The sequence below is a fragment of the Diaphorina citri genome, unplaced genomic scaffold (genome assembly GCF_000475195.1).
Source record: "Diaphorina citri unplaced genomic scaffold, Diaci psyllid genome assembly version 1.1 scaffold428, whole genome shotgun sequence".
NCBI classification, from domain to species: Eukaryota; Metazoa; Arthropoda; class Insecta; order Hemiptera; family Psyllidae; genus Diaphorina; species Diaphorina citri.
Window position 1 is genome coordinate 1 of NW_007377863.1, and position 66,329 is coordinate 66,329.

At 39.3% G+C, this 66,329-nt stretch overlaps 3 protein-coding genes and 1 long non-coding RNA gene across 8 annotated transcripts; 2 read left to right on the forward strand and 2 right to left on the reverse strand.

The window, feature by feature from the left end:
- Positions 1-4,014: 4,014 nt before the first annotated feature.
- LOC113467199 (actin-1-like) lies at positions 4,015-46,954 on the reverse strand. Of its 5 annotated transcripts, none has more exons than XM_026823248.1 (2): positions 46,873-46,954; positions 4,015-4,388 (listed from the first exon to the last, which is right to left on the reverse strand). In XM_026823248.1, the coding sequence occupies exon 2, from the start codon at positions 4,360-4,362 to the stop codon at positions 4,030-4,032; it is 333 nt and encodes a 110-aa protein (XP_026679049.1). In that variant the 5' UTR covers positions 4,363-4,388; positions 46,873-46,954; the 3' UTR covers positions 4,015-4,029. The 5 variants fall into 5 exon arrangements, with proteins under 5 accessions (XP_026679049.1, XP_026679047.1, XP_026679048.1 ...); XM_026823246.1 differs by lacking the exon at positions 46,873-46,954 and adding an exon at positions 46,661-46,745; XM_026823247.1 differs by lacking the exon at positions 46,873-46,954 and adding an exon at positions 46,424-46,613.
- Positions 6,381-9,089, forward strand: LOC103508731 (putative pyridoxal-dependent decarboxylase domain-containing protein 2; the record flags this gene model as incomplete). The annotated part of the gene is given in 4 exon segments (XM_008473304.1): positions 6,381-6,618; positions 7,126-7,259; positions 7,510-7,528; positions 8,848-9,089. Coding segments are annotated over 4 exon segments (633 nt in total), but the record flags the coding sequence as incomplete, so codon positions are not given.
- On the reverse strand, positions 12,282-13,785 carry LOC103508732 (actin-5C-like; the record flags this gene model as incomplete). Its single annotated transcript, XM_026823244.1, has 2 exons — positions 12,282-12,481; positions 13,467-13,785. Coding segments are annotated over 2 exons (504 nt in total), but the record flags the coding sequence as incomplete, so codon positions are not given.
- Positions 44,555-46,485, forward strand: LOC113467200. The gene is made up of 3 exons (XR_003391359.1): positions 44,555-44,651; positions 44,694-44,835; positions 46,344-46,485. It is a non-coding gene; the product is annotated as an uncharacterized LOC113467200 (long non-coding RNA).
- Positions 46,955-66,329: the final 19,375 nt, after the last annotated feature.

The following is a 66,329-nucleotide window of genomic DNA, read 5'->3' on the forward strand; positions in this document are numbered from 1 at the left end:
AGACCAAGAGTACGGAAGGTTTACCCTCAAAATAACATTAAAATAAATCAATTAAGAAAGAAAAAAGACGTGGTGAATCAATCTCTGTCTAGTAAATTCTCAATTAGTCAGCATTTTAATTATATAAAAATTAATTATAAGCATTTCCTTTTAATCTACCTAATCTTATCATGATAAATTATTCTTCAACAGGGAAGCAACACATGAAATCATCATTAAGAATCTTACTTGTACATCCATTTATCCATCTATATGTATGTACAATTGTACATGCCAACACATTACGCATACACTTCCACAACCAACATCTACACATCTAATTAAACCTCACTTAACAGCGGAGAAATCCACGTCCAAGCCAGAAGGCCCAAAGCAGATACCAAATACTAATGAAGAATTCCCATTTTTCCTAAAACACTTGACAGTCTTGAACTCTTGACACATCTAATATCAACACAATACAGCAAGCAATACACGTCATATATTTTGTATTCCAGTAGTCAACAATATATTCCAAAGACAAACAATGACATCATTCCATATCTACTTCCCCGGTGGTACAAATCAAAGCGATGAAGTCATCACAGATGAATAATGAGAAGATACCATTACATACAGAACGATAAGAACTTCAATTAGATTAATTACCACTGGAGATCTAGACAAGCTTCACATACATCGAGATAACTAGTGACTAGCTTCACATACAAACAACTAGTGACTAGCTTCACGTACATACATCGTGGGGAAAGTGTTTGGTGAACTTAGCACGGGCCGGATGTGAACCAGAATATTCAATGAGACTAGTAGTAACTTCCTATTGAAGAGAGACGAATTTTAATAGATTTTTTTACTGATTCTCGGCTGCTAACCAATGATGATGGTGACTTTGATGATGATTATTGGATTCCAAACACCAACCACGTCAATTCCTTATCGCCAGATCAAGTCATCCAATTCCTATAGTTAGCAGTACCTATATTTATAGCAGTACTAGTACAGTCATCGATATATGTAGCAGTAAAGTCATGGAATATAAGGAGCTTGGTCATTTAGTCATCGATATAACGAGTATAAGGGTATGACATCATCGCATTAGTAAGCAATCGCCTTCCCTGCGGCGAGCTATTAGTAGATTGATTAGTAAATCGATCAGCCTCGATCTGTTAGTCCAATGTCTTTAGCTACATACATATGTCTATAACTGTCTACATCAATGTGTCTATAGCTACAACCTCAAAACAAAAGAAAGCAGAGGAAAGAAAGTTAACCGAGGTAAATAGATTTTTGGAGATGATACTGAACCTCATTCATATCAAGCTAGAAAGTGTTTTAATTTCAATGAAATCCATGATTATTACTCCTCGGATGTTCACTGGAGTCAGTTATAATCAAAAACCCCGAGGTTCCTCCCAGGAGTTTGAGCAAGCCTAGGGGATATTCAATAAGCCTAGGGCTAGGGTATGGGTGGAGAGGGGTGCAGAATGCTATAATTACCCTCCTCACAGCAGGACTTCATTCAGAGCCATCATGATTTTTACACTCAATAAACACATCATCATATCAGAATGACTCGGTATTATTATCAAAATAATCATGTATTATTATGAAATTAAAACACTCATTAAGATTGACATTAAAAGAATCCTCGAAAGGACTTTTCAGTCTCATTCTGGCAGCATGAACAGGGTCCATTCTATTTCATTCAACTTGATATTGTAAGACCCGGGCATCAATGTGCATTTGTGCATATTCGAAATTCATATCAATACATATTTCCAGCACTCTCTTGGCTTCTCACCACACCCTCACATTATATCCCGTTCCTTCCAACTTTGCGACCAGCAGCGCAGTGCCGGTAACTTCAACTTCCTTCTTCAAAGGGCATTAAACCCTCATAACATCATCATTATTACGCTATATTGACGTTTAAACGTTTCTTCCTCTAGGATAACTTTGCGACCAGCAGCGCAGTGCCGGTAAATTCAACTTCCTTCTTCAAAGGGCATTAAACCCTCATAACATCATCATTATTACGCTATATTGACGTTTAAACGTTTCTTCCTCTAGGAAATACAGGAGCAGAGAAACGAATTTAACAAAATCACTCTCATCATTTCCACCATCCCTACAACTTCCTATAACGGCGACGGCATTTATTTCAAAGGGCATTAAACCCTCATAACATCATTATTAATAATGAGACGCCACAGAGAAACGAATTTAACAAAATCACTCTCGTCATTTCTACCATCCCTACAACTTCCTATAACGGCGACGGCATTTATTTCAAAGGGCATTAAACCCTCATAACATCATTATTATTAATGAGACGCCTATGGACTGTACACGTTTCTTCCTCATTCCTGTGGGATATATAGGAACAGAGCGGAAGGGAGGAGAGAGGGTGAGTGAGGAAAAAGAGCCTGGCAACTGTCTGACGCGTCGAATGACTCATTCAAACGGCCCCACCTTCTCTCGCTTCTTTCCTTCCCATTTCTAACTGCCCTTTTCAATTTCATTCCCCACCACCACCCAAAAACAGAAAAGAAAAACTTCAACAAATGGCCGTTGAAGAATGAGAGAGGGTGAAAGGATCTATTATAAAATGGAATTAAATGAACTTTTCCCTATTTTTACAGAGGGACCTAACTCAATAGAAAAGGGATTATTGATGTTAGGGAAGGGAAAAATGGAAACTTTCCCCCTATTTTACTTTTCTTATCCCAATAATATAGGAAAGAGGGAAATTCAATGAGAAAGCTACGTTTTCGACCTGGAATTTTGACTTTATTTTTAGCTAAATCCCCTTTAGGGATGAGCTGTTCTTTTTTTTCCCCCCAATACGAAAATAAGATATTCCTTCACAAAACGCTGACCATTGTAGAACATGAACAAAAGAAGCAGAGAGAAAACAAAAAGAAAGGTAATCTAATCCCCTGATGAGTTTTCAGAACATGTCTGCTGTCTCTTTGAAAAGTCCCGTTTTTGCCAAACAAAAGCTGACTTAGAAAATATCTCTTGAAGGAAAAAAAACACGTCCCTTAGGGATGAGCTGTTCTTCCCCCCAATACGAAAATAGATATTCCTTCATAAAACGCTGACCATTGTAGAACATGAACAAAAGAAATTTGGAAAACAAAAAGAAAGGTAATCTAATCCCCTAATGAGTTTTCAGACCATGTCTGCTGTCTCTTTGAAAAGTCCCGTTTTTGCCAAACAAAAGCTGACTTAGAAAATATCTCTTGAAGGAAAAAAAACACGTCCCTTTTAAATGGACAAACTCCTTTTTGAAATGGACAAACTCCCTTTTAAAATGGACAAACTCCCTTTTGAAATGGACAAACAAGACAACAACCAAGTCCTTTGTTTTGTTCAGGAAACATTGAATTGATTTTGAAATGAATGAAACTACAACGAAAAATTACGGGGCCCTGTGTAGGATCTGAGTATTTGACCGACCGACATTTCTATTGCCGAGCAGAAAACCCACGTTTTAAGCATTTAAAGAAAACGACATAATGAGTTCATTAGTAATTCAGTACCGAACCCCGTGTCAATTATAAGTTATAGTTATAACATTAGGAATTCAGTAAGGTATAATGAGACATTGGTAATTTAGTATTTAGGAAGGTAGCCGATGTCATGTTTGTAAAAACTCATTTGTCCCGAGTCCCAAGCATTTGATCACTTTCTTTTCAGTCGCTCCGGCTAAAAGCTAAAACTGATGAAAATTTTGATTTATATCCGGGGCAACTCAGCGACCTCTCGTGTTCTCTCAAACTTGACAGTCACTTGGTAGCTGTGGCAAATCAGTACTGGGCGACCTTCTCCTCATTGCTCTCTCGCCATTCAATTAGGATTGAGTTCCCCGGCAGGTTTAACGTTTAATTATTTCTCCCAGTATGTAAAGTTGGATGGAGGGTCGAAAAACATACAAGTTTGATAGAGATTCGAAAAAGAAGTGATAGAGGTCGGCGTTTTTCGTCAGCCTTTCATTCAGCCCTAGCAAAAGGTGATTGCTTTTGGCTAACACTTGGTTTTGGCTACAAACTTTCCCACCTTTTTAATCTTCCTTTTTATAACGAGAAGCCTATGAACTACAGTACATTTCCTCATTAATTCCTCCGAGACATATATAATATATATACAGGGTTGTTTCACAAACTCACCTCTCTTGGACTGGGCCTCGTCACCGACGTACGAGTCTTTCTGTCCCATGCCGACCATGACACCCTGGTGGCGGGGTCTGCCGACAATGGAGGGGAACACGGCACGGGGGGCATCATCTCCGGCAAATCCGGCCTTGCACATACCGGATCCGTTGTCGACAACGAGGGCGGCAACTTCTTCGTCACACATGTTGAGTTAGTTGTGTAGAGGGGGGTCTGCGGACAGAAGAAGAGGGACCGGGATTTGGTCAGACAAATCGAAATATATATACATAGGACGGAACGGGAATGGAAGATGAAGTTTCTAATTTTATTTTAAACAAAAAGGGTCTACTATTACTATAACAAGGTCCTTTTTCTTGTGAAACAGATTTTCTGATTTTGTTGAATTTCTATGGTGAGGTTTGTATCTTTTATTGGTCTGCACCATCCTACTCATTTTTTTTTTTTTTTTTCCCTTTTTTTATGTCCTATCTCTTTTCTACTTACTTTTGTATCTTTTTCCCCCACAAAATATTGAAAAAATATTTTCATCACTAAACTTAAACTTTAATTATTAGACAATTATTTATAATAATTATTATTTAGTGTTAAATATAGGCTGTGTTCGTCGTAAGTAAGTGTAGTTTTTACTTTCCTTATCCTCTGTAGGAAGGAAAGTATTTATATTCGTTAAAGTCAGGGGGCTACAGGTTCACAGATAACCGGGCCTTGGGGCTAACGTGTTGACCTTCTCAGAGGCAGTGTCCTAGCAGTCTCCGAGTATTCTTCGAGAGAACATAAAACCGAATAGAATTGAACATTTGAATAATAGTGCTTATTTATACTGCTCGCATAGGACTGAAAAGTCCCTTTACTCCAGCAGTAGGCTACTACTATTATTGTGGTCAAAAGGGGGCTACAAGTTCACAGATAACCGGGCCTTGGGACTAACGTGTTGACCTTCTCAGAGGCAGTGTCCTAGCAGTCTCCGAGTATTCTCCGAGAGAACATAAAACTGAATAGAATTGAACATTAAAATAATAGTGCTTATAATAATAGTGCTTATTTATACTGCTCGCATAGGACTGAAAAGTCCCTTTAATCCAGCAGTAGGCTACTACTATTAGGCTAGGCTAGAGAAGCGACTGTAATTAAATCCCCTCTACTAATTTCCAGGTGGATATCCTACAAGCTACAGTGGCTCACAAGGCCTCTTTCATCTCCCTAGTGGAAGCCTCACCTAAGCTTACCTTAGTGGACATGCCAGGCTGGGCTGGGCTAGGCTAGAGAAGCGACTGTAATTAAATCCCCTCTACTAATTTCCAGGTGGATATCCTACAAGCTACAGTGGCTCACAAGGCCTCTTTCATCTCCCTAGTGGAAGCCTCACCTAAGCTTACCTTAGTGGACATGCCAGGCTGGGCTGGGCTAGGCTAGAGAAGCGACTGTAATTAAATCCCCTCTACTAATTTCCAGGTGGATATCCTACAAGCTACAGTGGCTCACAAGGCCTCTTTCATCTCCCTAGTGGAAGCCTCACCTAAGCTTACCTTAGTGGACATGCCAGGCTGGGCTGGGCTAGGCTAGAGAAGCGACTGTAATTAAATCCCCTCTACTAATTTCCAGGTGGATATCCTACAAGCTACAGTGGCTCACAAGGCCTCTTTCATCTCCCTAGTGGAAGCCTCACCTAAGCTTACCTTAGTGGACATGCCAGGCTGGGCTGGGCTAGGCTAGAGAAGCGACTGTAATTAAATCCCCTCTACTAATTTCCAGGTGGATATCCTACAAGCTACAGTGGCTCACAAGGCCTCTTTCATCTCCCTAGTGGAAGCCTCACCTAAGCTTACCTTAGTGGACATGCCAGGCTGGGCTGGGCTAGGCTAGAGAAGCGACTGTAATTAAATCCCCTCTACTAATTTCCAGGTGGATATCCTACAAGCTACAGTGGCTCACAAGGCCTCTTTCATCTCCCTAGTGGAAGCCTCACCTAAGCTTACCTTAGTGGACATGCCAGGCTGGGCTGGGCTAGGCTAGAGAAGCGACTGTAATTAAATCCCCTCTACTAATTTCCAGGTGGATATCCTACAAGCTACAGTGGCTCACAAGGCCTCTTTCATCTCCCTAGTGGAAGCCTCACCTAAGCTTACCTTAGTGGACATGCCAGGCTGGGCTGGGCTAGGCTAGAGAAGCGACTGTAATTAAATCCCCTCTACTAATTTCCAGGTGGATATCCTACAAGCTACAGTGGCTCACAAGGCCTCTTTCATCTCCCTAGTGGAAGCCTCACCTAAGCTTACCTTAGTGGACATGCCAGGCTGGGCAGGGCTAGGCGGTGTCCGCTACGTACCGCCAGCCTGGGGAGCTACGGATACGGACCAGGCTAAGGCTGAGCTGAATAGGCTTAACATTCAGGTCGTGAGGACATTGAGGACCTCGGATGCTGCGTTCTCATTGGGCGAAGGTAAGGTTGCTGATATGTTAGTGTTTTAAGCTTTTAAGTTAGGGGCCGATTGTATAAACGGGTAGCCCCTGAAAATAAAATTAAATCATTCTAAGCAGCTCTCGAGCTGCATTAAAAATCAATCCCAAAACATGTGATCGACCAACTTTTGTTTCATTCTGATTCTGATATTTATTATTGTTATTATTTTTATTTTATTTTTTTTTTTTTTTTTAATTTTTTTTTCAAGAGGTTTGATAGAGGGAACTGTAACTGCTAAGGTCTTATCGTCCCGAAAGTGAAGAAATAAAATGGGATAAAATAAAGCCAGTCGCTCTGAAAACAACTTTATCTGTTTAGCATAAAATCCGTTCCGGGCGGGAATCGAACCCGCGACCTAGCGCTTTCAATTTGGACCTCCTAAAAAACCTCTTATTTTATGTGTCTTTTATTTACTTTAAAATGTGTCGAAAAAAGTAGGTTTTGAAGGCTAAAAAAAATATTGATCCAAACTTTTTTCCTCTTCAGGTACTGATGGCTTGGCATGTGTAAGGTTTGGCATGGTAACAGCGGAGACCGACATTACAGAACTACTCAGTCTGGTAGAGGAAACGGGACAGCAAGAAGAAGAATCCTGGAAGTTCATCGACTCTATGGCTGAAGTAAGTATCATGAATTCTCTGTGGCAAAGCAGAGAGCTTCTTCACAACTTTTTTTTTTTTAAAGAGGTTTGACAAAGGGAAGTGTAACTGCTATGGTCTTATCGTCCCGAAATCAAAGAGAGAAGGAAGACAGGATAGGAGAAAGCCAGCCGTTCCGAGAACGAACATTAAAACCGTTCACACTGCCTCGACAACATAGATTCACCATTCACCTCGTCGATTGACGGCCATCGACTATGTGTGGACGCAGCTCAAGGTGTTTGTACAATGTAAGTACATGTTGAACTACTCTCTTGTAACCACTCTCTACGTACGATGCCCGCCATACATGAGGGCTCGGGTTCGATTCCCAACGTCTACCTTAAATTGGCATTGTCTTTCCATTGCTATGTAAACAGAGTACTCCCTGGTGTTTGTGTTGACCCAAGACTTCATGAGAGGCATAGCCTCTTCTCGCCCATCGGATGAGGGCCATACTAGGGCACAGATTTTCAAAGTCTAGTACCTATACGAGTCTAGAAATAAATGAGCACTTGCTTAAATTTGATGAGAAAGACGCTTATAAATTAGTCAGAATGATCAAGGTGAAGAAGAACCAACCATCATTCATAAACCAGTACAGATCTATCTAAAGACTTCAAATAAGAAGAACAAGTGTTGTTTTTGACTGAATAATTTGTATGTAATAAAAATTATAATTATATAAAAAAAATAATACAAAAAAAAAAGTAAATTTACCTTCGAATCTTGGAATGAACAAAAAGATGGAACTAAAAATTCTTCTTTCTCCAGAAATATTTTCTCTAATTTATAAATGAAACACTTCGTCTAACATCATTCCAGAGGTCAACGTGCTTATGATGCTCGAGCAATAGATCAGTTGCGCTTACTTGGGTGATGTTTCAAAGTCATAGAGCAGGAAAAATGAGGACCAACGGAATTTTTCTTTTTCTTACGACTTTTCAAAAATACCGGTAAATCGTGAAGTTTGACGAAGGACTAACGGAATCTTTTTCTTCTACGACTTCTAGATCCCGAGATAAATCGATTAAAAAAATGCCGGTAAATCGTGAACTTTGACGTCACATAGGCGATGACGTCATAATTCATGATTCTCGGTTCGTTTGTTTGTGCGCAAGCGTTTCTGCGCATTTTGACGTGAAATCTGATGTCACAACTCTTTGAACTTTTTCATTAGAACGGCAATTGAAATTTGAATCCGATCTAAAATAGTTCAGAGCATTTAAAGGAGCTACTCCTACAAGAGGTGCTCCCATGCCTTTGTAGAAACCAAAAATCTTTTCTTTTTGAAGGATTTTTGTAACACAATTGACCTCAGATTTTGATTTTTCACAAATTTTTACGTAGGAATCGACCTTTTATTAATAATATTTTCCCAATTGCAACTCCTCCATTGCCCCTTTGAATGATTAGAGAAATTTCTGAACCAAGTATTGACGTGAGCGAGGATCACCAGAAACGCGATGTAGGGGATTTCCGAACCCGCGACCTATAGCTACAAGGCAGACGCGCAGCCCAACTAGGCTGGCTTGAATAAAATTTTATTTCTGTTGTTTCTCTCTTACAGGTTCCCTGGTAAACTGGTGGTCACCTGTGGACAAGGATCCCACCCGGGTGAAAGGTCGCACCCTCGACCTGACGGCTGGTCGTATCGAGACCACCGAGAATATCTACAAGTATCATGCTCAGGCCACGCCCACGACCACACCCACGCCCCAGCTAACCCCCCAGTTGACACCGCCGGTGGGTGGAGAGGACAAGTCCCCTAGCCCCCCACCCCCCAGTGAACCGTCGCCTGAGCAGGCTTGATATAGACGGTAAACGGAGACCTTCCTTCCTTCGGTCCGAAAAAAAAGGTTTCTAAAACCAACAAAAAAAAAGGTTGGTTTTTTTCTGAAACCAACAAAAAAAGTGTCCCTGATCAAGTCAGTCTAAAAAAAAGAGAGTTTCTTCAAAATCAACAAAAAAAAGTCAGTTTATGGAATCGTTACCGTAGGTACAGGCTAGATCCTTCTGTTGAAGAGGTAAATATAGTAAAGTGACCATTCTTCTGCCTGAAAAAAAGGCCATTTCCAAAACTAGTGGTCATTTCCAAAAATGTATAGGTTGGGTTTCTCAAGGATAAATAAAACTCAAAAAAAAAAAAAAAAAAAAAAAAAAAAAAAAAAAAAAAACCTTCCTTCGCTTCGGTCCGAAAAAAAGGGTTTGTAAAACCAACAAAAAAGGTTTTTTTTTCTAAAAACCAACAAAAAAGTGTCCTTGATCAAGTCAGTCAAAAAAAAAAGAAAGTTTCTTCAAAATCAACAAAAAAAAAGTCAGTTTATGGAATCGTTACCGTAGGTACAGGCTAGATCCTTCTGTTGAAGAGGTAAAAGTAGTAAGGTGACCATCCTTCTGCCTGAAAAAAAGGCCATTTCTAAAACTAGTGGTCATTTCCAAAAAGGTGTAGCTTGGGTTTCTCAAGGATAGTTAAAACGTTAAAAAAAAAGGAAACAGAACAGTCAAAGAAAGTGAAAATGAAGAAAAAAGGCTGTCCTATCTCTTTTCTACTTACTTTTGAATCTTTTCCCCCCACAAAATATTGAAAATATTTTCATCACTAAACTTTAACTTTAATTATTAGACAATTATTTATAATAATTAATTAGCTACAATTATTTATAATAATTATTATTTAGTGTTAAATATAGGCTGTGTTCGTCGTAAGTAAGTGTAGTTTTTACTTTCCTTATCCTCTGTAGGAAGGAAAGTATTTATATTCGTTAAAGTAGGGGGCTACAAGTTCACAGATAACCGGGCCTTGGGACTAACGTGTTGACCTTCTCAGAGGCAGTGTCCTAGCAGTCTCCGAGTATTCTTCGAGAGAACATAAAACCGAATAGAATTGAACATTTGAATAATAGTGCTTATTTATACTGCTCGCATAGGACTGAAAAGTCCCTTTACTCCAGCAGTAGGCTACTACTATTATTGTGGTCAAATTCTCAAATTATATTGAGGATAAAATTCCATACCTCGGCTGGGATTGAACCCACGCCCTCCTGTTTACCAGGCGAGCGCCTTGACCACTACACCACCAATGTACCCACACTTTGCAAGTGAATAACTGTGCCAATAAGCCCTTGAGTAGAATAACTGTGCCAATAAGCCCTTGAGTAGAATAACTGTGCCAATAAGCCCTTGAGTAGAATAACTGTGCCAATAAGCCCTTGAGTAGAATAACTGTGCCAATAAGCCCTTGAGTAGAATAACTGTGCCAATAAGCCCTTGAGTAGAATAACTGTGCCAATAAGCCCTTGAGTAGAATAACTGTGCCAATAAGCCCTTGAGTAGAATAACTGTGCCAATAAGCCCTTGAGTAGAATAACTGTGCCAATAAGCCCTTGAGTAGAATAACTGTGCCAATAAGCCCTTGAGTAGAATAACTGTGCCAATAAGCCCTTGAGTAGAATAACTGTGCCAATAAGCCCTTGAGTAGAATAACTGTGCCAATAAGCCCTTGAGTAGAATAACTGTGCCAATAAGCCCTTGAGTAGAATAACTGTGCCAATAAGCCCTTGAGTAGAATAACTGTGCCAATAAGCCCTTGAGTAGAATAACTGTGCCAATAAGCCCTTGAGTAGAATAACTGTGCCAATAAGCCCTTGAGTAGAATAACTGTGCCAATAAGCCCTTGAGTAGAATAACTGTGCCAATAAGCCCTTGAGTAGAATAACTGTGCCAATAAGCCCTTGAGTAGAATAACTGTGCCAATAAGCCCTTGAGTAGAATAACTGTGCCAATAAGCCCTTGAGTAGAATAACTGTGCCAATAAGCCCTTGAGTCTAGTTAGCTTGAAGGGTAGCGCGTCTGCCTTGTAAGCGCTAGGTCGCGAATTCGATTCCCGCCCGGGGCGGATTTTATCCTGAACAGACAAGGTTCGTTCTCAGAACGGCTGTCTTTCTCCTATCCTGCCCTCTTTTCGATTTTGGGACGATAAGATCTCCGCTGTAACCGCTGTTACAGTGTCCTCTATTAAACTTCTTCAAAAAAAAGTCCAAGAACCTTAATTAGTAGTTAGTACTTGGTTTTTACAATGACCTCCATCAAGAGAGCCCATGAAACCCAGATGTTTGATTGTACGTACTTTGTTTTTGTTTTTCTCCTTGTTTATGTTATGTTCCTATTATTTATTTTACTACCTACATATATCCATTCATAATTTAACTCCCCTATATTCATTAAATTGATTATATTATAATTTAATTGATTATAATTTATAACATTTATGTTTCACAATTTTGGTCTCTTTTCCTTTTCCATTTCTCTTCTGGCAGTGAGTGTTTCCATCAAGTTCGAGGGTTCGATTCCCAGAACCAGAAAAAAAAGCCATTAACTTAACTGACACTCCTTCATGGCTTTCTCATTTCGTTGTGTATATCCCCGGCCTCACATAGGTGAGGTTAATTTTCAGAGGCGACTAGCTTGTCGTCAGATGGAGGCTTAAACCTCTGTAAGCCAGCCTAGTTTTAGCTTGGTTGGTAGTGCGTCTGCCTTGTAAGCGCTAGGCCGCGGGTTCGATTCCCGGCCGGGGCGGATTTTATCCTGATGGGTTAATGTTCTTTCTCGGAACGGCTGGCTTTCTCCTATCCTGTCTTCCTTCTCTCTTCGATTTCGGGACGATAAGACCATAGCAGTTACAGTGTTCAAAAATAAAGTGTCACCAAGTTATGGCCATTTTCTGAGTGTCTTAAAAAAATCTAAAGGGGAGAAAGTCAACAAATAACAAAAACCTTGGTTAAAATATAGCCTTGGATGGAAGGCACTTAATATTTATTAGCCAACTAACCACGCTGACATTAACAAAATTATTGAATCTCTGGTCATTCATTTGGTCGAGTATGTGTTACCGCCTGGTTTTAATAAAACCAAGAGTTGACCACATTGGGGGTTATCTGTTTACCTTGAAGGAAAAGAGTTTCAGATCGAGTCAAATTCCAAAACCTACGAGGGGGAGGAATCGAACCCCGGACCCATCTATCTGACAGGGTAAGGCAGTGGGTACTTACCTCCAGACAACACGGTGTTGGCGTACAGGTCCTTACGGATGTCGACATCGCACTTCATGATGGAGTTGTAGGTGGTCTCGTGGATACCGCAAGCTTCCATACCCAGGAACGCGGGCTGGAACAGGGCCTCGGGGCAACGGAATCTTTCGTTTCCTGAACGGAGAAGAGGATGAAAGAGTGGATTAGTAAAGAGTAGAGCATTGGAGTTCTGATACGAAGAGATAGGGAAATATGTACACAACGAACACACACACAACAGAATATAGGAACGCCAATCCGACCCCAATTTTTTTTTTTTTTCCAAATAGACCTCGTTCCATGTCTCAGCTGGGAACACTGGGATTCAACCCACGTCCTCCTGTTTTATACGCAATGCATTGACTACTGAAACCTGCCTAAAAGGTTTAGTGATCAAGAGGCTCACCTGGTAAACAGGAGGGCGTAGGTTTATAAACTTTATCTATGAAAAACACAAGACCTTGTTTAGACTTTTCAGTCTCATTCTGGCAGGATAAACAAGGTATATTCTTTTTTAAATGAAATTAGGGATTGCAATGCGGGATCCCGCAATCCCGCAATCCCGCGGGATCCCGCACCTTTTTCCAATCCCGCAATCCCGCAGTTTTTGGAAGACGAGGATGAAAGAGTGGATTAGTAAAGAATAGAGCACTGGAGTTCTGATACGAAGAGATAGGGAAATATGTACACAACGAACACACAACAGAATATAGGAACGCCAATCCGACCCCAATTTTTTTTCCCAATAGATAGCATTTCCTTTATAAACCTCGGATTTTTCCATGTCTCAGCTGGGAACACTGGGATTCAACCCACATCCTCCTGTTTTACACGCGAATGCATTGACCACTGAAACCTGCCTAAAAGGTTTAGTGATCAAGAGGCTCACCTGGTAAACCGGAGGGCGTAGGTTTATAAACTTTATCTATGAAAAACATAAGACCTTGTTTAGACTTTTCAGTCTCATTCTGGCAGGATAAACAAGGTATATTCTTTTTTTTTAATGAAATAAATCATACAGAAGAAAACCGTTCCTGAAAAGTACCAATGGGTACTTGTATAGGAACAAAAGAAAGATGTTTTTATAGTTACATTAAATAAACTATTCATTATTACTCACCAATAGTGATAACCTGTCCGTCGGGCAGTTCGTAGGACTTCTCCAGGGAGCTGGAAGAGGCAGCGGTGGCCATTTCCTGTTCAAAGTCCAGGGCGACATAGCACAGCTTCTCCTTGATGTCACGAACGATTTCACGCTCGGCGGTGGTGGTGAAAGAGTAACCTCTCTCGGTGAGGATCTTCATCAGGTAGTCGGTCAGATCGCGACCAGCCAGATCCAGACGGAGGATGGCGTGGGGGAGGGCGTAACCTGGAAACAGAGAGGGAGAGAAAGAATAGAGATTAGAAACTGGTACATAATTTATGGGAACAGAGAGAAATACAGATTAGAAATGGTACAAAATTTAATACAAGCGCTAGGTCGCGAGTTCGATTCCCGCTCGGAGCGGACTTTATCCTCAAGAAGTAAGGTTCGCTCTCGGAAAGGCTGGCTTCCTCCTATCCTATCCTATCCTATCCTATCCTATCCTATCCTTCTTTCTTCGATTACGGGACGATAAGACCTTAGCAGGTACAGAATTTTAAACAAAACTTCTCTTACAACAAAGGCCGTTGAAGAATGAGAGGGTAGGATCCATTATAAAATGGAATTAAATGAACTTTTTCCTATTTTTACAGAGGGACCTAACTCAATAATATAACGAAACGTTTGCTATTTTAGAGGGACCTAACTCAATAGAAAAGGGATTATTGATGTTAGAGAAGAGGAAAATGGAAACTTTCCCCCTATTTTACTTTTCTTATCCCAATATAGGAAAGAGGGAAATTCAATGAGAAAGCTACATATGTACATACGTTTTGGACCTGGAATTTTGACTTTATTTTTAGCTAAATCCCCTTTAGGGATGAGCTGTTCTTTTTTCCCCCCATACGAAAATAGATATTCCTTCACAAAACGCTGACCATTGTAGAACATGAACAAAAGAAACTTGGAAAACAAAAAGAAAGGTAATCTAATCCCCTAACGAGTTTTCAGAACATGTCTGCTGTCTCTTTGAAAAGTCCCGTTTTTGTCAAACAAAAGCTGACTTAGAAAATATCTCTTGAAGGAAAAGAAAACACGTCCCTTTTAAATGGACAAACTCCCTTTTGAAATGGACAGACAAGACAACAACCAAGTCTTTGTTTTGTTCAGGAAACATTGAATTGATTTTGAAATGAATGAAACTACAACGAAAAATAACGGGGCCCTTTGTAGGATCTGAGTATTTGACCGACCGACAGTATTTCTATTGGCGAGCAGAAAACACACGTTTTAAGCATTTAATGAAAATGTCAGAATGAGTTCATTAGTAATTCAGTACGGTCTCCCCATGTCAATTATGACATTAGGAATTCAGTAAGGTATAATGACATTGGTAATTTAGTATTTAGGAAGGTAGCCGATGTCATGTTTGTAAAAACTCATTTGTCCCGAGTCCCAAGCATTTAATCACTTTCTTTTCAGTAGCTCCGTCTAAAAGCTAAAACTGATGAAAATTTTGATTTATATCCGGGGCAACTCAGCGACCTCTCGTGTTCTCTCAAACTTGACAGTCACTTGGTAGCTGTGTCAAATCAGTACTGGGTGACCTTCTCCTCAATGCTCTCTCCCTCGCCAGTCAATTAAGGTTCCCCGGCAGGTTTAACGTTTAATTATTTCTCCCAGTATGTAGTTTCCTTCCGCGTTATGTTCTCTGACCTTAACCTAGCTCTCCAGACTGTATGCTCTGTTAATAAAATGATAATTGTAGGACTAGTCACTAGTATAATGATAATTATTGGCCATGAACATAGCCATTATCATGTGTGTAGACGGCCTCTTCCTTGCAAGTCGTCATGTATGGAGTCTAATTGATTGACGGGTCGGAGTCGGCCTATCAGGAATTCATAATTGCTAAATAGGGCATAGGGCAGGCTTCACACAGATCCTTGAGCAAAAAATAAAAATAAATTGTTCCATGGCCGGGGTGAGGTATGTTTTGCAAACATATTAATAGGTCCCTCATATTATAGTCGGTCATACATTGTTTTAATAATGTCGTGACTATGACTATTAATTTTACCTACCTATTGAGTATTGTTGACTAAGCTATTAAGTGTGCTAATTGTGCCATTGACCGTGTCTCTGCTAAAATGCCAAGCACATCACGTCTGTATTGACTTATTGATAACGACGCCAAATCAGTGTAAGGTCACCTTATTTGTCGAATAAGGAGGTCTTCTTCATTGACCGTGTCTCTGCTATAACGCCAAGCACATCACGTCTGTATTGACTTATTGATAACGACGCCAAATCAGTGTAAGGTCACCTTATTTGTCGAATAAGGAGGTCTTCTCATTGTTTTCTTTGGTCGAGGTGAACCAAACCCTGACCACGCCCTGAAATGTGGTACCTACCATGGTGTTTGCAAAAAAGAATACCAAGTACTGTTTTGCCCAAATATGCACAATTAGACACTAATTATTCACCCTGTATAAATTCAATGTACAAAAACGACATACATAGAGACACAGTGTGAGAATCGCACATTATGGCAAGTTTTTCTCAATGCTAACTTCACCAAGTTGGAGGTCATTTCATTACACCTACCATGGTGTTTGCAAAAAAGAATACCAAGTACTGTTTTGCCCAAATATGCACAATTATACACTAAGTATTCACCCTGTATAAATTCAATGTACAAAAACTACATACATAGAGACACAGTGTGAGAATCGCACATTATGGCAAGTTTTTCTCAATGCTAACTTCACCAAGTTGGAGGTCATTTCATTACTGGTGTACAAAATGTACAATGTACATGTATAGTGGTGCCATATTAGATATGAAACTAAGGTAGGTCCATATAAGGCCACGACACCTAGAGCCCAAGGCTGGTATTACTGACCAACCCTTGTAAGGGCAAAACCCTACTGTAAAGCGCCCTTGTAAGCACTCAAAATATTCAGGGAGGTCCATTTTTGACCCACTGCGAAAAAGTAAAAGTAAGCCGGTGGTGCCATATTAGCTATGAAACTAAGGTAGGTCCTTATAAGGCCACGACACATAGAGCCCAAGGCTGGTATTACTGACCGACCCTTGTAAGGGCAAAAACCCTACTGTAAAGCGCCCTTGTAAGCACTCAAAATATTCAGGGAGGTCCATTTTTGACCCACTGCGAAAAAGTAAAAGTAAGCCCTATGAAACTAAGGTAGGTCCTTATAAGGCCACGACACTTAGAGCCCAAGGCTGGTATTACTGACCAACCCTTGTAAGGGCAAAACCTCACTGTAAAGCGCCCTTGTAAGCACTCAAAATATTCAGGGAGGTCCATTTTTGACCCACTGCGAAAAAGTAAAAGTAAGCCCAGTTCTAATGCTTTCAGAAAAGATGGGACCACAAAACACACAAAAAATATATTTTCCCTAAAAGAAATAAGTCATAATTATTTTTCCTAAAACACTTGACAGTCTTGAACTCTTTACACATCTAATATCAACACAATACAGCAAGCAATACACGTCATATATTTTGTATTCCAGTATTCAACAATATATTCCAAAGACAAACAATGACATCATTCCATATCTACTTCCCCGGTGGTACAAATCAAAGCGATGAAGTCATCACAGATTTTTTCCCTAAAACACTTGACAGTCTTGAACTCTTGACACGTCTAATATCAACACAATACAGCAAGCAATACACGTCATATATTTTGTATTCCAGTATTCAGCAATATATTCCAAAGATAAACAATGACGTCATTCCATATCTACTTCCCCGGTGGTACAAATCAAAGCGATGAAGTCATCACAGAAACACCAGCAGAACACCAGGAATTTTAATAGATTTTTTTTACTGATTCTCGGCTGCTAACCAATGATGATGGTGACTTAGATGATGATTATTGGATTCCAACACCAACCACGTCAATTCCTTATCGCCAGATCAAGTCATCCAATTCCTATAGTTAGCAGTACCTATATTTATAGCAGTACTAGTACTATTCTATTCTACTCATGGTGCAGACCAAGAGTACGGAAGGTTTACCCTGAAAATAACATTAAAATAAATCAATTAAGAAAGAAAAAAGACGTGGTGAATCAATCTCTGTCTACTAAATTCTCAATTAGTCAGCATTTTAATTAAATAAAAATTAATTATAAGCATTTCCTTTTAATCTACCTAATCTTATCATGATAAATTATTCAACTTCAACAGGGAAGCAACACATGAAATCATCATTAAGAATCTTACTTGTACATCCATTTATCCATCTATGTATTTACAATCGTACATGCCAACACATTACGCATACACTTCCACAACCAACATCTACAAATCTAATTAAACCTCACTTAACAGCGGAGAAATCCACGTCCAAGCCAGAAGGCCCAAAGCAGATACCAAATACTAATGAAGAATTCCCTAAACACCAACCACGTCAATTCCTTATCGCCAGATCAAGTCATCCAATTCCTATATACATAGTTAGCAGTACCTATATTTATAGCAGTACTAGTACAGTCATCGATATATGTAGCAGTATAGGCATGGAATATAAGGAGCTTGGTCATTTAGTCATCGATATAACGAGTATAAGGGTATGACATCATCGCATTAGTAAGCAATCGCCTTCCCTGCGGTGAGCTATTAGTAGACTGATTAGTAAATCGATCAGCCTCGATTTGTTAATCCAATGTCTACATCTCTACATATTTCCAATGTAGTAGACACGGGACAGATCATGTTTCCTTGACAACCATCTCTGAGATCATACACACTGACAACGAAGAGAGCGATGATCAAATACAATAAATTATATAATAAGAAAAAGAGGAAGAAAAGGGAAATGGGGAGATAAGGGGGGCTCACAAAGTCTAGGAGCATTCAAGACCTCCCTGGTGAAATTGATGATTATTGAAAAAGACAGAAGAAAAAGAACGTTAACATATATAAGAATGTGTAGGTAGAACGGTAGAAGAATACACAAAAGAGAAAGCTGAAAATTCTGGGGAAAAGAATGCCAAAGAAAAGATAATAAAAAAAGAAAAGAAAGAAAGGTGAGAAAGAGGAGAGTAAGATAGAAGAATAGGTATGGAAGAAGAGAAAAACAGAGATAGAGAAGAGTATAGGAGAGAGGTAAGATACAAAGCTCTTTACGTCTGATTGAAAGAAAGGTTAAAAACCGAGAGGGAAGGAGATAAGAGGAAGGGAGGGAGAGAGCTCTTCTGATGTCATGTTTAAAGAAAGGTGAAAAATGCTGAAAATCCAAGAATAAAATAACAAGGAGGGAAGGAAGGGACAAAAAAGTGGGCGGGACCAAAATCACTGAAATGTTCCCTGTCGAAAAACAATCCCCCCGTCAGCAAAGTCGCGAAGGAGTTGATTGACTTGTGACCTTTTCCATTACCTCCCTTCCTCCCTTTTTCCCACAGATAAGAAATTTTACCACTCTTTTTTTCCCCTTCTCAGGTTTCATCCCTCTCTCCTTTTGTACCTTCATTGGTCTCCTGTCTCTCATAGTCTCTCTTCCGACTTTTTCTCCCTATCCAGTCTCTCTTTTTCCCACTTCCTTTCTTTCAAACAATCTCTCCTTCCCACTCCCTTTATTTCATTATACCTTATACCGTATTACACAAGACACCATTACCATTATGTGCTATGAAACGTACCGTGTCAGGTACCATCCATAAACCCAAAACACCTCCCTTTTGCTATATCAACAACTCGTGTACTGCACTGAGAGCAAAAATAAAAACGTTTGTCACTTACACTTACACCACCTCTTTCGGCTGTCTCAATGTAGCGAAAAAAGGCGGGCCTGTTTTGCAAGAAATATGTCTCTAGCTAACTACCACAGTAAAATTACGCCAAGAAATATATTTCTCTAAGGAACTACCACAGTAAAAATTACGTAACAATCTAACAATACTTAAGAAGGGTGGAGAAAAAAACTAGCCTGGTTAACAATATTGTATCCCACACATAAATCTGTTTTATCTGTTGCAAACAGTCACTATCTTTCGCACACAGCAAAACGAGGGGGCAAAACTAGAAGACTGAGCACCAAGAGAAGGGACAGCCAGACATGAGCCAAAGCGCGCCAACTCAAGGTGCGTGGGTTCGAGTCCCCGCCGATTTGTTAAAGCATGAGACATGTTGCGTGTCTAGAGCCCAAGTAGGGTAACTAATGTAACTATTATTCAATTGTGGACGGTGTGGGTTGCCTCACTCTGTCGTAATAAGGGGACCAAATTTGGTGCTCTTGCCTCACTACAATTAGGAGCGGGGAGGGTCGGAGGGGGATTTGGCATTGCAAACTTGACCAAGAACAAGAAGAGGGGAAAGAGAGGATAGGTGGTGCAAAATTTGCAATTCCTTAGTTGGACCTTACGAGTACATTATTTGTTTGTAGTTAATAATTTATCTCTTTTTCCTCCCCGCGAGAATATTGATCTTTCTTTTTCAATGGCTTTGAGAGCTGTAGGTACAAAATTACGTAACAATCTAACAATACTTAAGAAGGGCAAGGGTGGAGAAAAAACTAGCCTGGTTAACAATATTGTATCCCACACATAAATCTGTTTTATCTGTTGCAAACAGTCACTATCTTTCGCACACAGCAATGTGCCAAAAGTAGGTGAATCAAAAGAGGATAGCACTAGAGTTTACTATAGGATGTATCAGAAATAACAGAATCAGAGGCTAGAGAATATCAGTAGAAGATGTGTCGAAATACCTGAAATAGGAGTTCATCTGAAGAAAATCATTACCTTGTCTTCGGGAAAATGTAGAAATCAAAGACTACCACTCAATTTTTTTATGGCCTTTAACCTTTATCACAGAAAGGTAAAAGACTTGCGTAAAAGATATAAGCAAGGTACAAAGCATTTGAAGAAAAGGATTATCAAGATACAAGCGTGGTGCCTGAAAAGAAGACACATATCAACTGAAGAAGCTAGTAAAGAAGAGGAATCACAGACACTCAGACACACTTAATAAAAAGTATAGTTATGTAGGAAACACTCACTGATCAAAGTACCTGAAGAAGCTAGAAGACAAGATAAAGAAGAACACTAGAAGAAAGATACAAGCGTGGTGCCTGAAAAAGAAGACACATATCAACTGAAGAAGCTAGTAAAGAAGAGGAATCACAGACACTCAGACACACTCAATAAAAAGTATAGTTATGTAGGAAACACTCACTGATCAAGGTACCTGAAGAAGCTAGAAGACAAGATAAAGAAGAACACAAGAAGAAGAAGAGAATCAGTCGTCTATACAAACTGCAGAGTCCATTCACCTCTATCTAGTCTGCGGACACCGGGGCATTACCACGGCCATGTCTCCACAGCTCTACAAAGAATCAGAATAAAGAAGAAATTATCTCCAGATTCATAATAAAGAAATAATCTCCAATCTGAAAAAGAAGACACATATCAACTGAAGAAGCTAGTAAAGAAGCAACTGAAGAAGCTAGTAAAGAAGAAGAGGAATCACAGACACACTCAATAAAAAGTATAGTTATGTAGGAAACACTCACTGATCAAAGTACCTGAAGAAGCTAGAAGACAAGATAAAGAAGAACACACAGCAAAACGAGGGGGCAAAACTAGAAGACTGAGCACCAAGAGAAGGGACAGCCAGACATGAGCCAAAGCGCGCCAACTCAAGGTGCGTGGGTTCGAGTCCCCGCCGATTTGTTAAAGCATGAGACATGTTGCGTGTCTAGAGCCCAAGTAGGGTAACTAATGTAACTATTATTCAATTGTGGACGGTGTGGGTTGCCTCACTCTGTCGTAACAAGGGGGGACCAAATTTGGTGCTCTTGCCTCACTACAATTAGGAGCGGGGAGGGTTGGAGGGGGATTTGACATTGTAAACTTGACCAAGAACATGAAGAGGGGAGAGAGAGGATAGGTGGTGCAAAATTTGCAATTCCTTAGTTGGACCTTACGAGTACAATATTTGTTTGTAGTTAATAATTTATCTCTTTTTCCTCCCCGCGAGAATATTGATCTTTCTTTTTCAATGGCTTTGAGAGCTGTAGGTATCTCATATTGATACTCTCTCTCTTGTGTTCTCTCAGATGAAGAGAACTTTTCAATTCTCATCTTGGCATAACTTTGCGTACTTTCACATCCCAAGTAAGGTACTTGAGTACTCTGCGAGAGATTCTCAATTCAAGTACTGATTACTGAAAGTATAGCAAAAGTACTTGCGTACATAACGTACCTAAAGTTCCTCAGAGTTCACTTCAGATTTGTTAAATTCTAAATGGATGGAAGAGAAAATGAATCTAATTCTAGACTGGTCTGCCTCTCAAGACTGGGCCTAAGCATCTGGGCAAGTAGAGAGCACTCAATAGAGCGAAAAATGAGCTCGAAAGATTCACTACTCGGCCTACCAAGCTTGCTAAAACTTTCTGACAGCAAATTCAGTTGTGTCTCCTTAACTTATTTATAACTACCTGCCTGTATCTATCTATACTTTTTTGACCTATACTTAATAGTAGTACTATAGGTATCTGTATCTGTCCCTACAGTGGTAATGGAGACCACTCAATTATCAAGTAGGTAATGCAGAGATGGCTTCTAACTTGTTATTAATGAGCTGGTATTGATCATCATTTGCTGCTTTTTATTAATGAGCGAGATTGGTTGGAGGGGGGTTTGGCATTGCAAACTTGACCAAGAACAAGAAGAGGGGAGAGAGAGGATAGGTGGTGCAAAACTTGCAATTCCTTAGTTGGACCTTACGAGTACATTATTTGTTTGCAGTTAATAATTTATGTTTTTTTCCTCCCCGCGAGAATATTGATCTTTCTTTATCAATGGATTTGAGAGCTGTAGGTATCTCATATTGATACACTCTCTCTTGTGTTCTCTCAGATGAAGAGAACTTTTCAATTCTCATCTTGGCATAACTTTGCGTACTTTCACATCCCAAGTAAGGTACTTGAGTACTCTGCGAGAGATTCTCAATACAAGTACTGATTACTGAAAGTATAGTAAAAGTACTTGCGTACATAACGTACCTAAAGTTCCTCGCAGAGTTCACTTCAGATTTGTTGAATTCTAAATGGATGGAAGAGAAAATGAATCTAATTCTAGACTGGTCTGCCTCTCAAGACTGGGCCTAAGCATCTGGGCAAGTAGAGAGCACTCAATAGAGCGAAAAATGAGCTCGAAAGATTCACTACTCACTCGGCCTACCAAAGCTTGCTCAAACTTTCTGACAGCAATTAAGTTGTGTCTCCTAAACTTATTTATAACTGCCTGCCTGTATCTATACTTTTTTAACCTATGTATATTTAATAGTACTATAGGTATCTGTCCCTACAGTGGTAATGGGTAATGGAGACCACTCAATTATTAAGTAGGTAATGCAGAGATGGCTTCTAACTTGTTATTAATGAGCTGGTATTGATCATCATTTGCTGCTTTTTATTAATGAGCGAGATTGACCATCACAGAACAAGTTTCTTAGGAGCGAGTAATAGATCAGTTTTCACAACTTTTTATTAATGAGCTAGACGATCAGATTTCACAACTTTTCGATTTCTTAATCTAGTATTGGTTGGTCACACATGGAATTCCTAATCTTCTCTCTTCTATTAATTACCAGCAGAAATCGCGACCAGTGAAATCAGTGCACCACTTTGGTAGTGGTCTCTGAGTTCTAATGATTAACATGGATTTTGAGTATATCGTGTTAAGGGTTATGAGAGATTCTCAATACAAGTTCTGAATACTGAAAGTATAGTAAAAGTACTTGCGTACATAACGTACTTAAAGTTCCTCAGAGTTCACTTCACATTTAAATGGATGGAAGAGAAAATGAATCCAATTCTAGACTGGTCTGTCTTGGGACGGGGGCTAGGCAAGTAGAGAGCACTCAATAGAGCGAAAAATGAGCTCGAAAGATTCACTATTCGGCCTACCAAAGCTTGCTCAAACTTTCTGACAGCAATTAAGTTGTGTCCTTAACTTAGTTATAACTACCTGCATGTATCTATACTTTTTTAACCTATACTTAATAGTACTATAGGTATCTGTATCTGTCCCTACAGTGGTAATGGAGCCCACTCAATTATCAAGTAGGTAATGCAGAGATGGCTTCTAACTTGTTATTAATGAGCTGGTATTGATCACCATTTGCTGCTTTTTATTAATGAGCGAGATTGACCATCACAGAACAAGTTTCTTAGGAGCGAGTAATGGATCAGTTTTCACAACTTTTTATTAATGAGCTAGACGATCAGTTTTCACAACTTTTCGATTTATTAATCTAGTATTGGTTGGTCACACATGGAATTCCTAATCTTCTCTCTTCTATTAATTAGGTACCAGCAGAAATCACGACCAGTGAAATCAGTGCACCACTTTGGTAGTGGTCTCTGAGTTCTAATGATTAACATGGATTTTGAGTATATCGTGTTAAGGGTTAACAGGAGAGCGCGGGTTAACACCTGCACTAACTACACCGTTTGTTATAGTATAGAGAAGAATATAAAGAAATTAGATACATCTTTACAAAACAATAGGTGTATGTTCCTATACATTTTTACAAGAGCACAAAACACTGTAGTGACTAGTTTGGGTTTGGTAGAAAGGACAAAGATGGTATAGTTTGCTGCATATACCAAGAATACCAAGCTACCAAGAAGTTGCCAACTCCACTGCGGGTAGAATGCCAACTTGGCATACTGGAAGGTCAATCCTATGACTCATACCGACATTAATAGGAAAAATCAGTTTGGGTTTGGTAGAAAGGACAAAGTTGGTATGGTTTGCTGCATATGCCAGGAATACCAAGCTACCAAGAAAAGTTGCCAACTCCACTGCGGGTAGAATGCCAACTTGGCATACTGGAAGGTCAATCGTATGACTCATACCGACATTAATAGGAAAAATTTATATCACACATACTGGCAAATATTTATACATAGCAAATATTTTATACCTACATGTGGTCACTGCAGAACCGAAATCGCCTATCAACCAAATTTGACGGCACAAGAAATAGAAGCTCCATCTTATAATGGGCAAAGCTTCATCTTGAAATGGTTGTAATGAAAATTTATCACACACAAAATGACGAATATCAACCTCTACGTATAAGGAAACATTCCTATAATGGTACTGTGAGAGGTTGTCCGGGTATGCCAGTGCCATTGCTATAATAATATGAGGAAACATTGCTATAATACTACTGGGAAAGAGGTTATCTGGTGCCTCTCTGTACTGACGTCAATCGACACATTACAAATAATACTAGGTACTCTTCAACACAAGGTTGTTAAAATATTAACTGTTGATTCTGATTTATCACTAAAACATTTAAAAAACAATAATACATAGCAAATATTTTATACCTACATGTGGTCACTGCAGAACCGAAATCGCTTATTAACCAAATTTAACGGCACAAAAAATAGAAGCTCCATCTTGTAATGGGCAAAGCTTCATCTTGAAATGGTTGTAATGAAAATTTATCACACAAAATGGCAACTATCAACCTCTACATATAAAGAAACATTCCTATAATGGTACCGTGAGAGGTTGTCCGGGTATGCCAGTGCCATTGCTATAATAATATGAGGAAACACAATGCTATTGGAAAGAGGTTATCTGGTGCCTCTCTGTACTGACGTCAATCGACACATTCCAAATAATACTAGGTACTCTTCAACACAAGGTTGTTAAAATATTAACTGTTGATTCTGATTTATCACTAAAACATTTAAAAAACAATACTCGAGAATGATTACTAAGAAAACCATACCATGACTACGAACTATAAGAAGTAGTAGGTTTGTTTACCAAGAAAAATCACGTATATACCATAGCATAGAACTATCTCCGTTTGAGAACTAGAACGATGAACAGGTATATGGAGTGGGCGAATGGAGTAAAATTCAGTTCCAAAATAAAGTGCTATAACGTGATCTACCTGCATAAAGGAAGGACGGACTAAAAACTCAATCAATGAAATTGAGTTCCCAAAATGGAGGTCAAATTCGGGACATTTTTTGTCCCGTTGGGGCAGTAATTCAACAAGACGAAATTCCCTCATCTTCACCCTCATGAGTCGCTTTGTGGAAGGAATTTTAAAGCGAAATTGAATCCCAATAATGAGACGGTGTGACACAAAATCCCCCCATCTTTTCCCCTATAAAGCAACTTTGATGAAGGAATCAACTTGAAATTGAATTCCCTCAATCACGAGAAGAAGCGTATGACTCATGTTTCGCAAAAGCTGTATGCGTCAGCTATGCTTATGTCAACATGGAGAGGGTTCAGTCCACTTACAATCTCATTTACACGATGACGCATAGCATCTTCCCTGAAGTTTTTAAAGCCATCACTTACAACGCTATCAATAACACGACACATTATTTCCTGATAAAGAACATTGGAATTACAAAGACACTTCCTGATAAAAGACCATCAGCGGCATCAGCATTACACAGATATTTTTTCGCATAAAACACATCGGAATTTCCCGTGTAACCTAATATTTCATTTTTCAAGAATACGAGGAACCTCCACACAAAGAGACCCTTCTCTACTTCCAAGCTGTGGAGACACAATCCTACACAGATGGGATCCGAAAGTCTCAGTACTCTTTGTACATACATATGTGGCCAAACCAGAGCCATGTTGGTCTCCACTCAAACGCACAGACAAGATCTTTCCAAGCTGTTGGTACTGACTACATACCTACATACAAATAGGTTTAAAGCCATCACTTACACCGCTATCAATAACACAACACATTATTTCCTGATAAAGAACATTGGAATTACAAAGACACTTCCTGATGAAAGACCATCAGCGGCATCAGTATTACACAGACATTTTTTCGCATAAAACACATTGGAATTTCCCGTATGTATTCCCTAAAATTTCATTTTTCAAGAATACGAGGAACCTACACACTAAACACTTAAGAGACCCTTCTCTGCTTCGAAGCTGCGACCGACAGACCGAAAAGACTCAGTACTCTCAGCACATACGTGGCCAAACCTAAAACAAGTTGGTCTCCACACATACAAACAGACAAGATCTCTCCAAGCTTTGGGTACATACCTACAAGTAAGCTCTACCTGCATACATACTGGCAACATATACGTACACGAGAATATAGGTAACCTCTACATATCTACAAGTCTATATACTGGATACTGGTGAGTGCAGCACAGTCAGAGCCAAGCTTCGACTCACACACACATACACATACACACATTGCATTCCTCTCTTCTTATTACCGAGAAAGGAATGTTCTCTAGATCCGGCCGGCGTCACTACCACAACCAGAGGCTAGCAGAGATTACTATAGGATGTGTCAAAACTACCACAACCAGAGGCTAGCAGAGATTACTATAGGGTGTGTCAAAACTACCACAACCAGAGGCTCTCACCATTACCTTGTCTTCGGGAAAATGTAGAAATCAAAGACTACCACTCAATTTTTTGGACTAGAGTTTACTATAGGATGTGTCAAAAGTAGGTGAATCAGAGGCTAGAGAAGATCAGTAGAAGATGTGTAGAAATACCTGAATTAGGAGTTCATCTGGAGAAGAACATTACCTTGTCTTCGGAAAAACGTAGAAATCAAAGACTACCACTCAATTTTTTTATGGCCTTTAACCTTTATCACAGAAAGGTAAAAGACTTGCGTAAAAGATATAAGCAGAAGTAGTGGGTATGTTTACCAAGAAAAATCACGTATAAACCATATAAATACCTCCGTTTGAGAACTAGAACGATGAACAGGTGTATGGAGTGGGCGAATGGAGTAAAATTCAGTTCCAAAATAAAGTGCTATAAAGCTAAAAACTCAATCAATGAAATTGAGTTCCCAAAATGGAGGTCAAATTCGGGGCATTTTTTGTCCCGTTGGGGCAGTAATTCAACGAGACGAAATTCCATCATCTTCACCCTCATGAGTCGCTTTGTGGAAGGAATTTTAAAACGAAATTGAATCCCAATAATGAGACGGTGTGACACAAAATTCCCCTATCTTTTCCCCTATAAAGCAACTTTGATGAAGGAATCAACTTGAAATTGAATTCCCTCAATCATGAGAAGAAGCGTATGACTCATGTTTCGCAAAAGCTGTATACGTCAGCTATGCTTATATCAACATGGAGAGGGTTCAGTCCACTTACAATCTCATTTACACGATGACGCATAGCATCTTCCCTGTAAGTTTAAAGCCATCACTTACACCCCTATCAATAACACGACACATTATTTCCTGATAAAGAACATTGGAATTACAAAGACACTTCCTGATAAAAGACCATCGCGGCATCAGCATTACACAGATATTTTCCGCATAAAAGACATCGGAATTTCCCGTATGTATTCCCTAAAATTTCATTTTCAAGAATACAAGGAACCTACACACAAAGAGACCCTTCTCTACTTCCAAGCTGCGGAGACACAATTCTACACAGATGGGATCCGAAAGTCTCAGTACTCTTTGTACATACATATGGGGCCAAACCAGAGCCATGTTGGTCTCCACTCAAACGCACAGACAAGATCTTTCCAAGCTGTTGGTACTGACTACATACCTAACAACCAAACTCATACATAGGCAAGCTCTACCTACATAAGTACTGGTTACATACGCTATACATAGGTAAGCTCTACCTCTATCTCTACATACTGGCAACTTACAATCGCAAGTTCTACAAGTCTACATACTGGTGAGTGCAGCACAGTCAGAGCCAAGCTTCAACTCACATACACACACATTGCATTCCTCTCTTCTTATTACCGAGAAAGGAATGTTCTCTAGATCCGGCCGGCGTCACTAGCACAACCAGAGGCTAGCAGAGATTACTATAGGGTGTGTCAAAACTACCACAACCAGAGGCTCTCACCATTACCTTGTCTTCGGGAAAATGTAGAAATCAAAGACTACCACTCAATTTTTTTATGGCCTTTAACACAGAAAGGTAAAAGACTTGCGTAAAAGATATAAGCAAGGTACAAAGCATTTGAAGAAAAGGATCATCAAGATACAAGCGTGGTGCCTGAAAAAGAAGACACATATCAACTGAAGAAGCTAGTAAAGAAGAGGAATCACAGACACTCAGACACACTCAATAAAAAGTATAGTTATGTAGGAAACACTCACTGATCAAAGTACCTGAAGAAGCTAGAAGACAAGATAAAGAAGAACACTGGAAGAAGAAGAAGAGAATCAGTCGTCTATACATTCTATACAAACTGCAGAGTCCATTCACCTCTATCTAGTCTGCGGACACCGGGGCATTACCACAGCCATGTCTCCACAGCTCTACAAAGAATCAGAATAAAGAAGAAATTATCTCCAGATTCATAATAAAGAAATAATCTCCAATGAAAATCCTCATACAAAGCCGATCATAGAAGAAAATAAAAGCTGATCATCGAAGAAAATAATGGATTTAAAGAAGACAGATGCATTTATAATGACAACGGGATCATCAAACACGAGGGGATCAAAATCAAGTATGTAATTAAATACTAAAATCACTAACTAAACAGTGTCTTCATAGTCTCAAACACTGCTGGGGATAAAAATTCCATATCTCAGCCGGGATTGAACCCGCGCCCTCCTGTTTACCAGACGACATCCCCGAGGCCGGTTACAGGAAAAGGGAAGAAACAGAATCTCTCCAACAATCTGGACCAAGAATACCAAGATCCAAGAATGTGGCCCGCAAGAAGGTCACTATCTCTCCAAGAATGTCAAAAGCAGGATTGACAAGAAAGTTGCAACACCGGTACCGGACTGGTCCAACTTTATCTTATACTGGTCTGGATCCAAATGTCACCGGTAAATTGGCTCGACCCGTGAGAACCCGGTTTAACCGGACGGTACCTTGGCTCGATAACCCGGTATAACCGGAGATGTTGGCTCAACCAATGAGAATTGAGGATGCAATCCAGTATAACCGGACAAGAGAAACAGTAAAACCGGACGAGACAAACGGGAATCCCCTTTCATTTCAACTCAAATTTTTAGGATCCTAAAGTTCGCCCCGAACCCACGACCTAGCGTTTACAAAGCAGGCGCGCTACCCCCCAAGCTAATTGATACTAAAACTGAACTCATCTTCGATGTCTCAATCCCCTTTCTTTTTCTCTCTCCACATCATCTCCAAACAAGGCACGGCAGAAATTGATACTTCTGGTAAACCTGCTCTTTCCAAGATGGTGATTTACTTCAAAATAGGAAACTTCAAGTTGATATGTATAAATATCACGATTGAAAAAAATCTCGACGAGAGAGGAGAAAGGGCAATACCGTCCAACTTTCACTGAGACGTGAACTTTACACACACAGACAAACCCAGACAACTTTCAATATGATCGATTTTGTCAACTTTTTTCCTCAATCAACATTTTTTAACGTCGTGTAGCGTCTCGTTTTTTTTTTTTTTTTTTTTTTTTTTTTTTTTTTTTAGTGTGGACCACCTGTTATGCACAACTTGGGCCCGAGCTCCCAAGAGAAGACGGAGTGAGAGTGATCCTTGAAAGAGAACTGCCCTTATAATTTCCATGGGCAGTCTGTCTGTCAATAAAGTTCACTGATTGTTTCTTTCTCGAGAACTGCCCTTGTAATTTCCATGGGCAGTCTGTCCAGTGTTTCTTTCTCAAATGAAAAAGATTAGCAAGATAGATACCTAAGTAGCTAACCAATTTAATGAAAGAAAACTAAGTACCCTAATCAAACCCCCAAATTCGATATCCTGTTTTAGCCGGAGGAAGTGGATTGATTGAACCCTAGTAGAACTGGTAGAATACAAAGAATGGGATTTCCCCAAGAAAAATCAAAATTCCACTGATAACAAAATTAGATACCAGGTACAAATAAATATGACAAAATGGGACTGATAATAACTTATCAAGAATTTTCTACCAAACAGGTGTGGCCACACTACCTTATCTATTTTTACATACTGTGAGTACCTTCTCACAAGGAATTGGCAAATAGAAATGTAGGTACAGAGAAACATTTATAACTAAGTTGGCAATACCAATGATACATACGGGCAAACATCTACCACTGAATTGGCAATACCAATGATAGGTACAGGCAACATCTATCTTGAGTTGAAGTAACCTGTCAGAAACAGGAAAAAAGTGTCACCACTACCTCAGCTAATTATCTTATTATGGTACAACAATTTCATGTACACAAACACAAATCTAAGGACAGCACTAAATCTTCTCAACTACCTATAAATCAGCTAAAAATAACACTCTCACGACCTTGTTTAGACTGTCTTATCTAGGCAGCATTAAACAAGGTGTAATTATTTCCCCCCATTAATTAAAATACACTTATGGTCAAGTGCTATAAGGAAGTGCCACATTGTACAGTAGTCCACTTAAGGTAAAAGTACCAAGTGATAAATACGGGCAAACATCTACCACTGAATTGGCAATACAAATGATAGGTACAGGCAACATCTATCTTGAGTTAAAGTAACTTGTCAGAAACAGGAAAAAAAAGTGTCACCACTACCTCAGCTAATTATCTTATTACGGTACAACAATTTCATGTACACAAATCTTATATTATAATCTCTCATAAGGACAGCACTAAATCTTCTCAACTACCTATAAATCAGCTAAAAATAACACTCTCACGACCTTGTTTAGACTGTCTTATCTAGGCAGCATTAAACGAGGTGTAATTATTTCCCCCCCATTAATTAAAATACACTTATGGTCAAGTGCTATAAGGAAGGGCCACATTGTACGGTAGTCCACTTAAGGTAAAAGTACCAAGGAACGGCCTGGCCCGATTGTGAACTTGTGGTAAGAGTACCAAAGGAAGGGCTATGGCACAAACGCAGACACACCCAGCCTGTCAAGAATTACAAGCAGCATGAGTTAAGCATTGTCGTATTTGGACCTGAGACTCAACACTCCTTATATGGCGTACACGGTTAGGTCTCTCTCGAGCTCTAATCCCCTATTACAAATCTGGCCCGATTGTGAACTTGTGGTAAGAGTGCCAAAGGAAGGGCCATGGCACAAACGCAGACACACCCAGCCTGTCAAGAATTAGTTCTGCATTGTCGTATTTGGACCTGAGACTCAACACTCCTTATATGGCGTACACGGTTAGGTCTCTCTCGAGCTCTAATCCCCTATTACAAATCTTATGAATGAATCATACTACTTTGAATCAATTGAATGACTAACTAGATGTCCCCCGCCCACTCGGTGTTCTCGTTTTATAGTAGTCTGAATATTGTCTGGTAGTTAAGGAGAATGATTTAATAGTCTGGGAACACGACTAGGCAAATGAGGTGTTCGAAATTCCAAGTAACCAAGTTTTTTGTAAGCCGGTCTCAAAATTGCCTTTTACAAAATCTCGAAGTTTTAGATTTGCTTTGAATGCGATGGAAAATCAAAAAGACAGTTACTTATGTAAGAGTAAAAAAAAAGTCCTTCTAAAACTCGATGTTCGAAGAAAAGCCCCATAGTAAATTAATAACTTGGGATAGCAAGAAAAAAATTATCTATCTTGAAGTTTTAGATTTGCTTTGAATGCGATGGAAAATAAAAAGGACAGTTACTTATGTAAAAGTAAAAAAAAAGTCCTTCTAAAACTCGATGTTCGAAGAAAAGCCCCATAGTAAATTAATAACTTGGGATAGCAAGAAAAAAATTATCCGCGAGTAATAGATCAGTTTTCACAACTTTTTATTAATGAGCTAGACGATCAGATTTCACAACTTTTCCATTTATTAATCTAGTATTGGTTGATCATGGTCACACATGGAATTCCTAATCTTCTCTCGTCTATTAATTATCAGCAGAAATCGCGACCAGTGAAATCAGTGCACCACTTTACATAAACCATAGCCTGGCACATACTTATAATAAGTAAATCAGGCTATGAGGTAACTTCTATAAATTTCCATCCATCAAAACAGCATAGGTGTCATCAAAGATATTTTTTTTTTTTTTTTATACGGGCAAACATCTACTACTGAATTGGCAATACCAATGATAGGTACAGGCAACATCTAATCTATCTTGAGTTGAAGTAACCAGTCAGAAACAGGAAAAAGGTGTCACCACTACCTCAGCTAATTATCTTATTACGGTACAAGAATTTCATATACACAAATCTTATATTATAAGAACGAGTCTCTCATAAGGACAGCACTAAATCTTCTCAACTACCTATAAATCAGCTAAAAATAACACTCTCACGACCTTGTTCAGACTGTCTTATCTAGGCAGCATTAAACAAGGTGTAATTAATTCCCCCCATTAATTAAAATACACTTATGGTCAAGTGCTATAAGGAAGGGCCACATTGTACAGTAGTCCACTTATGGTAAAAGTACCAAGGAACGGCCTGGCCCGATTGTGAACTTGTGGTAAGAGTACCAAAGGAAGGGCCATGGCACAAACGCAGACACACCCAGCCTGTCAAGAATTACAAGCAGCATGAGTTCTGCATTGTCGTATTTGGACCTGAGACTCAACACTCCTTATATGGCGTACACGGTTAGGTCTCTCTCGAGCTCTAATCCCCTATTACAAATCTTATGAATGAATCATACTACTTTGAATCAATTGAATGACTAACTAGATGTCCCCCGCCCACTCGGTGTTCTCGTTTTATAGTAGTCTGAATATTGTCTGGTAGTTAAGGAGAATGATTTAATAGTCTGGGCTTTGAATCAATTGAATGACTAACTGGATGTCCCCCGCCCACTCGGTGTTCTCGTTTTATAGTAGTCTGAATATTGTCTGGTAGTTAAGGAGAATGATTAAATAGTTTGGGAACACGACTAGGCAAATCAGGTGTTCGAAATTCCAAGTAACCAAGTTTTTTGTAAGCCGGTCTCAAAATTGTCTTTTACAAAATCTCGAAGTTTTAGATTTGCTTTGAATGCGATGGAAAATAAAAAGGACAGCAATAGTCTGGGAACACGACTAGGCAAATGAGGTGTTCGAAATTCCAAGTAACCAAGTTTTTTTTTTGTAAGCCGGTCTCAAAATTGCCTTTTACAAAATCTCGAAGTTTTAGATTTGCTTTGAATGCGATGGAAAATAAAAAGGACAGTTACTTATGTAAAAGTAAAAAAAAGTCCTTCTAAAACTCGATGTTCGAAGAAAAGCCCCATAGTAAATTAATAACTTGGGATAGCAAGAAAAAAATTATCAAACTCCAAACAGTCCTCACATAAATCGAAATTTGGAAAGAAATTCAAAACAGAACAGAGACACCAAAATACAAAAATAATCCAAGGGTTGAAATAACTTTATGAAAATTAAAAACAAACTTTATGAACAAACTTTATGAAGTTACCAAATCAAAGGGATAAAACCACTCTAAAATAAATTGAAAAAGTAAAAACCCAAAATCCACCACAAAATCCATTATTGAAATCGAAAAAGCTTACGAGATTTTAATCCAAACACCAAACCAATGAAATAGACAAAAAGTAAAAAATAAAACAGAACAGAGACACCAAAATACAAAAATAATCCAAGGGTTGAAATAACTTTATGAAAATTAAAAACAAACTTTAAAAAGTTACTTTACCACCAAATCAAAGGGATAAAACCACTCTAAAATAAATTGAAAAAGTAAAAACCCACCACAAAATCCATTATTGAAATCGAAAAAGCTTACGAGATTTTAATCCAAACACCAAACCAATGAAATAGACAAAAAGTAAAAATCAAGAAAAAAAAAATCAAATCATAGAAAGTAAAAATCAACTTACATTAAAAAATAAATAAAATTAACAAAAAAGTAAATAAAAAACTAAACAACTTTGTTGTTAACTATCACAGAGATGGAACAAGACTGACTAAATCCCACTAAGGATTTGAATCACCACTAAAAATGATGACCAGGGATATCCACTAAACCACTACGTCAACTAACGTCACAAGTTCTCTTATCACTACCATTTTTAGCTGTCTCTCGTTATCACACCCGAAGGTTCATGTCCTTATTAGGGGAGAATCACCCCCCCCCCTCATTTGCCACAGACAGGGTTGCAAGTTGATATTGGAACCAAATGAGGAAACCTAAGGCCCAATAAGGAAATCGTCCTTTTATGTAGGTATTGAATGAAGGGCGTTTAGGGAACATCCCTAAACTGGATTAATGAAAATTCCTAAAATGGAAAACTATTACCTAGTTTTATCTTTTATCTGATGAAAACACAGAACTTGGAAAAATTTAAGATGGTTCTAAAAAACCCAAGAACGAGAAAGGGATCCCCATTTCGTCCATTTCTTCAATTACTTTTTAGGTATTACCTACGAGGGTATTTACTTAGTTGATTTGAATTTCCACTGATACGCACCAACACCCACACAGAAGAAAGCACCACAATAGAAAGCACAAAAATCCACAGTAAAAGAAGAACTAAAAAAAAGTTTCAAAAGTAAAAGTAGTTACACTTTCCAAATTCAAGTAAAGACACACAAAAATACCAACAGCAAAAAATCCAAACAGCCGGCGTTTCAAAAGTAAAAGTAGTTACACTTTCCAAATTCAAGTAAAGACACACAAAAATACCAACAGCAAAAAATCCAAACAGCCGGCAGGCAGACAAGTAGAAAAAAAAAACTCCAAAAGTTTTAACAAACAAAATAATAGAAAGTAAAAAGACCAAGACTCAAATAAAGTTAAAGTTACTTAAAAAAGGACTAAAAAAAGAAATAATTTAAAAATAAAATTCAACTTACATTAAAAAAATAAATAACAAAAAATAACTAGGATATTTACAGGACTAAAAAAAGAAATAATTTAAAAATAAAATTCAACTTACATTAAAAAAATAAATAACAAAAAATAACTAGGATATTTACAAATAAATAGTTTGTTGACTATCACAGCACGGAGTATAGAAGTGAACTGACTTGGTTTTGGATTCGGTATATGGAATATAAACAGGGTTCCCGGCTACACGTCATACGTCACCAAATTCCCGGTCCTTATCAGAAGGGTCGGAACAGTCAAGTACTATCTTATCAGTTGAGTCACCACTCGAGCGGCAAAGTCAGAAGGTTCTTATGTTATTGCCTTTTGGAGACTTGTTTGGATTCGACCCCAAGGACAGCCGCTAGCCAGCCGGGACTCTCCTCCTTCGGCCGGGACAAAACAGTCCTCCCTCCCTCCCTCTCTTTTCTCTTCTCCACCTTCTCTTGTGGTAGTAACTTCTTTCCTTTTCTCCTTCTTTTGGGATAAGGGGACTTCTTCCCAAGAAGGGAGGACTTCACTCTTTTCTTCCCTTCTCCTTAATTAGTGATAAGGAAGGTAACATAAACGTATACCAATGTGATACCCCCATTTCTCAAGAAAGGGACCTTCTTCTCTTCTCCTTTTGTGGTAAGAAAGGTACCTAATATAAAAGTACTACCTATCCCTCGTTTCTAAGAAAGGGGCCCTCCAGCCTCCCTATTGTGAAAAGGAAAAAACGGCTAGGTAACATACGAGGTCCCACTACCCTAACCAACAGAGGACGACCGGACCGGAATGGACACACTACATGCTCTCCACCCTACAAAAAGCAAACCTGATAGCGTGATAGCTGATACAGATCATCAAAGTATATCGCCATAACAAGGCAACACATCAATATTTGATAAATTGATACCATACAAGCACAAATTGTTGACAATTGATACCTTATTTACGAGAATAGGGGAGTCGAGGGCAAAGTGGAACTGTGTGTATAGGGGAGACTGGGGAAAGGTGGGGTGATTGGAATGAGTGCACTTTTTTTACTTCCGGACTGGATGATGTCTCACACATCTGATGAATCATAGGGCTCTCCTTATATGGGCAAAGGAAAACCCCTCTCGATTGGTAAGAAAGGTACCTAATATAAAAGTACTACCTATCCCTCGTTTCTAAGAAAGGGGCCCTCCAGCCCCCCTATTGTGAAAAGGAAAAAAAACGGCTAGGTAACATACGAGGTCCCACTACCCTAACCAACAGAGGACGACCGGACCGGAATGGACACACTACATCCCCTCCACCCTACAAAAAGCAAACCTGATAGCTGATACAGATCATCAAAGTATATCGCCATAACAAGGCAACACATCAACATTTGATAAACTGATACCATACAAGCACAAATTGTTGACAATTGATACCTTATTTACGAGAATAGGGGAATCGAGGGCAAAGTGGAACTGTGTGTATAGGGGAGACTGGGGAAAGGTGGGGTGGTTGGAATGAGTGAGTGCACTTTTTTTACTTCCGGACTGGATGATGTCTCACACATCTGGTGAATCATAGGGCTCTCCTTATATGGGCAAAGGAAAACCCCTCTCGATAGGTATTTGTACTTGAGATGACTAATATGGTGAGTGATAGATTGTAGTATAGTATTTGTAGTAACCATGTTTAGAGCTTGGAGGGTACAATGTCTATCTTGTTAGCGCTAGGTCGCAGATTCCCGCCTGGGGCGGATTTAATCCTCAACAGATAGGAGCTTGGTTTCTCCTATCCTGTCTTCTTTCTCCTTACGCTTTCGGGACGATAAAACCTTAGCAGTTACAATTCCAATTATCAAACCTCATACAAAAAATGTTCAGCTCAACCTTTGAACCCAACCCGGGGCGGATTTAATCCTCAACAGATAGGAGCTTGGTTTCTCCTATCCTGTCTTCTTTCTCCCTACGCTTTCGGGACGATCAAACCTTAGCAGTTACAATTCCAATTATCAAACCTCATACAAAAAATGTTCAGCTCAACCTTTGAACCCACCCCGTTTCTAACCTAACTGGGGGTAAATATCCCCCGAGAGGTAAAAACGCTCTTTCGGGGAGTAAAAAACTGGAGGTAACGTTAAAAAAGGGGGTGGTAATGGCCTCACACAAGGTTGACAACCACTTCAGTTTAGACCTGTGGTCCAGTTTAGACTTTGGCCTACAAAATGATAGGAACATGGTAGGAACCCCACATCCTGCACTGGCTACGAGATAGGTTCCCAACACCAAATATGGTCAATAATAAAGTACCCAGCCAGTTCGTAGATTCGTAGATTCGTAGAAGCTTAACCCATCCTTTAGGGCTGTTCGCCCCTACACCTAAGCCTCGGAGTGGGCTTTTTGTGTATAAAGTGCAGCACCATCCCTTTGGGGGCCTGGCTAGGTTCTAGGTACTGAAGGACATAAATTTAAGTACTTAGGTAAGTACTTCCTTCACACTTGGAAAAAAAAATTGACACGCTTCACTTCATATACCCTGGTAGATAAGCTAATAAAAATTAAACTACTTTCTCTCTCAGAAATTCATTTTCAGATCCATAACTGACCATCCCTTTGGGAGCCTGGCTAGGTACTGAAGGAATAAATTTAAGTACTTAGGTAAGTACTTCCTTCACACTTGGAAAAAAAATTGACAAGCTTCACTTCATATACCCTGGTAGATAAGCTAATAAAAATTAAACTACTTTCTCTCTCAGAAATTCATTTTCAGATCCATAACTGACCAAGAGTGGTCAGATCATTAATAAATTTGCCATGTTGACAGTGCAGCGAGTTGTGACCTTGTGCTGGCTATATGAGGAAATGATCAAATTTGACCCGATACACACCAAACTAGTTTTGTGGTTCTTTAATGAGAGAATTTCTCTTTCATACAGGTTGATGCCTGGTTTTCCTCAGTAAGCTTTACACAGGTCTTAGGGTTGTGGTTAGATGGGGCTAGGCTAGGGTAGGCTTAAAAAATAGAAGAAAAAAGAGGTGAAAATTGATTTCCACATCTAGCCAAGCCTGTGTATAACCCCACCTCCATATTGGGACTTTATCAAATTATTTGGTAATTATGCAGAAGTCATGTCCGTGGAAAAGAAAAACTCTTTTTTACCTAACCCTATAATAACACTAATAACTGCTCTAATTGTGAAAACTCCTTGTTGCGTTTAACCTAACCCTATAATAACACTGGTCACTGCTCGTTTGTGCCAGTTCCTTTGGTAGCAATATTCCACGGATGTGACCTCTGGATGGGGCTAGGCTAGGGTAGGCTTAAAAAATAGAAGAAAAAAGAGGTGAAAATTGATTTCCAATTATTTAAAACCTTTTTCTTTCCAAATCTAGCCAAGCCTGTGTATAACCCCACCTCCAAGAGAATTTTATTTGGGAATTTATCGAATTATTTGGTAATTATGCAGAAGTCATGTCCGTGGAAAAGAAAAACTCTTTTTTACCTATCCCTATAATAACACTAATCACTGCTCTAATTGTGAAAACTCCTTGTTGTGTTTAAGTTTAACCTAACCCTAAAACACTGGTCACTGCTTGTTTGTGCCAGTTCCTTTGGTAGCAATATTCCACGGATGTGACCTCTGCACAAGTACCAATTATTTTTATGTAGGTACTTGGTGAAATAGTAATAGTAATGGAAAAACAGTTGTACAACCTAAGTTGTAACCACCGTACTGTAAATGGTGGGAATCAATCTGCCTCATCAATCTGCCTCTCCCCCTACCATTAACACCAAAGGAGGGGGGGGGGGTCCTTGAAATTTTATTTGGGGGATAGGAAGTTTCTGGGCCTTTTTAGTAGAACTAGTAGAGTACAGAGAATGGGATTTCCCTAAAAAAATCAAAATTCCAATACCAGATACAAATAAATATGACAAAATGGGACTGATAATAATTTATCAAGAATTTTCCACCAAACAGGTGTGGCCACACTACCTCATCTATTTTTACATACTGTGAGTACCTTCTCACAAGGAATTGGCAAATAGAAATGTAGGTACAGCAACATTTATAACTAAGTTGGCAATACCAATGATAGATACAGGCAAACATCTACCACTGAATTGGCAATAGCAATGGTAGGTACAGGCAACATCTATCTTGAGTTAAAGTAACTTGTCAGAAACAGGAAAAAAAGTGTCACCACTACCTTAGCTAATTATCTTATTACGGTACAACAATTTCATGTACACAAATCTAAGGACAGCACTAAATCTTCTCAACTACCTATAAATCAGCTAAAAATAACACTCTCACGACCTTGTTTAGACTGTCTTGAGATTTCAAGTTTTACAACTACTATTTAAAACCCAGATCAATTTCTATTCAGAGAGAACAGAGAAGGTAGGTAGGTAGGTGGGTAGGTATGTATGTAAACTGAAAAATACGGTGCGTACAGCCACTGCTCTACTAAAACCCTCAGATCTGATATGGGAGTAGTCTCAATGAAGTGTAGTTGATTGACCAGCCTAGTGTGTGGATGTGGATTCACCCATGAAATTATCACCATATATGTGTATCCAGGCAGCAACATAAAACAATTTTCGAATTAGAGGAACACCATTTGTCAAATTGAGGTCGGAGATTCACACCAAGCAAAAGTCTGATCAATGACAAACATACTGGGAAGTAATTTCCATGGGCAGTCTGTCAATAAAGTTCACTGATTGTTTCTTTCTCAAATGAAAAAGATTAGTAAGACAGATACCTAAGCATCTAACCAATTTCATGAAAGAAAACTAAGTACCCTAATCAAACCCCCAAATTCGATATCCTGTTTTAGCCGGAGGAAGTGGATTGATTGAACCCTAGTAGACAGAGAGGAACAGAACCATTTGATTCCAGGGACAAGGTCTTGAGATTCAGAACCGAAGAGACAGGTGGTTCGTATCCAGGCAGCAACATAAAACAATTTTCGAATTAGAGGAACACCATTTGTCAAATAGAGGTCGGGGATTCACACCAAGCAAAAGTCTGATCAATGACAAACATACTGGGAAAAGGGTTGCCGTTGCCAAGTTCGTAGTTTATCTTGTTTGTTTGCCTGTTTGTTTACTCATCTGTTTGCTCAAGTTTCCTTTTCAATAATAAGCTATAGTGCGGTACTGAACCCAAGATCAAAGAAATTACTTCCATTTGTTTGTTTGCCTGTTTGTTTACTCATCTGTTTGCTTAAGTTTCCTTTTCAATAATAAGCTATAGTGCGGTACTGAACCCAAGATCAAAGAAATCACTTCCATTTTGAGTTCCTGTTTGTTTGTTCGTTTGACTGATAGGTTGATTAAGTGTTACTGGACCCAAGTTTAAATGAAACAATTTCATTTTATAGTTGTGTACGAGTGCTTGGGCATTTCTTTCGAAACATAGCAAGGGGACAGAAAGATAAGCTATCAGTGTGGAGCATCATCCTGAGAACTGAGATGGCATGATGAGTCAGGATTACCATGAACTAATCAATGTTAGAGTAGGTATTCATAAAATATGAGTGTTGAGTGTTATTTCATAAGCAACTGATAATTGAGTCAACATCTCCCAATACAAGTTTACATAACATTCTCCCTTTTACATTACACAGTGGAATCATTAGAAATTGAAGTAGGTACCTACCTATTTATTTCAACATCATTTTACCTCCATAATACATATTCCCTTTTTGTAAACAGACAATGAAATGAACAGAGAAACTGATAGTACCCTGTTTATTTTTAACTTTTTTAAAAATATTTTATTGCAATTATATGTCAGTCAAGTCACTAAGATGACTTCAGACAAAGTAAGCCACTTGAAAAGTATTTTGAAGAGAAGAAATTATTTAAACAAGTGATGTCTTCCATTTATCAAAGACCGATCCATTTATCAAAGACCAGGTACATATTTTTAAAACCATAACAATCCGAATTGAAAAGAAAAAAAAATGCACATTAGTCGTTATAGTCGTGGTCGGTAAAGCAGGCCTTATAAAATAAGAACCATGTTTCAATTTCAAGCCCTGCAATTCCTCTCACTTGTAAGTAGATACTTCAACAGGGGATAATGGCATAATTTTGTTCCCTTGCATAATTCTTACTTCCTATTTGTCTCGATCACACAGCAAGCACGTTTGGAGAGAAACCGATAGTACCCTTTTTATTTTAAATTTTTTTTTAAATATTTTATAAGTAGGTATTTTGAAGAGAAGAAATTATTTAAACAAGTGATGTCTTCCATTTATCAAAGACCAGGTACATATTTTTAAAACCATAGCAATCAGAATTGCGAAGAAAAAAATGCACGTTATAGTTGTTATAGTCATGGTCGGTAAAGCAGGCCTTATAAAATAAGAACCATGTTTCAATTTCAAGCCCTGCATGCACATTACAGTCGTTATAGTCATGGTCGGTAAAGCAGGCCTTATAAAATAAGAACCATGTTTCAATTTCAAGCCCTGCAATTCCTCTCACTCGTAAGTAGGTACTTCAACAGGGGATAATGGCATAATTTTGTTCCCTTGCATAATTCTTACTTCCTATTTGTCTCGATCACAATATAGTTGTTATAGTCATGGTCGGTAAAGCAGGTCTTATAAAATAAGAACCATGTTTCAATTTCAAGCCCTGCGATTCCCCTCACTCGTAAGTAGGTACTTCAACAGGGGATAATGGCATAATTTTGTTCCCTTGCATAATTCTTACTTCCTATTTGTCTCGATCACACAGCAAGCACGTTTGGCCTTCACCCAATAGTTTAATTGAATGGGAAACTAATTCAATGCCACTGTCACAAGAGACTAATGAATCTAATGATCCATTGTGTTAAGCTACGGTGAACTTGGGATTATCAGCTCCATGTTTGTTATGTTAAATGCTATGTATCTTCATTAGAACTTGATATTTATTCTCCCTTCATCCCCAAAGCTTTGGATTTGGACAAAGGATTAGGGTTGCCAACCGTACGTTATTTCCCGGAACAATCCGTATTTTTGTCAAAAATCAAATGTTCCGCCGGAACACACCTTTGTTCTCCATGTTTGTTATGTTAAATGATATGTACTATCTTCATTGGAACTTGATATTTATTCTCACTTCATCCCCAAAGCTTTAGATTTGGACAAAGGATCAACATGAAATTCAATTTATATTGAACAGATCAAGTTATGCATAAAACCTGCAATCCTGGGGTTCAACAGGTTCAACTTGGGAGTTTTTTTTAATATATATATCAACAGGGCAAATAAAATTAAAAAATTTCCATGTTTGTTATGTTAAATGATATATGTACTATCTTCATTAGAACTTGATATTTATTCTCCCTTCATCCTCAAAGCTTTGGATTTGGACAAAGGATCAACATGAAATTCAATTTATATTGAACAGATCAAGTATGCAATATGCATAAAACCTGCAATCCTGGGGTTTAACTTGGGAGTTTTTTTTTTTTTTTTTTTTTTTTTTTATTAGGGGAAAAAAAATTTAAAAAAAAATTTTTTTTATTCCCATTTTCCCAAATAAGTTTGGTCGGCAAATAAAATTTAAAAAAAATCTTATTTAATCCACATTTACCTACATAGCTTGGTCAGCTTGTAAAGTGCAGCACCATCACTTTGGGGGCCTGGCTAGGTACTGAAGGAATAAATTTAAGTACTTCCTTCACACTTGGAAAAAAAAAAAAATTGACAAGCTACACTTCATACACCCTGGTAGATAAGCTAATAAAAATTAAACTACTTTCTCTCTCAGAAATTCATTTTCAGATCCATAAGTGACCAAGAGTGGTCAGATCATTAATAAATTTGCCATGTTGACAGTGCAGCAAGTTGTGACCTTGTGCTTGCTATATGAGGAAATGATCAAATTTGACCTGATACACACCAAACTAGTTTTGTGGTTCTTTGATGAGAGAATTTCTCTTTCATACAGGTTGATGTCTGGTTTTCCTCAGTAAGCTTTACACAGGTCTTAGGGTTGTGGTTAGATGGGGCTAGGCTAGGGTAGGCTTAAAAAACAGAAGAAAAAAGAGGTGAAAATTGATTTCCAAATCTAGCCAAGCCTGTGTATAACCCCACCTCCAAGAGAATTATATTGGGAATTTATCAAATTATTTGGTAATTATGCAGAAGTCATGTCCATGGAAAAGAAAAACTCTTTTTTACCTAACCCTATAATAACACAAATCACTGCTCTAATTGTGAAAACTCCTTGTTGCGTTTAACCTAACCCTATAACACTCACTGGTCACTGCTCGTTTGTGCCAGTTCCTTTGGTAGCAATAATCCACGGATGTGACCTCTGCACAAGTACCAATTATTTTTATGTAGGTACTTGGTGAAATAGAAATAGTAATGGAAAAACAGTTGTACCTAAAATGTAATCACCAGGTTCTGTAAATGGTGGGAATCAATCTACCTCTCCCCCTCCCAATAACACCAAAGGAAGGAGGGGGGGGGGGTCCTTGAAATTTTACTTGTGGGATAGGAAGTTTCTAGGACTTTTGTTGTAGGTTGTAGGTATTATCCAAAGTTTGTCTGGCCCTGAATTGGAAGTTGTGTTCAACACAGTTCAATGAACATAACCAACTGGAAACTTGAGATTGGTTTGAACTTTGAAACCAGAGACAGACCAGACAGTGAAAAAGAAGAGATCCGAAGCCAGTCAAATTTGAAAAAGGATTTCAGCCAATAGTGATTCAGGTTTTAGTTTTGAGATTATAAAAGTGGTGTGACAGCATTTTTTAGAGGCAGAAGATTCTTTGCAAAATTAATACAAAAAAAAATTAAAAATCTCTTGCTGAAACCTACAACTCCCTTAAACTCATATCTTAAATCCTATCCTACTCTGACAGAGAAATCTTGGTATTGAGATCTTTCAAACTGATGTTTTCAGGGACCTGAAATGTCTTTCTGAAGCATAATCTTTGTTAGTCCTCATAATAACAAAAACTGAGCTTTCAATCAATGATAACCAATAGCTACTTAACTAGGAGACTCTCTGTACCATTGAAAAAGTGCCATGTCCTGCAGTGCCTATGAGCTTTATTTTGATGTGTATTTGTGATTAAGGTAAAGTTTCACTGTGATTAAGGTAAAAGTCCTCATAATAACAAAAACTGAGCTTTCAATCAACAATAACCAATACCTACTTAACTAGGAGACTCTCTGTACCATTGAAAAAGTGCCATGTCCTGCAGTCTGCAGTGCCTATGAGCTTTATTTTGATGTGTATTTGTGATTAAGGTGAAGTTTCACTGTGATTAAGGTAAAGTAAAGTTTTACTGTGAAAATAAAAGAAAAGGTAAAAGATTTAATCTGAAAATGAGCTTTATCTAGCCAAGTGAGCAAGGGCTTCAGGTCAAGTGGTTTCTAGAATCTAGATATTTCTAAAGCTTGCATTCCACCAAAAACGGTTAGAACCCAAGCCAAACCAAAGTAGCATCAGTAATGGCATCCTTCAGCACTATTCAAGGTTTAGTAGCATCAGTAATGGCATCCTTCAGCACTATTCAAGGTTTAAATCGACTCAACTTCCACGAGAGGACAACAAAATTACCCTCAAACCTCAAACAAAAGTTAAGTTTAATCCCAAAGTTTGGGCGTGACCACATGGCCAAAGCAAGGCCTAAGTTGAACTTTCATCCCATGAACTTTTCGTATACCGGCGTAGCAGTTACAATTCCAATTATCAAACCTCATACAAAAAATGTTCAGCTCAACCTTTGAACCCACCCCGTTCCTAACTGGGGGTAAATATCCCCCGAGAGTTAAAAACACTCTTTTGGGGGGGTGAAAAACTGGAGGTAACGTTAAAAAAGGGGGTGGTAATGGCCTCACACAAGGTTTGACAACCAGTTCAGTTTAGACCTGTGGTCCAGTTTAGACTTTGGCCTACAATATGGTGGGAACATGGTAGGAACCCCACATCCTGCACTGGCTACGAGATAGGTTCCCAACACCAAATATGGTCAATAATAAAGTACCCAGTAGTAATGTCTGCTACCGAGTAGTAAATGAGAGTTTGTCTTGTCTGCTGAGTCAAACTCGAGCTCTCATGGTGACAGACATTCTTGACTCAATCTCTCTGTTAGGGGATAGGTACCTACATTATTGGAGACAGGCATTCTTGACTCACTCAGATAGGGGAGACTTGGAGACAGAATGGAATCAGTCAATGAGTCACACCCCCTCTGTCAACTTCGTAAATCTTCATACCAGACAGTTTCACGAAGGTTCACGAGATTGGTGGTTCGAGTCCTAGTCAAGTCATAAAATTTAAGGTCATAACCGTGGATTAAGGTAAAGTAAAGTTTCACTGTGAAAATAAAAGAAAAGGTAAAAGATTTAATCTGAAAATGAACTTCATCTAGCCAAGTGAGCAAGGGCTTCAGGTCAAGTGGTTTCTAGAATCTAGATATTTCTAAAGCTTGCATTCCACCGAAAACGGTTAGAACCCAAGCCAAACCAAAGTAGCATCAATAATGGCATCCTTTAGCACTATTCAAGGTTTAAATCGCCTTAACTTCCACAAGAAGACAACAAAATTACCCTCAAACAAAAGTTTAGTTTAATCCCAAAGTTTGGGCGTGACCACATGGCCAAAGCAAGGCCTAAGTTGAACTTTCATCCCGTGAACGGTGAAGTCATGGGGTTACCATCACGTCACGTGAAGTCATGGGCTTACCATCACGTCACGTGAAGTCATGGGCTTACCATCACGTCACGTGAAGTCATGGGGTTACCATCACGTCACGTGAAGCCATGGGCTTACCATCACGTCACGTGAAGTCATGGGCTTACCATCACGTCACGTGAAGTCATGGGGACTATGGGGAGTCAGATAGATGTAGGTGCATTGCATAGTGCATAGTTTAAAGTTTTCCCATAATATTGTAGGTAATTTCGTTCTGGACAGCCATACTACCATCACATGACGTGACGTAACGTGATGGTAGTGTGGCTGTCCTGATCTAAATTACCTACAATATTATGAGAAAACTTTCAACTACTGGCTCTTTCTGGCTTCCCATCATGACTTTACGTGACGCGATGGTAGTGTGTTTCTACCCTAATGGTTTCAGAAGTACGGAACAGTAAGATAAGTTTGAGTTTGTTACGGTTGAATTTTCACACTGAAGGGGAGTAGGGGGACGAAATTTCCAAGATATACCGGCGAATGCGGCTTTTCTAAAGACAACAAAAACTAGGAAATTATAACAGAAGTAAATTGACGAATGTACTTACATGAGGTGTAATTCAAAGTTTAAAAAGATTTCACCAAGCCGAGATAACTTTAGCAACCTAATTTCCAACCAGCCACGTCTAAACTCTAAACTGAAAGCGTTCAAGATATTCGTAATGGCGAAGGAACGCCCTTTCGAGACAAAAAGTTTACCGGCAGCAATGAAATAAACGTTGAACTACACCGTCAAAACACCAAGGCATTAAATTTCTAAAAGGAGAATTGGAAAATTTACTTACCTAAATTTAAAAATGTAACAAAAAAATTTGAATAAATTCGCACGGGAATTTATTTCTTCGAACTTGGAACTCGATTCAAGATATTCGTAATGGCGAAGGAACGCCCTTTTGAGACAAAAAGTTTACCGGCAGCAATGAAATAAACGTTGAATTACACCGTCAAAACACCAAGGCATTAAATTTCTAAAAGGAGAATTAGAAAATTTACTTACCTAAATTTAAAAATGTAACAAAAAAATTTGAATAAATTCGCACGGGAATTTATTTCTTCGAACTTGGAACTCGAAAAGGGGGACGAAATTCCCGTTCCCAGACCAAGGGGGGCGAAATGGGAAAGCTAAAAAGGGATGACATGGGAGGACGGTGTACCCCGTCAGGGAATTTTAGTTATTTCAGGGACAGTAATGGGAAAATTGGGGACAGAAATAGAATGAGTGAAATAGAACAACTTTATGGAAATCTTCAGGGTTCAGTCTAGACGGAGGGAAATTAACTGGGGAGACAAATAGTGTATCTATTATTTTCATACATATAAACAGTGGCGTAGTGATCCATGGGGAATGGGTGTAGTTCTTTATTTAGACTTTTGAATTAGGACATGTCTCTTTATACTATTTTACTTAAGTTATATATAAAAATGGATAGGTACTTACGAGTAGGTTTTTATATCCCGACTCGGAGTTTCGTCTATTTAGGACTTTTGTTGTAGGTTGTAGGTATTATCCAAAGTTTGTCTGGCCCTGAATTGGAAGTTGTGTTCAACACAGTTCAATGAACATAACCAACTGGAAACTTGAGATTGGTTTGAACTTTGAAACCAGAGACAGACCAGACAGTGAAAAAGAAGAGATCCGAAGCCAGTCAAATTTGAAAAAGGATTTCAGCCAATAGTGATTCAGGTTTTGGTTTTAGAGGTTATAAAAGTGGTGTGACAGCATTTTTTAGAGGCAGAAGATTCTTTGCTAAATTAATACAAACAAATGAAAAACCTCTTGCTGAAACCTACAACTCCCTTATACCCATAAACTCATATCTTAAATCCTATCCTACAGAAATCTTGGTACCTATTAAGGCCTAGACACACCAAAAAACCGCTGAGTATTACAACCCATGTTTATATGAGAGCTGACACACCAAAACCGCTGAGGTTTCCCGGAACGTCGAACTCGAACCACAAGCCAAATGATTTAGACCGGTTAGACGTCATTTAAATTGCCGTAAAATCAAAGGTCTAAATGTCTGAAAAATTCTTTGGCTTCCAAGAATCTATCGTTTTTGTTTTTATACCTCCCAAGTTCAGATCTTTTTTCGGTCAGCCCAAACAACTGTTCCACAGATCCCTGACTTGGGTGGACCCGGCTTGTATGGCAATAGGTAGTAGGTACCAATCCTATACACTATCTTTCGGACAGCCTATAGGTACTCCTATTAGAAAGATATGTAAAAATTAGGAAGTTAGAAAAGTAAATAAAAACCTTGCAAAGTGCAATCTCAGCAGAAATCCTAACTATACGGCCATCGCCCTACGTCTGTTTGCACTATTTTGCTATTAATCCTATTACACCCCCTATATCCTACTTTCCTCTATTTATGCTTCCTTCTATTTCGGTGCGAGGAAATGAAGGGAGGGAGGAGGGATTCCGGTCCCTCCCCTTGGGAAATTCCTATGCAGTATTTTTTCCCGGGGGAGCAGGGGTAGAATTAGCGTGAGAGAGCAAAAAAACCGTACCTATAATAAATAGAAAATAGGAGAGAGAGAGAGAGAGAGAGAGAGAGAGAGAGACAGGAGGAGGAGGAGGAGGAAAGAAGGGAAACTAATAGGGTAGGAAGAAGGAGGAGGAAAAGTCTAGACGAGAGTTTTTCGACAAATAATGTAAACAGAAAGGGAAATTTTGAGAAGGGAAAATCTGAGAATATTTCCCATAGGCAGGCTGATTTTCGTGAAAATTTCCCACACGCAGACGGTATTTCGTGAAAATTTCCCACACGCAGGCTGTTTTTCATGAAAATTTTCCACACACAGGCTGTTTTTCATTGGGATTTTCCCGCTCATTCTCCCAATATCTTATTTTACATTTTCATAGTTTCCACTGCAGATATGTATAGCCGTGATAGGAACCTATAAAGTGCTGCAACAAGGAAGTTATTATCGTCCCGAAATCGTAAAGAGAAGGAGGACAGGATAGGCGAAAGCCAGCCGTCCCGAGAACGAACCTCACCTGTGCAGTATAAAGTCCGCCTCGGGGCAGGAATCGAACCCACAACCTGGCGCTTACAAGGCAGACGCGTTACCCTCCAAGCTAACTAGGCTGCACAAGTGCACAAGATGAAGTTCGACCCGGGCGGGAATCGAACCCGCAATAGAGTTCAAAATGAACTGGAGGTCGAAATAAAAACATTACGGGGACCAAATATGGCGTAGCTCGGTAGCATCTCTGTTTGACCTTGATCAATTTACTATCTAGGTCAGAACTCAGGACCGCTGATTGTGAGGAATCCAGTGTCAACCGACGCGCTATCACAAATAAAACAATTATTATTAATCCTAACTATACGGCCATCGCCCTACGTCTGTTTGCACTATTTTGCTATTAATCCTATTACACCCCCTATATCCCACTTTCCTCTATTTATGCTTCCTTCTATTTCAGTGCGAGGAAATGAAGGGAGGGAGGAGGGGTTCCGGTCCCTCCCCTTGGGAAATTCCTATGCAGTATTTTTTTCCCGGGGGGAGCAGGGGTAGAATTAGCGTGAGAGAGCAAAAAAAACCGTACCTATAATAAATAGAAAATAGGAGAGAGAGAGAGAGAGACAGGAGGAGGAGGAAAGAAGGGAAACTAATAGGGTAGGAAGAAGGAGGGAAAGTCAGAAAGTCTAGACGAGAGTTTTTCGACAAATAATGTAAACAGAAAGGGAAATTTTGAGAGGGGAAAATTTGAGAAATTTTCCCACAGGCAGGCCGATTTTCGTGAAAATTTCCCACTCGCAGACGGGTTTTCGTGAAAATTTCCCACACGCAGGCTGTTTTTCGTGAAAATTTCCCACTCGCAGGCTGTTTTTCATTGGGATTTTCCCTCTCATTCTCTCCATATCTTATTTTACATTCCCATAGTTTCCAAAGCAGATAGGTACAGGCATAATAGGGAACCTATAAAATATTGTAACAACAGAGGTCTTATCGTTCCCAAATCGAAAAGAGAAGGAAGACGGGATAGGAGAAAGCCAGCCGTCCCGAGAACGAACCTCGAACCTTATCTGTTTAGGATAAAGTTTGGGCCTGGGCGGGAATCGAACCCGCGACCTAGCGCTTACAAGGCAGACGCGCTACCCTCCAAGCTAACTAGGCTGCACATGTGAACAAGATGAAGTTCGACCCGGGCGGTAATCGAACCCGCAATAGAGTTCAAAATGAACAATGAACTGGAGGTCGAAATAAAAACATTACGGGGACCAAATATGGCGTAGCTCGGTAGCATCTCTGTTTGACCTTGATCAATTTACTATTAACGTGCAGGTGGCAAGATAGAATTTCAAGCATTTCTTAGACCATAGAAATTTTGAGGAAATTGGCAAATTCCAATATGTTGTTATTATTCGTGCCACAACGCTCCCAATAGTTGCAACATTACTGAAGCATGCTCATGTTCGACTTGTGAATGTTTACAACGTTGTCCTACCGTATTTAAAGGTTCGCATGCTTCCAAAGCATAACTCAGGAGTTCATTTGCACAAAGCTCGCAACAAACCCTTGTATTCAAACTTTCAAACACATACGTACATAATTTAGACTTTTAGACTTCAGATTGGGACCTCTTCCACTTGTTTTTATTATTCTCGAGATTATATTTGCATGATACGGATTTTTTTTTCTTTTTTTTTTTTTTTCAAGATATCATTTTCAGTTAGATTAGGAGGTACATAATATGTACATGTATGTATTTCCTTAAGTAATATGTAGTTGTTCTACATAACATACTTAGATGTATCATTTATTGTTCATTGTTCAATCCCTATGTACGTAGGTACACAAGTACCTATTCAAACACAAGCCAATTGATTCTCCAATAGCTATGATCAAGTTACAGTCACTTCTCTGTTGATCTAGGCACTATCGACATAAACAAAATTTTCATTTTCTACATCGACAGACTATTTTAACCACACCATTATCACCTGGTCTCCTAACAAATGTTAATATGAATCTGATGCTATTACGACCACCTAATGTTCTTCGACATGTTATTCTTGAGGACTATCATTTCCAACCTAACAACTCTACTATTATTAATACTAAAACACAACGCGTGAATGACAAATTAAATTCTCCAGCCTTGTCATTTTTGTGCCGTTCAGATACTGTGTGTCACAAAATTTTATACGTACGCCACTCTTTCGATATAGGTATGTATTGCATTCTTACACTGTTAACGTGTGGAACCTTCCTCTCCGTCTACCGTCTTCCCTTTTCTCCTAATAGAAGGTACCCAACGTCCTGTCAAAATACCCTTCTTTTCTATTTTCCTTATCACAATTATTTTCACAATGTCTCTACTACTACCTATCTTTAGCTGTTGTATTTTATTTCATTGTCATTCTCTACTATCACTATTAATTTACATTTACCCCCCCCCCCCCTTTTTCTAGTTATTACCTGTTGTATTTTATTTCATTGTCATTCTCTACTACCACTATTAATTTACATTTATCCCCCCCTTTTTTTCTAGTTAAGCAAGGTCTTTTTACTGAATTGTTAGTTGTATGTATTATTCTTTAACCCATCAAATATACGAGACCTTGTTTAGACTGCTGGGGTAAAGGGACTTTTCAGTCCTATTCGGGCAGGATAAACAAGATATATTCTATTCTATTCTATTCTATTCTATTGGAGCAGTGGTCAATTTGCCAGAGATCAGTTTCCCGAAAGAAAAAACACCTAACAGTAACAATGTCAGATCCATATTGCGTTAAGCTGTGTCCAAACATGGTATAGACGGCCGTCGATCGACGTCGACTGAAACCGTACACTGCCTTGACAACATAGATTCTTGTCGATGGCCGGCCGTCTACCATGTTTGGACGTCCACAGCTTTAGAAGGCGTTTGACCACACCACAAAGGACGTACCTACTCATAATATTTTAATCATGTAGGTACAATGGTTCATAATTACAGGTAGAATAGGTACTAGGTAGGTACATATATCTGCAAAGTTAATTGATTATGTAGGAATTGCTCGTAGAAAGGTAGGTAGGTAAATCTGCATATATAGTTGTTAATCATGTAGCCCAATTATCTTCAGGTATGCATACTTTACAATTTACAGACAGTGAGTGTAAAATATGAAAACGAAAGTTGAAGTGAGTGAAGTAGTGAACTTTTTTTGTTCGACAATTCGACACGTTACCTGTTTGCTATCACGCGATGTTTATTTCCGAATCCTAATAAGTACATTAAGTTAATATATTATTGACAAATTTGATAACAATTAATATTGACAATATTGATTGATGCCGGGGGCCAAGCGCTACGATAGTGTAATTGAAGATAGGAGAAGCTCGTGTTACTGATAGTCTGATAATGTTTATGTAGTGATAGTGATTTTGATTTCTATTGATAGGTATGATAGGGAGTTGGGTAATTGGGTATCTATTGCAGAGACATGATGATTTCCGAGTTCTGACCTCTGGAGTCTTGAGTGCCTACTCTGGAGCCTCAGTGCAATAGTCTTAAACTAAAATGGACGCGGCACACAAGGGATCAAGGTGGTGCGGTAAAAGGAGTTTTTTTTTAGCTACTCGTAAATCCCTCTTTTGAAGCATTTACGTATTTACCTATGTAGGTAGTATGATAAGGAGTTGGGAGTTGGGTATCTATTGCAGAGACATGATGATTTCTGAGTTCTGACTTTCTGACCTCTGGACTCTGGAGTCTTGACTGTCTTGAGTACCTAGTACCTACGCTGGAGCCTCAGTGCAGTGCAATAGTCTTAAACTAAAATGGACGCGGCACACAAGGGATCAAGATGGTGCGGTAAAAGGAGTTTTTTTTTTAGCTACTCGTAAATCCCTCTTTTGAAGCATTTACGTATTTACCTATGTAGGTATAGCTAGCTAGTTAGGTAAGTTCTTATACATTAAGTGTACATAGTACCTACATAATATGTAGGTAGTAAGTACATAGTATGTATGTACCTATGTAACCAATAGGTAAGTATGTAGGTACCTACATAATATATGTAGGTAGATATGTAAAATATTGTACTTTGTAAGTAGTGTGTTCGCAGATTGTTGAACTTTATGAAGAAAGTTATGGGTATAGGCGGTGCCACTGGCTTATATCTGGAGCAAAGGAGCATCCCCGTTCGTTAGCCTTCAAGGCTCCAGAGTAAGGCGGTCTCTTCTTGATCCCTTGTGTGCCACCATGGTACTTACACTACTTACCATATCGACTTAATTGTTGTCAATTCAACCTGCACCTCTGATGCATTTCTACTATCGTATTTCTGGTTTGTGATGAAATTTTGAAAGGGGGAGGGACAATCAATTATCAATTAGGATTAAGTCGAAAAAGAGAGCAAAAAAAAAAAGAAAGTAAAATTAGGATTAAGTCACCTTCATCTGTTATCAGAAATATGGACCAGCAGCTATACCTACATTACCTATACCTACAGTACCACTACCTGGTAGACTAGTATGATACCTACCGATTGATAGTGATAGTATTGAAATACCTACGTACCGTTCTAGATCCGGACAACCGGATTCGGACAGACACAGAATCCGGATTCGGGCCTAGAACCGGATTACCGAAATCCTTTCTATTCCAATCACCAAGTTGATTTTCTCCTCATATGGCAACCACTTGTTCCGTAACCAAACAGGTGTCATCTATTTTTTTTTTTTTTTCGGTCGAAACAGTCAAGTACTATCTTATCAGTTGAGTCACCACTCGAGCGGCAAAGTCAGAAGGTTCTTACGTTATTGCCTTTTGGAGACTTGTTTGGATTCGACCCCAAGGACAGCCGCTAGCCAGCCGGGACTCTCCACCTTCGGCCGGGACAAAACAGTCCTCCCTCCCTCCCCCTCTCTTTCCTCTTCTCCACCTTCAAACTTCTCTTCCCCTCCCCGTTCATTTGGGATCAGGAAGATGGCGTAAACGTATGATATCCCTCCCAAGAAGGAGACTTCTCTCTTTTCTCCCCTTCTCCTTATTTAGTGATGAGCTGATAAGAAAGGTAACATACTTCTACTCTTCTCCTTTTGTGGTCCAAAGAAAGGGGACCTCCAGCCTTCGTATTGTGATGAGAAAAAAGGCCAGGTAACATACGAGGTCCCACTACCCTAACCAACAGAGGACGACCGGACCGGAATGGACACACTACATGCTCTCCACCCTACAAAAAGCAAACCTGATAGCGTGATAGCTGATACAGATCATCAAAGTTTATCGCCATAACAAGGCAACACATCAACATTTGATAAATTGATACCATACAAGCACAAATTGTTGACAATTGATACCTTATTTACGAGAATAGGGGAATCGAGGGCAAAGTGGAACTGTGTGTATAGCATTTGATAAATTGATACCATACAAGCACAAATTGTTTACAATTGATACCTTATTTACGAGAATAGGGGAATCGAGGGCAAAGTGGAACTGTGTGTATAGGGGAGACTGGGGAAAGGTGGGGTGGTTGGAATGAGTGCACTTTTTTTTACTTCCGGACTGGATGATGTCTCACACATCTGATGAATCATAGGGCTCTCCTTATATGGGCAAAGGAAAACCCCTCTCGATAGGTATTTGTACTTGAGATGACTAATATGGTGAGTGATAGATTGTAGTATAGTATTTGTAGTAACCATGTTTAGAGCTTGGAGGGTACAATGTCTATCTTATTAGCGCTAGGTCGCAGATTATCGCCCGGGGCGGATTTAATCCTCAACAGATAGGAGCTTGGTTTCTCCTATCCTGTCTTCTTTCTCCCTACGCTTTCGGGACGATAAAACCTTAGCAGTTACAATTCCAATTATCAAACCTCATACAAAAAATGTTCAGCTCAACCTTTGAACCCGCCCCGTTCCTAACTGGGGGTAAATATCCGAGAGTTAAAAACGCTCTTTTGGGGGGGGTGAAAAACTGGAGGTAACGTTAAAAAAGGGGGTGGTAATGGCCTCACACAAGGTTTGACAACCAGTTCAGTTTAGACCTGTGGTCCAGTTTCGACTTTGGCCTACAACATGCTAGGAACATGGTAGGAACCCCACATCCTGCACTGACTACGAGATAGGTTCCCAACACCAAATATGGTCAATAATAAAGTACCCAGTAGTAATGTCTGCTACCGAGAAGTAAATGAGAGTTTGTCTGCTGAGTCAAACTCGAGCTCTGATGGTGACAGACATTCTTGACTCAATCTCTCTGTTAGGGGATAGGTACCTACATTATTGGAGACAGGCATTCTTGACTCACTCAGATAGGGGAGACTTGGAGACAGAATGGAATCAGTCAATGAGTCACCCCCTCTGTCAACTTCGTTCGCTGAGTCAAACTCGAGCTCTGATGGTGACAGACATTCTTGACTCAATCTCTCTGTTAGGGGATAGGTACCTACATTATTGGAGACAGGCATTCTTGACTCACTCAGATAGGGGAGACTTGGAGACAGAATGGAATCAGTCAATGAGTCACCCCCTCTGTCAACTTCGTTCGTAAGTCTTCATACCAGACAGTTTCACGAAGGTTCACGAGATTGGTGGTTCGAGTCCTAGTCAAGTCATAAAATTTAAGGTCATAACCGTGGAACGCTATTTTGTACCAAGCGTTCATATTTAATACAGCTTTCTTAATGCCCAAAGTAGTTCCTGTATCAAATGCTTTCAATCCAGGGCAATTGGAGAATCATTTACAAGATTTTAAGTTTTACAACTACTATTTCAAACCCAGTTCAATTTCTATTCAGAGAGAACAGAGAAGGAAGGTAGGTAGGTAGGTAGGTAGGTAGGATCTTCATACCAGACAGTTTCACGAAGGTTCACCAGATTGGTGGTTCGAGTCCTAGTCAAGTCATAAAATTTAAGGTCATAACCGTGGAACGCTATTTTGTACCAAGCGTTCATATTTAATACAGCTTTCTTAATGCCCAAAGTAGTTCCTGTATCAAATGCTTTCAATCCAGGGCAATTGGAGAATCATTTACAAGATTTCAAGTTTTACAACTACTATTTCAAACCCAGTTCAATTTCTATTCAGAGAGAACAGAGAAGGAAGGTAGGTAGGTAGGTAGGTAGGTATGTAAACTGAAAAATACAGTGCGTACAGCTACTGCTCTACTAAAACCCTCAGATATGGGAGTAGTCTCAATGAAGTGTAGTTGATTGACCAGCCTAGTGTGTGGATGTGGATTCACCCATGAAATTATCACCATATATGGGCAATTGTCCAATCTCACACAGGTAGCTGTGCTTGGAGCTAGAGCAAATCAACTAGCATGCATGTTCTACAGAGAGGAACAGAACCATTTGATTCTAGGGACAAGGTCTTGAGATTCAGAACCGAAGAGACAGGTGGTTCGTATCCAGGCAGCAACATAAAAAACATTTTTCGAATTAGAGGAACACCATTTGTCAAATTGAGGTCGGAGATTCACACCAAGCAAAAGTCTGATCAATGACAAACATACTGGGAAAGCTCTTGGACCTTTTTTTGACACCGAAAAAAATGGAAAAATAATACACCTGCCGGAAAATTCGTAACAATAGAGAAAATCAATCCAATGAGACAGGTTAAGATTTCAGCGACACCCCTTGAATCAAGCAAGTGGACTCGTCCAAACCTAACCCCACTGCCTCAGTATGCATCGCTTCTTACCATATATGGGCATGTCTCTTGGACCTTTTTTGACACCGAAAAAAATGGAAAAATAATACGCCTGCCGGAAAATTCGTAACAATAGAGAAAATCAAATCAATGAGACAGGTTAAGATTTTAGCGACACCCCTTGAATCAAGCAAGTGGACTCGTCCAAACCTAACCCCACTGCCTCAGTATGCATCGCTTCTTACCATATATGGGCATAAAATGGATAGTGGATTCTGATTGGTTCAAATAACAGTTGATTCAACTTTACTACAAAGATAAAAAATTCAGGTTTTTATTTTTTCTCAAACCTAAAAAAATAAATGATCGCACACTGCTTTATCAGTTTATCCGTTTTAAACTCTTCTCATAATAAGTTTACTCTTTTATCCTCTGCTCTAGCATCATTGATCATTGAAACTTCGGTAAAGAAAAGAGTGAGTAAAATGAAAGACAAGATAGAGAAGTCTGGTCTTCTTTCTCTTTCAAGAAATAAAATCAAGTTCGTAGTTTATCTTGTTTGTTTGCCTGTTAGTTTACTCATCTGTTTGCTCAAGTTTCCTTTTCAATAATAAGCTATAGTGCGGTACTGAACCCAAGATCAAAGAAATTACTTCCATTTTGAGTTCCTGTTTGTTTGTTCGTTTGACTGATAGATTGATTTAAGTGTTACTGGACCCAAGTTTAAATGAAACAATTTCATTTTATAGTTGTTTACGAGTACTTGGGTATTTCTTTCAAAACATAGCAAGGGGACAGAAAGATAAGCTATCAGTGTGGAGCATCATCCTGAGAGCTGAGATGGCATGATGAGTCAGCGCAAATAACGGACATGGAACATTCCAGTGACATCTCAATGACCTTGGAATCCTCGATTTTTATTCGTAGGGTCAAGGTCAAGCTGCGTAGGGTCAAGGTCAAGCTGCTTTCGTACAAATAAGGGAAATCGGGGTACCTTGGTTTCACTAGGATTTGACAGCCTAGTTAGCTTGGTTGGTAGCGCGTCTGCCTTGTAAGCGCTAGGTGGCAGGTTCGATTCCCGCCCGGGCCGAACTTTATCCCAAACGGATAGGGTTCACTCTCAGAACGGCTGGCTTTCTCCTATCCTGTCTTCCGTATGTTATTTCATAAGCAACTGATAATTGAGTCAACATCTCCCAATACAAGTTTACATAACACTCTCCCTTTTACATTACACAGTGGAATCATTTATTTCTATTTATTTCAGCATCATTTTACCTCCATAACACATATTACCTTTTTGTAAACAGACAATGAAATTAACAGAGAAACCGATAGTACCCTGTTTATTTTTAACTTTTTTAAAATATTTTATTGCAATTATATGTCAGTCAAGTCACTAAGATGACTTCAGACAAAGTAAGCCACTTGAAAAGTATTTTGAAGAGAAGGTCTCTCTTCGCATTCGGGACGATAAGAACTTTCGAACTCAGCTTTTGAAGATTCGTTTATTTACCCCCGGGATCTTCAATCTCAAGTGAACTTCCGGGAATGCCCGGGCGTAGTCTCGGAGCATTCTCGGAAATGACCAAAATGGGACTGTAGACCTCACCCTGAGGACAAACCCACTCCTAAAACTCCTCTCCTATAATTTCCAACCCTACCCGAAAAGCCGAAAACCCTCTCCTAAAACTCGTAGCCCAATTTCCAATTTTCCAACCCTAACTAAAACGCCCCCATTCGTCCCATTACGTACATAGTTATTTCTCAGTAGGTAATGTAGGCACCCCTAAAAGAAATTAACCATACAGGGGAAAAGAAAGAAAGGGATACCTGGAAAAAGGTACCGTAAAAGAAGAAGAATTGGAACCCCTGACCCTGTTCCCTACTACCCTAAACCCTAACCCAAATTAATAATCAAGTACCCACTCCATATCAGCATCAGTCAAGTACCAAGTACTTAACTGTGCTTATTCAGAAAATTCAATACCACTACCCCCATCTATCGGGATTTTTTTAATTTTTTTGGAACGTTGTGGAGCTTAGCGCGTTTTACAGAGTATGTTCACTGGTACATAGTACGTGAATCCGTACCTAACTCAAATTTTATATTTTTGGCACTTAGCACATTATTGATGATCGCTCTTCAATCGTGATTTAGTGCTTTTAAATGATAACCAGCCTAGTTAGTTTAGTTGGTAGTGCGTCTGCCTTGTAAGCGCTAGACCGCGGGTTCGATTCCCGCCCGGGGTGGATTTCCTCTGTCAAACCTCTTTTTTTTTTAAATAATAATAATAATAGAAGGTTAGACCGTGTTTTGTACCTAACTCAAATTTTATATTTTTGGCACTTAGCACATTATTGATGATCGGTCTTCAATCGTGATTTAGTGATTTTAAATGATAATACAGTGGTTAGAGTAGAGGGTTAGACCGTGTTAGACACATTGAAGATTATTGAACGAATGAAGTAAGAAGTAAGTTCAAAGTTCAAACTTTTCTGGAGATGTTTGATAGAGGGTAGAGGGAACTGTAACTGCCGAGATCTTATCGTCCCGAAAGCGGAGAGGGAAGAAAGACAGGATAAGAGGGGCAAGCCAGCCGTTCCGAGAACGAATTCTGTCCTCCTTCTCGGGACGATTCGGAATTCCCTCTATGAAACCTCTTGAAAAAAAAAATAGTTTTCAAAGTTCCTAGTGACCCAAAAGTCCTCCTTCTCGGGACGATTCGGAATTCCCTCTATGAAACCTCTTGAAAAAAAAAAATAGTTTTCAAAGTTCCTAGTGACCCAAAAGACCAAAAAAAACACAACCTCGACCCAAAGTTGTGAATTTCGATAGAAATGAATAGCCAAAGGGGATATAGCTAAAGGGGATTAAGCTAAGCCACCCCTAAAAGGGATTTAGCTAAAATGCTTGGAACTAGTCTAGTACTGATTTTTACTGACAATATCCATAATCCACCGTACCCCAAACAATGACCATTTTAACTTATGTACTTCACGGTCAACACCGCCTCTCTCTCTCTCTCTCTCTCTCTCTCTTCTCTCTTTCCCTCTCTCTCTCCCTCTCTCTCTCTATCTCTCTCTCTCTCTGGCTGGCTGGTACAGTACAATAAAGGTAATGTAATGAGTTGGTAAGCTCTATGAATTCGATCATATACATATAGGCTCCTAGCTCCTAATGTTGGAAATGTATGAGGTCGATCCATATTGTATGAATTGGAACAGGGCCGAACACCCGGGGGTTGGGCAGTTGAATGTGTGATACCTGTCTACTTTACTTTACAATTTACAGACAGTGAGTGTAAAATATGAAAACGAAAGTTAAAGTGAGTGAACTTTTTTTGTTCGACAATTCGACACGTTACCTGTTTGCTATCACGCGATGTTTATTTCCGAATCCTAATAAGTACATTAAGTCAATTATTATTGACAAAATTGATAACAATTAATATTGACAATATTGATTGATGCCGGGGGCCAAGCGCTACGATAGTGTAATTATTGAAGATATGAGAAGCTCGTGTTACTGATAGTCTGATAATGTTTATGTAGTCATAGTGATTTTGATTTCTATTGATAGGTATGATAAGGAGTTGGGAAGATATGTAAAATATTGTACTTTGTAAGTAGTGTGTTCGCAGATTGTTGAACTTTATGAAGAAAGTTATGGGTATAGGCGGTACCACAGTCCTAGCTCCTAATGTTGGAAACGTATAACGTATGAGGTCGATCCATATTGTATGAATTGGAACAGGGCCGAACACCCGGGGGTTGGGCAGTTGAATGTGTGATACCTGTCTACTTTAACAGTTTACCTTACCTTAACAGTTACTTACCTTCATTTCAAAAATTTAACAGTTTAACTCTATAATGGAGAGAGAGAGAAAGAGAGGGGGAAAGAGAAAGAGAGAGGGAAATAGAGAGAGAGAGAGAGTTGGAAGTGATTAGCGAGCCCTTTGTAGAGCAAATTGGATGTCAGCCACTCACGAAGTCACGACTCACGTTCAGGCTGTTGCTGGATATTCAGAATCTGGTAAACCTACCTATGTAGATCTCAGAGCCAGAGCGGGATGGGCCAAGTAATCTTTGTTAGAGACCATCAACCCCCTTCGGCGAACCTACACCGCTATAACAACAGAGCCTCGATTAATCCCAGGCCTGACATAATCCGCGGCTTATCAGGCTCCAGTCTCTTCTAATCGATCTCATTACGTATGGCACGTGCCAAAGTTGTCACTTGGTAAGTTCGGCCCTGAGAGTCAATCTATTACAGGCCTTATATGGTCATCTTAGTTACCTACTGGATCTGATCTCAATCCATACAGGATGTCTCATTGAGCATTGTTATAGCCATCAAATCTGCCCTGAACCAAATGGTCCAGAGTTCCAGAGCGTATAAAAGAAGGGCTCATAGAAACATCGAAATTTCAGCATGGGGCGGATCGCTTGAGTCAGCCCTCGAGGTGCAATCGACAAGGCAATGAATTCCTAACAAGAGGACTGCGGTTCAAATCCCACCAGCGACATAAAAAAAAAAGAAATCAAATTCAAACAAATTGATGGCTTTTTTGGGAGGTTAAATTAGCTGTAATCGGCAATGGCTGGATTCAAGTTGAAACACCCCATATACGGCTCGCATCTTGCCTTATACGGGGTGTATCAAGGCGATGTCGCTCCAAACCAATTGACCCAGGAAACTCACTAGTTGTCTGGATAGCCTCCAGACGTCTATGGCTAGGTTAGTAATATTATAACCTAGGTCAGCATATTTTGCCCTTAAGAGGTGTGTTGAGCAGAATCAGACTAAGTTGGGTTGATAGGTTGATGGTTTCACTTATGCTGAAACGGGGAAAATGAGGAAGTGTTGTAGCTACCTATGGGTAGGTATATCTATTAATATGTATTCATATTTTTTGAGGTCTCGGTAGGAATCGAGCACACAGCGTCACACTTACACCTTACCAGGACGTACCTACAAATTCCACCTAATATAGGTAGGTAGGTACCTACTCTGTAAACCTACCTTCCTACTTTCAACCGACTATTGTAGACCTCCAGCTCCCATGGCGTAGTGGTCACTGCACTCGCCTTGCACGCGGGAGACCCGGGTTCGATTCCCGGCGGGGGGCACTGATCTAAATTACCTACAATATTATGAGAAAACTTTCAACTACTGGCTCTTTCTGGCTTCCCATCATGACTTTACGTGACGCGATGGTAGTGTGTTTCTACCTTAATGGTGTCAGAAGTACGGAACAGGAACAGTAAGATAAGTTTGAGTTTGTTACGGTTGAATTTTCACACTGAAGGGGAGTAGGGGGACGAAATTTCCAAGATAAGTTTATTAGCTACTCGTAAATCCCTCTTTTGAAGCATTTACGTATTTACCTATGTAGGTATAGCTAGCTAGTTAGGTAAGTTCTTAAGTAGCAAGAAAGCAAGGGAAGACTTTTCACATTTCACGAAATTTAGGTCAATGGGGGTTGGGTTTTGTAGAATTATTACCCCCCATTTATATTTTAGGTCAATGGGTAACGGGGGCGCTCGGTGTCCCCATTCAGCAAATCCCCATTATTCCCCATCACTCAACTTCCACAAGAGGACAACAAAATTACCCTCAAACCTCAAACAAAAGTTTAGTTTAATCCCAAAGTTTGGGCGTGACCACATGGCCAAAGCAAGGCCTAAGTTGAACTTTCATCCCATGAACGCTAGTTACGTATGTTCTTAAGTAGCAAGAAAGCAAGGGAAGATTTTTCACATTTCACGAAATTTAGGTCAATGGGGGTTGGGTTTTGTAAAATTATTACCCCCCATTTATATTTTAGGTCAATGGGTAACGGGGGCGCTCGGTGTCCCCATTCAGCAAATCCCCATTATTCCCCATCTGGAAGAAAAGTAGGGTACGAGACGTCTCGGAATGGGGTTGTAGACTGTAGAGGAAGAATGGGGGAGAGGGTAAAATGAGAACATCGGAAAGTAAAGGTAGAAACCCACTACCATCACGTCACGTGAAGTCATGGGCTTACCATCACGTCACGTGAAGTCATGGGGTTACCATCACGTCACGTGAAGTCATGGGGTTTTTCCTCATCTGGAAGAAAATGAGGGTACGAGACGTCTCGGAATGGGGTTGTAGACTGTAGAGGAAGAATGGGGGAGAGGATAAAATGAGAACATCGGAAAGTAAAGGTAGAAACACACTACCATCACGTCACGTCACGTGAAGTCATGGGCTTACCATCACGTCACGTGAAGTCATGGGGTTACCATCACGTCACGTGAAGTGGGGACTATGGGGAGTCAGATAGATGTAGGTTGTAGGTGCATAGTACATAGTTTAAATTTAAAGTTTTCCCATAATATTATAGGTAATTTCGTTCTGGACAGCCACACTACTATTACTATCACATGACGTGACGTAACGTGATGGTAGTGTGGCTGTCCTGTGCCCTAAATCACCAAAGTATGGAAAAGTATCTTACAAGTGTAATAGCCAATGGAAAAGCAGAATTTTGAATTTGGACGAATCAAGGGGGACGAAATTCCCGTTCCCAGACTAAAGGGGGACGAAATTCCCGTTCCCAGACTAAAGGAGGGCGAAATAGGAAGACTAGAAGGGGGAAATTCCCATTTCCAGACCAAGGGGGGCGAAATGGGAAAGCTAAAAAGGGATGACATGGGAGGACGGTGTACCCCGTCAGGGAATTTTAGTTATTTCAGGGATAGTAATGGGAAAATTGGGGACAGAAAGACAGAAATAGAACAACTTTATGGAAATCTTCAGGGTTCAGTCTAGACGGGGGGAAATTAACTGGGGAGACAAATAGTGTATCTAATATTTTCATACATATAAACAGTGGCGTAGTGATCCATGGGGAATCGGTGTAGTTCTTTATTTAGACTTTTGAATTAGGACATGTCGCTTTATACTATTTTACTTAAGTTATATATAAAAATGGATAGGTACTTACGAGTAGGTTTTTATATCCCGACTCGGAGTTTCGTCTATTGCTTTATACATTTTACTTAAGTTATATATAAAAAGGGATAGGTACTTACGAGTAGGTTTTTATATCCCGACTCGGAGTTTCGTCTATTTCATAGACATTTTCAAGGGAAACGGTTGTCTCTTCTGTTGTCTCTTCATTTCAACAGTAGTCTCTCTAATGTTTCACCACTTTATTTGGTCAACATGCTATCGCCTGCGCCTGCCGCGCTACTGACTTGGCTTTAAATCACCGGTACTACCAACTTGCTTAGTTGAAGGACGGCTAAAGTTTGTACTAAATACAAGAAGTTTGGCTCGTTATAAATCACACAATACATTTCCAATACCCTGTATTGTAAGGTGATAGGTACTTACGAGTAGGTTTTTATATCCCGACTCGGAGTTTCGTCTATTTCATGGACATTTTCAAGGGAAACGGTTGTCTCTTTATTTCAACAGTAGTCCCTTTAATATTTCACCACTTTATTTGGTCAACCTGCTATCGCCTGCCGCGCTACTGACTTGGCTTTAAATCCCCGGTACTACCAACTTAGTTTGTTGAAGGACCCTTTAATATTTCACCACTTTATTTGGTCAACATGCTATCGCCTGCCGCGCTACTGACTTGGCTTTAAATCACCGGTACTACCAACTTACTTAGTTTAAGGACGGCTAAAGTTTGTACTAAATACAAGAAGTTTGGCTCGTTATAAATCACACAATACATTTCCAATACCCTGTATTGTAAGGTGACATGCATTAGCATCAGGAATGTACATAGAGTACATACCTATACATCGGAATGCAGGTGTCATGACTGCATGACACATAAAGTACACAGAGGTTACCTACCTAGGAATGTACATGTATGTACATAGATTACATATAATACGAGTAAACATAGACATTGCATATACACAGAGATTAGCCAGCGTACAATCACACATTCCTGGGATTGCATTGGTGTTTCATTCATCAAATCATCAATTCATGAGTTCATTTGATTCTATGAATCTGTTGCATTGTACATAGTACACATACCTACATATCTATTAGAAGTACTAATAGGTACATAGGTTTAGATCCTATGACCTGTATATGTATTGTATGATGTAGGTATACGGCAATACAAATAGGTGACAAAACATCATCTACATACATACACATACCTATGGAAACGAATACATAGGTTTTCATTCTATGATCTGTATGTAACATATATTTATGGCACTACGAATAGGTAATTCTCTCTTCGCATTCGGGACGATAAGACCTTTCGAACTCAGCTTTTGAAGATTCGTTTATTTACCCCCGGGATCTTCAATCTCAATAATAATAGTGCTTATTTATACTGCTCGCATAGGACTGAAAAGTCCCTTTACTCCAGCAGTAGGCTACTACTATTATTGTGGTCCCTACAGCGTACAATCACACATTCCTGGGATTGCATTGGTGTTTCATTCATCAAATCATCAATTCATGAGTTCATTTGATTCTATGAATCTGGTAGAAGTACTACGAATAATCTATGGAGGTACCTACATACTTATGCTTATAGTCATTTATTGATGAGATATGGCAGGGAGTAGAAGTACTACGAATAATCTATGGAGGTACCTACATACTTATGCTTATAGTCATTTATTGATGAGATATGGCAGGGTTTATACGCTTTTCCCGGAATGAAATTCCATGACTATTCCATGACTTTTAAAGAAAATTTCCATAAGTTTTCCAGAAGGTCAGGTGGCGGAGGTATCTAAAAATCAGTAAGATTACCCCTTCATTTAAATAAAATATGCAATATGCAGAACGTCAAGGAATACGAGGCTTATAGTCATTTATTGATGAGATATGGCAGGGTTTTTATACGCTTTTCCCGGAATGAAATTCCATGACTATTCCATGACTTTTACAGAAAATTTCCATGAGTTTTCCAGAAGATCAGGTGGCGGAGGTATCTAAAAATCAGTAAGATTACCCCTTCATTTAAATAAAATATGCAATATGCAGAACGTCAAGGAATACGAGGCGGAATGCGCCGCAGGCCATTTTTCGGAAAAAAACTAGATATTTAATTTGAACATTTTTAATTTTTGACCGGGGTGGCAAATTCCATGACTTTTCCAGGTTTTCTTTGAATTTTCACGATTTTCTATGACTTTTTGGCTGATTTTCAGATTCCATGACTTTTTGGCTGATTTTCAGATTCCATGACTTTTTGGCCGATTTTCAGATTCCATGACTTTTTGGCCGATTTTCAGATTCCATGACTTTTTGACCGATTTTCAGATTCCATAACTTTTCCAGTTTTTCCAGGTCGCGTATATAAACCCTGTAAAAGTCAATCTCATGTTAAAGTATTTGCTAACCTCTGAGAATGCTTGGAGACTGCTTGAGCATAGTCTCCGAGTGTGATCGGAGATTAACAATCATTTCAACTTTTAACATGAAAGATAGCACGTTAAATGCAACAGTTCAAAATTGATCACTAAAGTTAAGCAACGTTCCTCGTAATTAGTATACGAATGGGTGACTATCTGGGCAATCGCGTGGTGCTGGCTTTCCCCGACCCCACTCAGCCTGGGTGAGATTAATGTAGGGGGGCATCAGAGCATCTCGCCGAATGGAGTGTAAAACCCCCGTCACAAAATGTAAATGTAAATGCAGTTTCTTTGTGTTATTATGTCACAACTTTGGTGCTCACTGCAGCATTGTAGGATTTTCCCAATATCTCAATAATCCTAAAATCCAATGTTTACCTACCATGCTGGCACCGGTCGCTATGCGCATTTATATGCCATAGCTACTCATTTTCCTCCGAGGCTGAGTGGCCCCCGCACCAGCCAGTCAC

Excerpts from the sequence above, each read along its gene's own strand:
- LOC113467199 (XM_026823248.1), bottom strand. The coding sequence starts at position 4,362 with ATGTGTGACGAAGAAGTTGCCGCCCTCGTTGTCGACAACGGATCCGGT.